General features: G+C 44.3%; 1 protein-coding gene across 1 annotated transcript; it reads left to right on the top strand.

Annotated features, from left to right (window-relative positions):
* Positions 1-24,188: 24,188 nt before the first annotated feature.
* Positions 24,189-61,085, top strand: LOC130124306 (uncharacterized). The gene is made up of 10 exons (XM_056293767.1): positions 24,189-24,261; positions 27,421-28,549; positions 41,391-41,481; positions 41,589-41,786; positions 42,250-42,383; positions 45,824-46,068; positions 58,323-58,496; positions 58,593-58,766; positions 58,863-59,036; positions 59,133-61,085. Exons 1-10 carry the CDS (start codon positions 24,189-24,191, stop codon positions 60,440-60,442), a joined length of 3,702 nt encoding a protein of 1,233 aa, XP_056149742.1. The 3' UTR covers positions 60,443-61,085.
* Positions 61,086-72,089: the final 11,004 nt, after the last annotated feature.

Below are 72,089 nucleotides of genomic sequence, written 5' to 3'. Positions count from 1 at the left end.
GCTACTCCTCTGCTCCCGAAGTGTTCCACAGGACCATGGAGCACATCATAGTAGGTACTTACGGGGTACGTGTGTATGTGGATGACATCATACTATGGGGATCCACACTAGAGCAGCACAATGAGAGGCTCATCAAAGTGCTCCAAAGCATCCAGAAGTATGGAATAAAGCTGAACAGAGAAAAATGTCAGTTTGGTGTGAACGAAATCACCTTTCTGGGAGACAAGCTGTGAGAAACAGGTGTGGAGCCAGACAAGAGCAATATGACAGCAATACTGGAGATGTCCGGGCCCGAGAATTAAAAAAAAGGGTGTGTTGAGAGTGCTGGGAATGTTCAATTTCAACGGCGAATTCATACCAAACCTGTCCTCAAAACTGTGCACATGAGAGAGCTGTTGCACGACAGAGCTGAGTTCAAGTGGACTGAGGATCATGAAAAGGAATGGACATGACTGAAAACCACCCTCACAACAGAACTAGTGCTGACGTTCGTCGACCCGTCCAAAAAGATAATGATATCCACTGATGCATCGAAAAATGGGATTGGAGCGGTGTTACTACAGGCTGATGGAGAACAATGGAGTCCAGTCGCCTACGCGAACAATGTCCATGGCTGAATGTTGCTATCTTTTTCATGCATTTCGGAAAGACACAGGTCCCCGGAAGGTCGTTATTATTACGAGCAATACTGTACATCAGATACTGCATAGATGTTTCAATACTGGCAAATTGCTGTTGGGAAAGAAAACCGTCTTGTGATAACGTACCTACTTGTCCAGTAAACGAGATTGCCTGCAGTATATTCCGGTCTGAACTGGAATGGTTCGTCGACATCGTGCATGCGGAATATTATTTGCTTTGTTGAAAAGCTTTTTATAGACTTAACGTTGGTTTCAAATATGAATGCCTTTTCCAGTTTGATCATGTATTCATTTTAGATAAACTGGGCATACGGGCCCGTGCGCCTACCGGAAGTACCGGAAGTGTACCGGAAGTGTTTCTCCAGCAGGGTCCGTTTAACAACCAACTGCAACTGAAAAGCAGCGAATGACCAATGTTTGGAATTAAAATCTAATTTTCACCCTGATCTTTTGCGTTGTTACTTTTTATAATTCAGAATAAACAGAATAAACACCGATAAATTCCCGGATTTAAAAAAAAAAAAAAACCGAAAACGCTGAGCTTTGCAGATGGTCTACCAAAACAGACTGGCATTAGACACATGAGACTGGCAGAAAAGGGGGGTGTTGGTGCAATGTTCCCAACCACAGCGCCCTGGCTGAAGCCACGGGCAAACCAGAAGAGCTGGCCAATGAGATGAAGCGGGAGGCATGTGAGGCATGGGGAGCCTCGACAGGTTTGATAACATTTAGGCTGCACCATAGGCCTTGTTGATGTTGCGATAATGTTGGATAATGGAACGGATATATGATATATGAATTGGGATATATGATATATGAATTGGGATAATGGGAATGATAACGATGACTTTAACCATCTGACCATGACCTGTACCCAGTCCCTGACTGGATACCTCCTTGTCTGGATCACGACAATGATGATGTTTGTATTTCTGTGTAATCTTGATTTGCAATTTGTGAAGTACGTTGAATGACTCGCCATGCTGAAGCTTGTCACCGCAAGAGGTGTTGTGACCATGTTCTGGTCTTCCTATTGCCATATCTACATTACCTTGCATGCTTTTTTATATTGTTGTATTATTCTCTTTTATATTAATGTTTTTTTTTAATTTTACTGAAAAAATAATTTCGATTTTTATATTCCATTTGTTGTTTCATCATTTACTCATTGTTTAATGTTACTGGGGACTATGTTGTGTTTTCCATGGATTTTGAGCGTTCACATAAGTTTTCTCAAATATCAACACTGGGTTTTTCTTGTGATATAACTGCTGAACTTAGTGTAGGTAACTTCTGGAGTCTTGTACTCATTTCTAGTCAGGAGTGAGGTGAGGTGTTTGGTTGGAGAGGACAGGGGATGATTGTGACTTCTGTCTGACTGCTGAGTTTATATGGAGTGTGTTGATGTAAATCTGAAGCATGTCAGTTGACTTACAACTGACAGACAGGCCTCACAGTCATCCTGTGTGAGGTAAGATGTTCCCCAGGATGTATATCCAGTGTATTATTTTTTGTGTGAGCGTGATATGCTCAAAGGGGGGAATGTAATGCAAAAATACAAACTTATGCAGGTGCTGCAGTAACCGTGGTACTGAGACCGATGTAGCGGAAAAGCACAGAGCCACTTGATTCTAGTTGGACGGCACAACTGGTGCTGAGACAGTGGCGGCTTTTCCATGGCAACCCTGTTTGTCTCCTCTTCTTTAGTCTAGAAGTGTTTTTTTTCCCCACGACAAGGATGGCTGGTACGTGGCCCTCCCATGGCAGAATGGGGAGCAGCTTGCACCTGCAGATGGAGGAGGCTGCTCCCTTTGTCTGGCGTCAGCAGAAAACCACATTCCACCCTGATAAGCAAGTTGAGCACATTCTGGCCTTGGCGGCACCGAGTCCACGTACGTGCAATTTTCTGTGAATTAAACTTACTCAGAGAGACAAGACTCTTTTTCTTTGTATCACAAAGTTTGCCACCACAGCTCCTACCCCCCCTTGTCTCCCACAACTTTAAATTGGAGGCTGTGATTTTAATGAAGTCAAAATCTCAAACAAAACAATTATAAATGTTTTTAATAACATGTCATACCCTATCGTATGTTACAGAAACTCGGTTTCACAAGTCTCCTCTAAAAGAGCTGTTCACATGTTACGAACCAAATATCTTAAATCCCCCGTGAACCCCAAAGCCAAGCAAACCCATTTGAGATGTTTCAGTGGAGTGTATCCATCCAGTGAGTTGTTACGGCAGCAATTTGGTGTTGAAACCAATAATTGTGTATGTTGTGATGATACTGAAACGACTGATCGTTTATGTTTCCAGTGTGGGCCTGCTGAAGCGGTCTGGCCTGGTGTACAGGACTGGTTTCACCCAAGGGGTTTTCCGCTGGAGAGCGTTTCTCTGAAGGACGTTGTTCACAGACTCGTCATGGACAAGAGCAAAGACGGCTTTCTGGTCAACAACATTCTTATTTTGGGGGAGTTTTATGTACACAAATCTAAATATATGAAGGTGAAACCCAGCTTTTGTGTGTTTCATGAGCAGGTTCTTATTTATCCTAAACCCCTAAAGTCATGACAAATAAAAATGCAGTGAAACCTTTTAGTATAACACGAGAATAGAATTTAGGAAACAAGCCGCAGCCCTGTTTATTGTTTTTTCTATTAATTGTATATTGATGTTATTTCAACCTCTCGTCTGTGTTCATTATTTTCTTTCTTTTTTCTCTGTCTTTGTGTAGCCCGTGGAATTAGATACCACACAGGACACAATTACTTCCGGGGTTCTTGTAGCTTTAATTTTATTGTTTGAACCTTCGAATGCAGATCGTTTTACTGAGTGCATACATTCCTGTGTCTTTCGAGCAAACAGCTCATAAATGTTCACAGATGTGGCAAGTTTAACAGAAAAGATTTTAAAAAGGGAAATAATAAATACAAAATACGGTGCAAAATACGGCAGTGGACTATGTACGTTAAACAGGGTTTAACAAAGACATGTGGAACTTCCTGAAGATCGCGCAACTTCTCACTCTGTCAGTTACCTTTAAACAGAATTAAAACGCATATAAAACCTTTACATCCCAAATACAATGGCATGGTGTGGCTTTATTCACGCCAACATTACCTTGTCATGCCTGCAATGGCGAACAGCGGTCGACGGCTCGCGCCCAAAATCACCGAACATCAACTCCAGTAGCGTCTAAATCAAACCATCTTGTCAAATTACCGACATACAATATTGTTTGGAATAATGTTACAGGTATATTTCACAAGATATTTACCCTTACTTACTACGGAGTCAGAGCACTGTCACACCGCAATCTTCAGGCGCTCCACACAAGAAAAAAAAAGAAAGAATACCCAAGATGCACTTGGATAACTTGCACGGAGTTACAATAAAAGTCCGCCACTGCCACTTACTGGTCAAAACATGCAATGACAACCAAAACTATAAAAATACACTTCTGCCTCACAATTTAAATACATCAAATGACATTTTACATGGCTTGACAGTGTAACAATTACATATATTAACAGTTAAACTATACTAAATTTATGTGGAAAATCATTTAACATATTTAACAGATTTACCACCCGGCTACATTTGTAAGCACCCCTTCCTATTGTTCTAATATGGAAGCGTTGTTGTCCTGTTGTTTGTACATTTGAAATTATTAATTATACAAAAATAAGAAAATTGTTAATTAAACAAAAATAAGAATTAAAAAACAAAAAAAAAACAGCCCAGCGGAATTGACAATTTCAAAACCAACCACATCCTGTTTGGCACGCATAGTTTACTTTGAGACTACCTTAAAGAGACCATTTCCATCCATTATCCAACCCGCTTGTCCTAACTCAGGGTCGCGGGGATGCTGGAGCCCATCCCAGCAGTCATTGGGCCACAGGCGGGGAGACACCCTGGACAGGCCGCCAGTGAACACACATTCACACCTAGAAACAATTTAGTACGGCCGAGTCACCTGACCTACATGTCTTTGGACTGTGGGAGGAAACCCACGCAGACAGGGGCAGAACATGCAAACTCCACACAGAGGACGACCCGGGACGACCCCCAAGGTTGGACTACCCCGGCTTCGAACCCAGGATGTCCTTGCTGCTAACCACAGCGCCACCGTGCCGCCCCAGATCCCTTTTGTGGTGATATATTCAACATGTTTACAGAAAGCTGCATGCCCTGAATTTGTGTTGTCTGTGTAAAAGAGCAGCTTAGTTGTAACCATCTTACTTTTGCTTTGGTAGCAGTCTCTGAACAGAGTCTGGATTTTGTTTTTGGAACCTCACCCTGAACTTTGCCATTTTCTGTTCGTATTTCTGCTGGATTTTGAAAAGGACGGGAACTGCACCAAGAGACCAGTTATATAGGATAAACAGCAAATCCGTGTCTGTGGAGGGCAGCGTCACGTTTTATAGTGTCCAAAGGAGTTGAATCAAGTGCAGCTGGACTTGGTATATATCCGTGAAGACGTTTCGCCTCTCATCCAAGAGGCTTCCTCAGTTCGTGCCTTTCTGACTAGACTAGACCAAGCTAGTCTGACTGGCTGGTGATGAGACTCAGTATTTATCCTCTAGGGGTCGTTGTCAGAGCTATAGATATGCGTGGCTCTTTGTGATGCGATGTTTACAGTGTACAGCCTGCCGGAAACTCATTAGAATAACAAGAGGAGATAATGGATCCCTTGTTCGCACTTTAGCTCAATAGGTGGCAGTAGTGCGCTTTTTGTGATTAACGTCAACCGCCTTTAAACGTCCAAGTAGAAGACAGAAAACCAGCCACCTGCCAATAGAAAACAGCTACGCGAGACGTCGTGCCGCTGGAGTTCAACTGGTTTTACTTCCCCGTTGAGTTTACCATGTCCAGGACAAACCTGCTGAGATCGTTCGTTGTCGAGCGACTAACAGCAGCAGCTGAGGAGATATTAGGAGCTTTCGAGAGGACGATAGCGGAGTATGAGGACGAGAGAGAGCGACAGAGGAGACTGCTGGACATGGTGTTGAAGCCCAGGATCACGTTAGACAGAATAGGTTGGTAACACCAAGTTTCCGTGTGTGTCGTCCATTATCAAAACATTCCTGCATTCCTTCTTTCAATCTGATCTCGTTGTTTATTTGCTACGGGAATTAACACAGATCTCTGTGACTGTAGCTGTTTCTTCGGCTTCTTCTTCTTCATCTGCGTCTTCTTATTCTTCTTATTCTTCGTCTGCTTCTTCTTTGTCCGCTTCTTCTTCTTCTTCTTCTCTTTATTAATTTTTTTTCAATTCTTTATTCCAGACTTCAAATGTACAAACACACCAGCAAAGCCTTTATTAATACAACCGATTTACTATACAGAGGACAGAATGAGCATACGTAGAAGAGCCCCCATTCCATGACATAAATATATTAGAAGACATACAAACAAGTTTTGACAGCCTTTTGGTTCGTAGAAGGAGAGATAAGTTTTACATATTGTTCAATCCTTTCAAGAAAACAACAAAAATGTTTTTTGTTTATGGATTTGCTTTTGTGACTTAATTTTTTTTGCCAATATTATTAATAGATTATGAAAAAAAAATTTGTTGTCACCTTCTTGTTTTTTGGCGGATGGGGGGGGGGGCGTTTAAAGAAACCAAATACGACGTTCTCCCATAATAAAACAAAGCCTGAATAGATGATCAATGACAAATGTGTAAAGGTTTTGCCAGAATTTCGTGGTGTGAGAGCAGTGCCAACACAGGTGTAACACTGTTTCTGGATGTTCGTCACAGAAAGAACAGTTCCTCCGAACGACTCTTCAATTTTTGGCAAAAGAAAAAGAAAAAAAGAACACATTTATGAAGCAAGCAAGTCAATTCATAAATTAACCCAATCATAACAACCATAGAAAGAAAAAGAAAAAAAAAGAGAAGAGAAGAAAAGAGGGGGAAAGGTTAGGGGATGGGGGCACTAGTCAGGAGATAGAGATTGAGGACAGTGAAAAAACAACAAAAAGGGTTGCCATTTGCCATGGAATTAGTTTGAGGGAATATTTATGTTGCACAGTCCTAATGTGAAGTTGAAAGCTGCTAATGCGAATACACGTATGGTGAAATTCAAGTACAGTTAAATTTCTTAATGCATGTTTATTTTGTTATTTTATTTATTTGAGAGGACATTTATTTTGATTTACTTTTAAGTAAATTTTACTTTTTTATTAGTAGGTCAAGGCCAGTTGTAGCAGTATTGACATACCAACCACTAGTTTGTTCAGGAAACCACTGTTTTATAAAAAAGAAAAGAAAAGAGGCCATTCTATGTTTTCGACCATAGTCGACCATAGTCCTGACAGTATCAGGACTATGGTTGGGCTAACTAACAATAAGAAGAGGGACACTAGAAGGGTTCACTTCAGTTCAAGTTCTTCCACAAGAAATTAACAGGTTTTCCTCCAGATTTGATGTATATGATTTTAGCAATGAAACAGCTATTTTGAAAAATACTGTTATTGAAAGCCAGTCACCTGGCCACTCCTTTTAATGTCCACACTGCCATGAATACATTAAAGCATTGTAAAACCAGAACAAGTTCTGGCCCTGATAATAATTATAGTTGAATGCTCATCCACTCTGCAGAACAAGTAGCCCCTATCAAAGAAAGTTGAATCAGTTCATCTGGACACAATGTTTATTGACAGATACATTTCATCACTCATCTAAATGACCTCTTCAATCTAAACTGACTGCAGGTGTCCCCACCCTTATAAACAATACAGTTGCATAACGACCGAAACCAACATCAGTTTCATATGCAAATATGGGCATGACCATTAATTAGAGTTTCAATGGCCATGTGCACTATTCAGAGAGCATTTGGGAATGTTTGCAATCACAGCATTGTAAGATGGCGACAGATGTATTCTTAGCCCCCGCCCCCCTCGGTTCAGGGATGGTCGTTCCCTCGTCACATAGATGGCCTCTTTGACTCCCCGTTCAAACCGGCGTTTGTCCCTGTGAAGGATGTACACATCCTCATCCTTGAAAGAGTGGCCAGTGGCCTGAAGATGGGTGTACACTGATGAGTCCTGGTCTGAAGCATTAATGCTCCTGTGTTGTGCCATTCTGTTGGCCAGTGTCTGTTTAGTTTCCCCAATGTACAAGTCACGGCAATTCTCCTGGTACTTAACAGTGTACACATTACATTACAGTAATTTAGCCAACGCTTTTATCCAAAGCGACTTACAATAAGTGCATTTAACGTAGGAAATCAGGAGAACTACTAGTCATCATAGGTCATAAGTGCATCCAAACAAGCATCTAAGAGCAAAACCAGTGCTAAAGTAAAAGCGCAAGAAAGATATTTTTTTTTCTAAATGAGTGAGTACAGTAAGTGCTAAGATCAAGTAACAGGGTAGTAGTTCTTGAGTTTTCAACCTGCGCCGAAAGATGGGCAGCGACTCCGCTGTCCTGACATCAGTGGGGAGTTCATTCCAGGACAGAAAAGAGCCGTGACCGGGTCGATCGGCAGTGGGGGCCTCTGAGCGACGGGGCAATCAGGCATCCCGAGGCAGCAGAATGAGTGGTCGGGCGGGGGTGTAGGGCTTGACCATGGCCTGGAGATAGGAATGAGCTGTTCCTTTCACTGCCCTGTAGGCTAGCACCAGAGTCTTATACTGGATGCGAGCAGCTACTGGGAGCCAGTGTAGGGACATGAGAAGGGGAGTTGTGTGGGAAACTTAGGTCGGTTGAACACCAGACGAGCTGCAGCTTTCTGAACAAGCTCCAGAGGTCTGATGGCCGATGCCGGGGTGCCAGCAAGGAGGGAGTTGCCGTAGTCTAGTCGGGAGATGACCAGAGCCTGGATGAGCACCTGTGCCATCTCATTGGTGAGGAATGGGCGAATCCTCCTGACGTTATAGAGGATAAATCTGCAGGAGTGAGCAACTGATGCTGTCCAGGGTCACACCCAGATTCCTCGCAGTCCGAGTTGGCGTCACCACGGTGTTGTCAATGGTGATGGGCAGGTCTCGGTGCGGGCAACCTTTCCCTGGGAGAAACATCAGCTCTGTCTTGTCCAGATTGAGCTTCAGGTGGTGTGTCGCCATCCACTCCGAGATGTCAGTCAAGCACGCAGCAATGCATGTCTCTACTTGTGTGTCAGGGGGAGGAAAGGACAAGATCAGCTGGGTGTCATCAGCATAACAATGGTAAGAGAAGTCATGCGAGCAAATAATAGAACCCAGGGATGTCGTGCACAGGGAGAACAGGAGGGGACCCAGAACCGAACCCTGTGGAACGCCTGTAGTCAGTCTGCGAGGCTCCGACACAGATCCCCTCTATGTCACCTGGTAGGAGCGACCTGTCAGATAGGATGCAAACATTGCGAGTGCAGAGCCTGTGACACCCAGGCCCCTCAAGGGTAGAGAGGAGGATCTGCTCTATATTGCTCTGTTTGTGCTAGGGGGCCTGATACTTGGGGAGACCAACTTCTGGCACAGCTTGTTTTTGGGTTTGAAAGCAACTGAGAAGTGGTGTTTGGAAATTATGTGTCTCAACTTTTCCGACACTCCTGCCACAATACTGTATCACCACTGGTTTACACTAACTTTTTCCACTGGCCAAAAAACGCACTAATGTCCACCTTTGGTCAATGTAAAAAGGCGGATGTTAGTTGGTTTTTTGGCCAGTGGGAAAACAGTATTTTTAGACAGCTGTGGTCCTTCTCCTCTCTTTGATTGGCAGGTGCACTGTTGGGGTGTCTTCCTGGCTTTGACAAACGCCCAGTTAGGATAACCACACTTAACCAGGGCATGTTTAATGTGAAATTTCTTCCCTTCCCTGGCCCCTGCATCGTGGGGACGTTGTCAGCTCGGTGGTTCAGCGTCCCAATGACTCCTAGTTTGTGCTTCAGTGCAGTGTTACTCTTTACGCGGCTCGTGAGACTTTGTTTTGCGTGCCATATAGATCCACTGATAACAATAAGAACATGGCTATAAATTATTTCTATAGGTTCCGTTTGTGACCTGTTTTAGCACATTGACATGAATTATCCAGCAGATGGCAGCATACCGAAGATACATCAAAGAACGTAGCGTATGTAACAGCGTGGGATCATGGGTAGACGTATAGCCTATGTGTGTAGCTTTGTATTTGCGAAATGTTTTGCAAGTTTAGCACGTAAGGTTATATCAAATATTGCCTCGACCTCCACCCCTCTCAAAATGGACGGATTTATTATTAGAAAAAAGCAGAACGAGAAAAGTGATTCTTCAGCCTCGGATTATCCACATTTAAAGCTTTGTGTGCAGAAGGTAATTAACTTTTTTGTGAGCGCTTACTCATGTGAGGCAACGTTTTCTATAATGAGCATTGTCAAAAGAAAACATAGAAGTAGGCTTACACACGTGCATCTTGATTGTTTGACTGGGATTGCAACCACTAACTACAAGTTTTGCATGGAGATAGTCAAGGGACAGCTAAAACACATGAGAGCCTCAACACATTGATACAAATATAACTTTTTTCATCTCTATTGTTAGCCAATATATACATTTTTGTGAACTTTTTTTCATGTTGATAATGCTTATGTATAATTGCATATGTACATGCATACATAAGATGGGTTCCACTCCCAGCCTTACAAACTCACAAACAAGTATTATATATTTTAATAATGAAATGTAATTATTAATTGAGAATAAAAAGAGATGTAAGGATGGAAAGCATGGTACTATATATTTTTTTAAACATACACAAAGATGGTAAATATCTTGAGTGACGATAAAAAAAACACCCGAATTATATCTGCAATCTCTGTGGCTATTTGAGGAATGGTCTTACTCATAAGTGGCTCTCCTAAGATAATTAGTGAGTACCACTGCTCCAGTGGATGATGAGAGTCAAACCTTAAGTACTGATCAGTATATGTTGGTTTACGGTAAACATCAACAATCAAATGTCCCCCATCACCAATTACAATTTTACAGTCTAAGAAGACTAACCTGTAATTTTTCACATCCTCCCTGTTGAACTTAATGTGGTTGTCCACATAGTTGATGTGGTTGTCCACAGATTTAATGTTTTTGATGAAATGTGGTACATCCTGAGATTTAAACTTAAACTTAGGGAGAACTTAGGGTGGTTGAACACCAGACGAGCTGCAGCTTTCTGAACAAGCTCCAGAGGTCTGATGGCCGACACCGTCAGACCTCTAAATCTGAACCAATGGCTATGTGGTGTCCCTGGATAGGACATCAGAGCCCTCCTTTCCATTTACTCCATGTGCAAGTTGGCCACTACAGGTTAGACTAGGGAACCCATAGCACACCCATGCCTCTGCCTATAGTAGTGCCCCCTGTAAAGGAAGTGTGTGGACTGAAGACACAGCTTCAGGAGCAGACACACTTGGTCAATGTTAAGGGTGGTCTTATTGCTAAGGGTGGGGTCATTTTGTAATATCATATGGACTACCTCCACTGCATAATCAACAGGAACGCACATGAAGAGAGACTTAACATCGTAAGATACCATTTTGTCATCCCTCTCCATAATGATGTCCCTGACCTGATCTATAAACTCCATAGTATTCTGAATGTGATGTTCATTACTGCCTACCACCAAGTTCAGAATCGATGCAAGAAACTCAGAGATGTTATAGGTCACTGAGTTTATCATACAAACAATAGGCTATATTGGTACATCATATTTATGTATTTTAGGTAAACCATACAGATTTAGGTATCTTTTCTCCTGGGTATAATCTGTGGTAAAAATTCTGTCAATAGGAGGAAACTACACCTAGTCTAGGTTTACCTAAGATACATAAACAAGATGTGCCTCTACGGCCAAACTTGATTAGGTATCCTGAATTAAATTTAACCTACTTCTGTAGATGCAAATAACAGCAGTGATTTTGTTTTTCCCTCTATCCAGACTTTGTACAGTTATCTGATCAGCAGCATGGTGAGCAGGATAGGAGCCCCAGTCTGGCCAAGGAGGAACAACAGGAACTCTGGATCAGTCCACAGGAAGACCAACTTCCATTGCAGGAGGTAGCTGATACCTCTGAGTCCATATTTACCCCTCTTTGTGATGGAAATAATGATGGTAAAGATCAGCCTCTGCCCATGCAACTCTACCAAACCCAGACAGATGGAGACACAGAGCACCCAGCTGTCCCCTCATTCGAACTGGTGCAATTGGATGCCAAAGAAGACAACTTTTTAATATCAGAACCAAAAAGTGAGTACTTACATGACCACCATATGTATGGTGGTCATGTAAGTAAGAGTGAAGCTGACCATACATGCAGTCCCCAAAACCGTGAGGAAGCGGGTTCAACTCGGAAAGCAAGGCTGAAACCTCACAAAATGCCCTACAAGAAGGGCAAGATTTGTGGAAAAGTGCTTTACAATTTGAAAATTTTAAAAAGTCACATGACATTTCACACAGGGGAAAAGCCTTTCAATTGCACCACTTGTGGGGCAGATTTTACCTGTAAGTCACATTTGCGAGTGCACATAAGGACTCATACAGGGGAGAAGCCATTCAGATGCACCACGTGCGGGAAAATGTTTACCTGTAAGTCATATTTGCGAACGCACATAAGGACTCATACAGGGGAGAAGCCATTCAGATGCACCACGTGTGGGAAAATGTTTACCCAGAAGTCAAATTTTCAAACGCACTTAAGGATTCATACAGGGGAGAAGCCATTCAGATGCACCACGTGCGGGAAAATGTTTACCCAGAAGTCAAGTTTACAAACGCACGAAAGGACTCATACAGGGGAGAAGCCATTCAGATGCACCACGTGCGAGAAAATGTTTACCCAGCAGTCAACTTTTCTAAGGCACATAAAGACTCATACAGGGGAGAAGCCATTCAGGTGCTGCGATTGTGGAAATAGGTTCAGCTCAAAATGGAATCTCAAACAACATGTCATGATCCACACAGGTGAGAGGCCTCACAGGTCACTGCAAAAAGAAGTTAACTGACTATTCATTTTAATAATTTATAATCATTTTATATCGCAGCATACGTCTGGGGGTTAAATTGAATCACTATAAGGGTGCAACTGCACAAACAAGACATGGTGCCCTTTATGATCGTTTTGTCAATATGGTCCAAAACGACTGTGCAGCAACATGATCACTATTTTTTTGTTGAAGGGCTTTTTTTTAAAAAAAAAATTTCAACCAGTGAACTCAGACTGTAGTCATGCCTCACAGCTCAGTTTCATTGGAGCCTTGGTGATACAGACTTATGCAGAGTGTGACAGCATAGTGTCAGATTGTTTATACTTTTTGATATTAAGGAGGAAGAACCAAAGTAAGAAAGAAGGTTTGACAATGGTTCATGGAAGAACCATTGTCGAACCTCGGATCCAGGAGGAACAATGCAGATTATGTCCTGGCCGTGGAACAACAGACCAACTCTTTACCCTTGCGGAAGTGCTGAGGGGGGCATGGGAGTTTGACCAGCCAGTCTACATGTGTTTTGTGGACTTGAACAAGGCTTACGACCGTGTACCCAGGGGCACTATGTGGGAGTTACTGCGGGAGTATGGGGTACCGGGGCAGTTGCTACAAGCCATCCAGTCCTTTTATAACCAAAGTGAGAGCTGTGTCCGCATTCTTGGCACAAAGTCAAACACGTTTTCGGTGGGTGTCAGACTCCGCCAAGGTTGTCCCTTGTCTCCGATTCTGTTTGTGATATTCGTGGACAGGATCTCAAGGCGCAGTCAAGGTGAGGAGTGTGTCCATTTTGGGAACCTCAGAATTGCATCTCTGCTCTTCGCAGATGATGTGGTTTTGTTGGATTTATCAGAACGCGACCTCCAGTGTGCACTGGAGCGGTTTGCAGCTGAGTGTGAAATGGCTGGGATGAGAGTCAGCACCTCCAAGTCTGAGGCCATGGTTCTCTACCATAAAATGGTGGATTGCTCCCTCCGGGTTGGGGATGAGTTGTTGCCTCAAGTGAAGGAGTTCAAGTATCTTGGGGTCTTGTTCATGAGTGAGGGTAGGATGGAGCGGGAGATTGACAGGCGGATTAGTGCAGCATTAGTAGTAATGCGGATGTTGTACCGGACCGTTGTGGTGAAGAAGGAACTGAGCCAGAAGAAAAAGCTCTCAATTACCAGTCAATCTTTGTTCCAACCCTCACCCATGGTCATGAGCTTTGGGTAGTGACCGAAAGGGTGAGATCGCAGATACAAGCGGCTGAAATGAGTTTCCTCTGTACAGTGTCTGGGCTTAGCCATAGAGATAGGTTGAGGAGCTCGGATATCCCGAGGGAGCTTGGAGTAGAGCCGCTGCTCCTTCACATCGAAAAGAGCCAGTTGAGATGGTTCAGGCATTTGATTAGGTTGCCTCCTGGGCACCTTCCTTTGGAGGTTTACCAGGCACGGCCAACTGGGAGGAGACCCCAGGGTAGACCCAGAATGTGTTGGAGGGACTACAAGTCCAATCTAGCCTGGGAATGCCTGGGGATCCCCCAGGAGGCGCTGTAGGGCGTTGCTGGGGAGAGGAACGTCCGGAGTGCCCTATTTAGCTTACTGCCACCGCCACCCAACCCCGGAGAAGCGGCTGATGGTGAATGAATGAATGAACCATAGTAATTAAGCAGAACGTGCAATCACATTTTATTATTACCATATAATCACACATGCTATGCTCAGAGGGTCCTCATAAAGAAATGTTACTGCAAAATTTCTTAAAATTCCGGATTTTGGTAGTAGGTAGAACCATGGTAAGTAAGCAGAAAGTGCAATCATGTTATTTGATCATTTAATTATGTATAGTCTAACATGCCATGTTTTGTTAATCTGAATTTTTAAATATCGATTTTCCACATTCTGAAATATGTTCCATACAAAAATGCAAACTGGACAGTCAGTCTATTCATTTTTTCTTTTGACCAAATATGTTTACTGTATTCCTTATAGCACAGTCTATTGAAAAATGACTAAACAGAGCTGCCTATAGACCACATAACGTCACCTTTATGGTGGACAGAACATACGAATAAGAAGCTGTTGAATAAGAAGCCAAGTTCTGCCTCATTATGAAATGCTCGCTCCTAAGGAGGTCTAATCTCTTGTGTTCATTTGCACAAAGGTCTCGCCTTTTTTTCCTCCCATCATCAGTCTTGTGGGGCTGCAAATGTAGTAGAGAACTCGGGGTTTGGATTTGCTCTGCAAGGACTCAGATAGGATCTCCAGTTCTCAATGGACAATCACATTTACGTGTTTAAAGCCGAAAATCAGTTGGAGCGTTGTTAAGGCGATTCTAACAAAAACAAATTCAATTTATCGAATCCTTTTTCATTCATTTTAACCGAATGAATTTTTAGAGAAACTGAATTTAGGAATCGCATTATTGAATCGACCCTCACTGTAAATTTAACCGACTCAAACTTTTCTTGCAGTAATAGAGCCTATATGCTGTAAATGCAGGCAGGAGGGTTTTGTATAGCCTGACTACTAAAAAGGATCTTAGCTGGATATGATAATTTATTTGTACTGTTTTTGTTGAGTAATCAACCCAAAATCTGTCAAAGATGCGTCAAGTTTTCGCTGGGTCTTTTTTTCCCATTTTGGTGTCTCGGAGGTCACGTGACTCGGACGTGAAAAACCTTTAGGCCTACATAATTAAAATGTTAATTTTGTCATTCTTGTAGTGATAATTTAATAACTCATGGAAACACTAGGTTAACGTGACTATAACGTTTTTACTGACCTCTGTTTTTTTACTTATATTCCAGGTCATGTCCCTGGAGCCAAGATAGTGCCCTCTACAGGTAAGGAAGATTGTCAGAACTTATTAGAATGGACATGTCTCACAACTCTGATCTGCTCTGTTCCATTCTACCCCAAGATAAAGGCCATTGCTAATAAATACAAAAAGACGCCAGCACAGGCGACAAAGAATAACTATATCATTATATTAGATATATATGAAATATATGTATATATAGTGGCTGTTGGAGGAAAATATGTATCTGCAATTTTTTTTCAATAATATTTTATTGGAAGGAACATTGGGTGAAAACAAAACAAAATAAACATACAGTGTAATTGGAAATCATTGTCCCTCCATATTTCGGTGATCCCCAGCTGCCTTGAGTGGTAGATATTTAAACACTGTAGGAGCATCAGGCAGTCCAGTAAGAGAATTATATACCACACAATTGCCAGTTATGTAAGACGGTGATGGGGGGAAAAAACAAAAACATTCTTTCCTCTTTTCCAAATGTTTCCCTGTTCATCTTTTAGCCAGCAATTTGATGTGTGCTTTGTGCTTGATATTCCATTGTACAGAGGAAGGAGTTAAGGTCACTAGGGAAGAAGTATTCAACATTTTTCAGGCCAAGGACCTCTTGGCTGATAGAGACACGGTGGAGAGACCCCCTATTACATGTTGTATACAGTTGTGTTGCATAGTAAATCGTGCCAGCAATAATGTGTTTTGTGGCCTATAGTGCCATTTATAAAAGTACTTAATAATGGTAAGCCATTAAAATAATAATTATTAACAGATTCGTATATTTATAGAACTTTTTTTTTGTAATTCTTTTTGACACGTCTGTGGATTCATCCAGTTGTAATGCAAAAGCTTCTGCCAACCTCAGTTTCTCTACTAGTTTCACCCTGACATCAGATGCCATGTCATCAATTCTGCGAGCAATGGTTGTGTCCGACAATGGAAAGCTTTTCAGTTTATTAACATGCTCATCATTCCCAAACATTGTTTTGCACATATCACTGGCTGCAGGCAATATTAAATCCTCTGCAACTGTGTATGGCTTTTTGTTCTGAGCGATCCGAAGAGCAACTTGACAAGAGGCTTTCAAATCTAGCTCACCAACTTTAGCTGATTGTCTCATCACTGTCTGTTGCCCTTTGAGAGATTTGAGACGGGCCTGAAAGTATTCCACTGGTTTTTCTTTCAAGCCAGTATGTGTTGTCTCCAAGTGGCGCTGCAGCTTTGATGGCTTCATACTTTCGTTTGACAGCACGGCAGAGCAGAAGACACACACTGGTAATTCGACGCCCTTGGTCTCTTTAAAGATAAATCCAAACTTGAGATAATTCTCTGAATATTTTCGGGTCTTCTCTCATTTGCGCTTAGCAGCAGTTGTAGTATGGCTGTTAGCAGGTGTGTTAACCTCATCCTCTGAACTTTCGCCAGTGGTTCGTGATGAACTGCAGGGTCTGTCAGAGTTTCTTGGTCAAGAAGTTACAAAGCGATCCATTGTAGATCACATTAACGTAAGAATGGCCGTATACTTAAGCTAATAATACGTACCTATTTGGCTAGTATGGCATGCGATTATTTCCAGTGTTTTATTGGCACCGCACATAGAGTGGTTTACCATAGGATAGCTAGCTGGTACTTGGCTTTCAGGGTGATCACATTATTGCATGAGGATTCATGGGTATTTTCAATGCTCTAATTTTTTTAACGAATAGGAAGATTTATCTTTGCTTATTATAGGTTGGATTTATGTTAATTTATATTTTCGGACATATTTTTGGAAGAAAAAACAAGTTTGGGATCAGATAATTTGTCAGACCCCCTGCAGTAACTCTGAGAACTCCCTAGGGGTTGTGGACCCCCTGTTGAAGATCTCTGCACTAGAGTATCAAACATCCCAGGTCAGTATGTATTATTAAGGCGTGGCAAGCCACTGTACATATATTGATGGGATCTGCCACCGTCAGAGCTAAGGCCAAGATCACTAACCTCTGATTTGCTTAAAAATTGCACACACTCGCCCAATGACTGCTGGGTTAGGCTCTAGCGTCCCCCGAACCAAATTGGGAGAAGTGGCTTAGATAATAGATGGATGGATGGATAGCACACACTCACATGTCACCACAGCACATGTTCATGCAAGAATCTGATTTTCATGTCACAGCCAATGTAAGTGAAGGAGTTGATGAGTTTGAGAAGGTTTGATTCAGGTAAGGTAAAGACAGCGACCTTATTACTCGTGATTGGATGTATTGGGAGATGATATGTGTACATTGATAGTTGTGCCAACCCCGGCCGTAGGCCAGCTCCACTGGGAGTATAACTCAACACCACACGTGTCTGGCAAAAACGTGACATCCAGTGAAAGGATTTAGGGCCATGGGTCACTTGGTGTTCACAAACCCGCATGTGGGAGCCTAGGGGAGAAGGAGTGCAGTACTCACCCCAAATGTAAGCATATAGATGCCAATTTCAGAGCACTTTTATGGGAAAACGGACTGTGCATTTAACACAGAGCAGTAAACTCAACTTGGGGGGTGGGGGTTGCCCTCAGTTAATCATTGACTCACTAGAGTTGCAAGGGTTTTCACAAATGTTATGGGCTACAGATAATTACGATTTGGGGTTATTTAAAGGGGCTGAACTCCTCCATGTGACACCCAAGAGCACATACCATCAATGTCAGGCACTAATATCCACTCAAACCAGAGGTAGTATTAGGTATAACACCAGCGTTTAACAGTTTCCTGGCAGCAGGAGTCATTATCCCATGTGCTCATTCACCTGTCTTTTCCGTTTGAAATATAAGGCTGGAGAATCAGCCAGCAGAGTGGTGATTCCTGCAAGATTTACAAGCAAAATGCAGCAGTGTCCGTGTGTACCCAGACTCTCAGTATTGGTTTGCTTTCACGTTTCAGGGTAAAACATATTTGTGGGCCAGGATGCCACAAGGTTATATTGAGTTCCCAGTAGTCTACTCGCAGGTTTTGCATGCAAGTCTGGAGAATTTAGGTCTTCTAGCAGAGAGCATGCTGATACAGTATGTCAATGATTTGATGATCTGTTCATCAACAAAACAAGCTTGTGATATTGGTTGCATTGCTAAAACATGTGGCAGAGCAGGGCCACAAGGCCAGTCTGACTAAATTGCAATTTGTCTAGGAAAAAGTCACCTTTCTACGAGTCACCTTTCACAAGAGCTCTTAAAAAAAAGAAGGTAAACCATTGAGCTCAAAATGAGTGGAAGCCATCCTCAGAATGTGAAAACCTTTCACTAAGAGGCGATTAACGTCATTTTTAGGGATGACAGCCACTGTTGACAGTGGATTTGTGGCTATGCATCCCTGGAGGCTCAACTATTATCCATTATGCATGACCATGGACTAAAACCAACTGACAATGTGACGTAGACAGAGGGTGCTGGTGCAGCTCCCACTCAACTAAAACAGACTTTGACTACCATGGATTCTTTAGGATTGCCTGATCCAAATAGACCATTCACTCATCTATGTGATCACTAATCTAAGGGCCCAGACACACCAAACTGACTAGTGGCAACGAAGGCTGACTTTTGCGACGCCTCACATCACCTGCCATCTGGGCCAAAAGGTAGCACCTGAAGACAGCACAAAGACTACAGCCGACGACCAAATAGCATGTACTTTCTGCACTGACTCGCTAAGCTGAACAGCCAATCAGAGTGATCTCTCTCACTGATGGGCTCCCCCGATTCAACATGCTGAATCTGCCAAAAAGCTGCCAACAGAGGTCCAACTAGTGCTGACAGTGTGGGACACACCGCAGAAACTAGGGTGCCACCTGATTACGGGCTTTAAATTCCCTGGGTACTCCTCCGGGCACTCCGATGACATCTAGCCAGGCATTAGGATCTTCAATCAATCAATATATCAATTAAGTTTCATTTTAAGTAGCGTTTTTCTAGCTGCAACAGGTCTTCTGTATATTCCCTATTTTGGAAATGATTGTGCTGTTTCGGGGTGCTGTCGTGGTCAGCTGACGTAACGTGTATTTGTTGGGATAAGACTACTTTAGCGCATAACCCTCCTCAAGCTGTAGATAATACACCCCTTAAGAGCCCCCACCCCACACACACACACACATAACCAATAAATCTCTGGGACAGAAAGTCCTTGCAATAACAGTGTCGAAGCCGTGGCATCGCTACATGCGCTGTGGTTTTTACCATTTTTGGTACAACTGAACTCTGTATCTGAATGGAAGACATACGTGATGGAGCAGTTTCCCGTGAAATTGCCTATGTCTTCTGGGGTGCAACCATCCTCTAATACAGTGTTGTTAGCTATGTCAATGCCCTGAGGCGTTATTATGAAACCCGCTGCTTTTCTGGGCAAGACACGCCCTGTGTAGTATTCAAGCACTAGGATTGGCCAGACGTCCAAGCGCTAGGATTGGCCAGGCGTCCGAGCACTAGGATTGGCCAGGCGTCCGAGCGCTAGGATTGGCCAGGCGTCCGAGCACTAGGATTGGCCAGGGGTCCAAACACTCCGACGCAAACCGTGTTTGTTTTTTTGTGATTGAATACACTTTTCCGCACGTTTTGTGTGCCCTTATTAACAAGTAGCGGTTATTGCCATCAGCCAACTACTTAATACAGAAAAAATTACTCCCTTTCAGGAACTGTTGCTGCATAATTTTATATCAGTATTGTAGTAACTTTTTGACGACAGGCTGATGCTTTAGCCTATTCTTTATTAGAGGTCGGGTAGCAGAGGCGTTAAAGTTACTACGATACTGATATAATATTATGCAGTAACAGTTCCTGAAAGGGAGTAATTTTTTCTGTATTAAGTAGTTGGCTGATGGCGATAACCACTACTTGTTAATAAGGGCACACAAAACGTGTGGAAAAGTGTATTCAATCACAAAAAAAAACAAACATGGTTTGCGTCTGAGGTGGTCAAAGATCTCAAATTCTCAATTCATTTTAATAGCGAGTAGGCTCGTGGGCATGCCTAGCGCAAGCATGGACGCCTAGCCAATCCTAGCGCTTGGACGCCTGGCCAATCCCAGTGCTTGGATGCCTGGCCAATCATAGTGCTTGAATGCTACACAGGGCGTGTCTTACCCAGAAAAGCAGTGGGTTTCATAATAACGCGCAGCCCAACACGAGTTTGAAGGAAGCTGGTGTAACGACTATCTCCTTCCTGTGGAAACGTGAGCCAGGGGAGTTATTCGACAAGAGTTCCGGCCATATGCCATTGGGTTAATCGGGCGGGATAAGGGGAAAAACTAGAAATAAATTTATTAAAAAAAAAAACAACTTTTTGTGTATGAACCAAGATAGCTCTTTAAATATAAAGCAGAGTTGGGAAACAGAATTAAACATGGGTATAACACAGGATACCTGGAAGGAAATATGCACAGACGCAAACTCAGTGATAAATTCAAACACACGGCGGGAATTTAAATGCAAAGTAATCACTAGATATTTTCGAACGCCAGAGATAGTGTTAAATATAGGTCCAACACACACCAGTTCATGTTGGAGAAACTGCGGAGCGCAAATTGGAAATTATACTCACATGTTTTACATATTTTGGTTATGCCCTAAGTTACATATCTTTTGGAAAGCGGTATTTGATGCTCTAAAAGAAGTGTTCCAGCAGAATATTCCACAAGATTCTATGGTGGCACTACTGGGAGTAATACCTGATGGTCTAGAATAGAATAACATACACTTTATTTGTCATTTGTACATACATACAATGAAATTCACTCTCTGCGTTTAACCCATCCTAGCTGTGTAGCTAGGAGCAGTGGGCAGCTGCTGTGCAGCGCCCGGGGAATGGTTTAACCTTGGCTTACCCTTTCCGGGTACTGACAGCTGGGTAGACTGTGCCCGAGGATTTGAATTCAGAGTTACCATCCCCTAGCCTTTGCCTAAACAGGCATCAACCTACAAGGCAGCAGGTGGATTTGAAATCAGAGTTCCCTTCTCCTATCCCAATGTGTTGGATGGACTGGGCACCATGGGAAGTACCATACAGGCATGCAGGAGGACCAAATCTATCAGTAGGGACATTGTCCTTAGCCAAAGGGCCCTTGCTGAGGTAAGGTGCTACCCCTCTACAGCCTGCGGTTGCAGTTTAGCATCTTACGTCCTGAGGGGAGGTCTAAGAAGTATCTCCTAGAAATACTACTTACAGCAGCCCTGAAGTGTATTACGATTAAATGGTTGAAACCAGACCCCCCCCCCCACACACACACACATGTAACTTATGGATACAGCAACACATGGTATGGTCCCAATCACCTCGGTTTTTTCTGGGCCTTTCGTCTGTGGTCCTTCACCACTACCCAGTCTCCGGGCTGCAGGTCATGTAATGGCCCCTCTGCTCGTTCTGGTAGGACTGCTTTGATCTGCTTATAAACATCAGAGAGCACAGAGATCAGGTTTACACAATGATGAAACATTTCATCCTCACACTGGCTGTGTGGGGAAGGTGTCTTTGGGCTTGCCCAATTCCTGTGTTTAACGGTCTTCCAAATAATATATCAATTTCTTTGTCTTACTCTTGCCCTGGTGTACATTATGACGAGAGGGAGAGCCATTGTCCACAATAGTCCTGTCTATTTGCAACGTTTAGCCAATTTATTTTTTAGAGTACCATTCTCTCGTTCTATCGCTCCTCCACTAGCTGGGCGATAGGCACAGTGTTGTTTCACGTCGTTGCCTAAATAATCTCCCAAACTCCTTAGGGCAGCGTTCACAGATGGTGTGCCATTATTGCTGCTGATTTTGCTTGGAATTCCCTAATGAGGAATAATCTCTCTGATTGATGCTTTAGACACTGCACTTGCATCTTGCTTTGAGGTTGGAAAAGTTTTAGAAAACATATCTACTATTACCAGACAATGTGTTCCTTCGTTTGGTGTTACTTTGTGCAGTTGTGGGTGGGCCCCTTGATTTACCCGGAGGCCATGGCCCACATTGTTTGTTGCACAAATAACACAGTTTTGACAGAATTTTTGGGAATAATTTGAGAAGCATTTTGTATACCACACTTTGTTTGATGTAGTACACATCCCTCCTTTTGACACATGGTCCTTTCCATGTGTCAACTTAGCATAGTAAAGGAAAAACATTTAGGTAAACAGGGCTTGTCATCTGGCCTGTGCCAGATGCTTTCTACCTTTCTGCACCCTGCTTTTTCCCATTGTACTATTTCTGATTTTCCTGCTCTACTTTGCATTTCCTTGGCTAACAGAAACTCCCTTACCTGTCTTTGTAACATGGATCCATCAGAGTTGCAACAGAGTACAATGGCTCAGATTCCACGTTGTTAAAACGTCTGTTGACTGCATCAAGGAGGGTACTTTTCCTTGACTTAATCCCCTGGTCAGCCTCGTTTTCACGAATGAGAACATGTTTCAAGACACACACAATGGAGATGACATCAGCTACAGATGCGTAGGAGGCACTCACCTCCCTTGTCATCTCCCCAAAAGGTACCAGAACCATGGAAGCCTTCTTCAATAGGCCCCGCTGGTTTGCTGTTAGTGTGGCTGGCAGGTCGTATTCAGCCATGTAAGCAGACAGTGCCCATTTCTGTGCAATGGGGCTTTCAATCATGTAATGGGTGCTGTTCAACCTAGTTTGGACATCCTGCTGCAGATGCTTAGGATGCATATTTACCTCTACTTGGATGTCTTCTAACCATGAATAGGCAAGGGGTGAGTGTTTGAAGTGGCCAACTATTTTTCTCCCGTTGGCCAGTGCGTCACCTACACTGCACTGTGACAATAGTCCCTCAAGCACAATTAGCTGCAGTGTGTGCGCAAAGCAACCCAAACTCACCTGCCAAGCTGATCCATAGCCTTCTTCATATTTTGTGCATTATCCCTTAAAAATACATGCACTTTATTTTTTATGAATCTTCCATTCACGTAGCATTTCCTCGATGGCTGCCTTAATGGAATCCCTTGTGTGTGAGCCACGAAACTCTCAGGCATGCAACACCACTTTTTTAAAGGTAAAATCCGAGTCCATCCAATTCGCAGTCAGACTCAACAAGGACACTGGACTCACGTCTGAGCTCCAGACGTCTGTTGCGAAACTAACCACACCTACATTCTCCAAGAGTTTGGAGAGAAAATTGCAAACTTGATTTTGGATACGAGGAACGGCCTTTTCCGTTACATAATGGCGACTGGGCAAAGTGTAGCGAGGCTTGAGGTGCTCAATTAAGCATTGAAACCCCACATTTTCTATCACCGAAAGCAGTTGGTCATCCAGGTCAATAAACTGAACTAGTTTCTCCGTTATCAATTTCACCTTTTTGGTGTCTGGGGGCAGTTTCTTTCGCCTTTTTATTGATTCCATCAGTGTCTGCTGTTGGGGCGTTTTGCTTGTCTTTGCAGCCATTGCCTGCAGAAATTCCTGGTGTTGTTCCGTGTGGTGTTTTTCCAAATGCCTAATTAGGTTTGTGGTGTTAAACTGACCAACAGTGCTGCCACCCCTTGAAAACATTTGCATTGAATATTTTGCATTCGGCTGTTGGATTTTTTTCCTCTTTAAGGTTGCAATACTTCCACACCACTGATATGACTGTTCCACAGGTAGTTAACGCTCATACACATGCAACTAATTGGCTACTACTGTATACTACTGTCTACTACTGTTGTTATCGTCTCGCCGCATGCTGCCGCCCAATGACTGCTGGGATAGGCTCCAGCATCCCCGCGACCCTGAGAGCAGGATAAGCGGTTCGGAAAATGGATGGATGGATGTTGTTATCACTTGACACACTGCGGTGCACCACACAGGAAGTGCTAATATGAAGAAGAAAGCCGGAGAGGAGACGGAGAAGAAGACAAATAGGAAGAAGATATACTATTTCAAACATTTAGGTGATGGTTTAAGCTAGATTTCCCATGGTTTGTGTCGGATCACATTTTCTTCTCCTCTCCGATATCCAATCCATCATTCTGGGCCAGTATCAACCCGATATCAATGCCGTGGATCGGATCGGGACATCCCTACTTTAAATCATTGTAAAACCAGAACGACTTCTGGCCTTGATAATATTGCTAGTTGAATGCTCATCTACTCTACAGAACAACTAGCCCCTATCAAGGAAAGTTGAATCAGTTCATCTGGATAAAATTTTTATTGACATACATTTCATCACTCATCTAAGTGACATCTTCAGTCTAAACTGACTTCAGGTACCCCCACCCTTATAACAATAATGACTTAAACCAACAATCAGTTTCATATGCAAATATGGGCATGGCCATTAATTAGAGTTTCAATGGCCATGTGTATTATTCAGAGGAGATTTGGGAGTATTTGCAATCACAGCATTGTAAGATAGTGACAGATGTACCCCCCCCCCCGGTTCAGGGATGGTCGTTCCCTCTTCACATAGATGGCCTCTTTGACTCCCCGTTCAAACCAGTGTCCCTCCCTATCAAGGATGTGCACATGCTCATCCTTGAAAGAGTGGCCAGTGGCCTGTAGATGGGTGTGAACTGTGGAGTCCTTGTCTGACACGTTAACTCTCCTGTGTTGTGCCATCCTCTTGACCAGCATCTGTTTTGTTTCACCAATGTACAAGTCACAGCAATCCTCCTCGCACTTAACAGCATACACTAGATTGCTCTGTTTATGCCGGGGAACCCGATCCTTGGGGTGCACCAACTTCTGGCGCAGCTTGTTTTGGGTTTTGCAAGCAACTGAGACACAGTGTTTGGAAAATATGCGTCTCAACTTTTCCAACACTCCCGCCACATACGGAATCATCTCTTGTTTACACTTAGACAGCTGTGGTTCTTCCCCTCTCTTCGATTGGCTGGTGCATTGTTTGGGTGTCTTCCTAGCTTTGACAAACGCCCAGTTAGGATAACCACACTTAACCAGGGCCTGTTTAATGTGGGATTTCACCCCTTCCCCGGCCACTGTGCTTGTGGGGACACTGTCAGCTCGTTGGTTCAGCGTCCTGATGACTCCTAGTTTGTGCTCCAGTGGCTGATGAGAGTCAAACCTTAAGTACTGATCAGTATATGATGGTTTACTTTCAACATCAACTGTCAAATGTCTTCCATCACTAATTGCAATTTCACAGTCTAAGAAGACTAACGTGTCGTTTTTCACATCCTGTCTGCTGAACTTGATGTGGTTGTCCACATAGTTAATGTGGTCAATGAAATGTGGTACATCCAGAGATTTAACTTTAATCCGGGTCTCATCCATAAATTACATTACATTACATTACAGTCATTTAGCTGACATTTTTATTCAAAGCGACTTACAATAAGTGCATTTAACGTAGGAAATCAGGAGAACTACTAGTCATCAGAGGTCATAAGTGCGTCTAAACAAGCATCTAAGAGCAAAACCAGTGCTAAGTAAAAGTGTAAGAAAGAGATTTTTTTTTTAAATGAGTGAATACAATAAGTGCTAAGAACAAGTAAAAGGCTAGTAGTTCTGAAGAGGTGAGTTTTCAACCTGCGCCGAAAGATGGGCTGCGACTCCGCTGTCCTGACATCAGTGGGGAGTTCATTCCACCACTGTGGGGCCAGGACAGAAAAGAGCCGTGACCGGGTCGATCAGCAGCAAGGGACCTTTGAGCAACAGGGCAACCAGACGTCCCGAGGCAGCAGAGCGAAGTGGTCGGGCGGGGGTGTAGGGCTTGACCATGGCCTGGAGATAGGAAGGAGCTGTTCCTTTCACTGCTCTGTAGGATAGCACCAGTCTTAAACTGGATGCGAGGAGCTACTGGGAGCCAGTGTAGCGACATGAGAAGGGAAGTTGTGTGGGAGAACTTAGGGCGGTTGAACACCAGACGAGCTGCAGCTTTCTGAACAAGCTCCAAAAATTTGAACCAATGGCTATGTGGTGTCCCGGGGTAGCACATCAGAGCCCTCCTTTCCATTTACTCCACGTACAAGTTGGCCACTACAGGTGAAACTACGTAACCCATAGGACACCCATGCCTCTGTCTATAGTACTGCCCCCTGTATGTGAAGTATGTGGACTGAAGACAGAGCTTCAGGAGCAGACATACTTGGTCAGTGTTTATTTATTTATTTTGGGGGGATTTTTTTTACCCCCATTTTCTCCCTAATTGCACTTGGCCAGTTACCCTATTTTTCGAGCCATCCCAGTCACTGTTTCACCCCCTCTGCTGATCCAGGTAGGGCTGCAGACTGTCACATGCCTCCTCCGAAACATGTGGAGTTGCCAGCTGCTACTTTTCACCTGACAGTGAGCAGTTTCACCAGGGGCACATAGCGTGTGGGAGGATCACGCTATTCCCCCCAGTTCCCCCTTCCCCCTGAACAGGCGCCCTGACCGACCAAAGGAGGCGCTAGTGCTGTGAACAGGACACATACCCACAGCCACTTTCCCACGTGCGGACACAGCCAATTGTGTCTGTAGGGATGCCCGATCAAGCCGGAGGTAACATGGGGATTCGAACCAGCGATCCCTATGTTGGTAGGCAAATGGAATAGAACACAATGCTACCCGGATGCCCGTTTGGTCAGTGTTAAGGGTGGTGCTATTGCTAAGGGTGGGGTCATTTTGTAATATCATACAGACTACCTCCATTGCATAATCACCAGGAACACACGTGGAGAGACTTAACATCATAAGAGACCATTGTTTCATCCCCCTCCATAATGATGTCCCTCACATTATCCACAAAATCCGTAGTGTTCTGAATGTGATGTTCATTACTGCCTACCAACAAGTTCAGAATAGATGCAAGAAACTTCAAGATGTTATAGGTCCCTGAGTTAACCATACAAACAATAGGCTGTAATGGTACATCCTGTTTATTTATCTTACGTAAACCATGCAGATTAGGTGTAGCATCCCCTGGGTATAATTTGTGGTAAAAATTATGTCAGTAGGGGGGAGCTACACCTAGTCTGTATGGTTCAGCTAAGATATGTCAACAGGATGTGCCACTATAGCCAAACTTAAATAGGTATCCTGAATCAAGTTTAACCTACATCTGTAGCTACAAATAACAGAATTGATTTTGCTTTTCCTCTATCCAGACTATGTACAGTTATCTGATCAGCAGCATGGTGAGCAGGAGAGGAGCCCCAGTCTGGCCAAGGAGGAACAACAGGAACTCTGGATCAGTCCACGGGAAGACCAACTTCCATTGCAGGAGGTAGCTGATACCTCCGAGTCCATATTTACCCCTCTTTGTGATGGAAATGATGATGGTAAAGATCAGCCTCTGCCCTCACAACTCTACCAAACCCACACAGAGGGAGACACAGAGCCCCCAGCTGTCACCTCATTTGAGTGGATACAACTGGATGCCAAAGAAGACAACTTTTTAATATCACAACCAACAAGTGACGACCATACCCTCTCTGACTGCTGTCATGTAACTAAGAGTGACGCTGACCACACTAGCAGTCGTCAAAACTGTGAGGAAGCGGGTTCAACTCGGAAAGCAAGACGGAAACCTCACAAAAAGCCATACAAGTGCAAGATTTGTGGGAAAGTGCTTTATAATTTGGAAATTTTCAAAATTCACATGAGATTTCACACAGGGGAAAAGCCTTTCAAATGCATCACTTGTGGGAGAGATTTTACCTGGAAGATTAACATGGAGAGGCATACAAGGACTCATACAGGGGAGAAACCATTCAGATGCACCACATGTGGGAAAATGTTTACCCAGAAGTCACGTTTACAAAGGCACATAAGGACTCATACAGGGGAGAAGCCATTCAGATGCACCACATATCGGAAAATGTTTACCCAGAAGTCAAATTTTCAAACACACGTAAAGACTCATATAGGGGATAAGCCACTCAGATGCACCACATGCGGGAAAATGTTTAGCCATAAGTCACAACTGCAAATGCACGTAAGGACTCATACAGGGGAGAAGCCATTCAGATGCACTACGTGCGGCAAAATGTTTACCCAGAATTCACAATTGCAAAGTCACCTAAGGACTCATACAGGAGAGAAGCCATTCAGATGCACCACGTGCGGCAAAATGTTTACCCACAAGTCAAATTTAAAAAGGCACGTAAGGACTCATACAGGGGAGAAGCCGTTCAGATGCACCACATGCGGGAAAATGTTTACCCAGAAGTCAAGTTTACATAGGCACATACAAGGGACTCATATACAGGGGGGAAGCCATTCGGTGCTACACAGGTGCGAGGCCTCACAGCTCACTGCAAAAATAAGTTAACTGACTATTCATCTTAATTATTCATAATCATTTTATATCGCAGCATATGTCAGGGGGTTAAATTGAAGCATTATAAGGGTGCAACTGCACAAACAAGACATGGTGCCCTTTATGATCATCTTGTCAATGTGGTCCAAAACGACTGTGCAACAATAAGATCAATACTTTTATATTGAAGGGCACTGTTATACCAGTGAACTTAGACTGTAGTCATGCCTCACAGCTACATTTCATTGGAGTCCTGGTGATAGATTTATACAGAGTGTGACAGCATAATGTCAGATTGTTGATACTTTTTGATATTAAGGAGGAAGAACCATAGTAATTAAGCAAGAAGTGCTATTACATTTTATAATGGCCATGTAATCACATATGCTATGTTCAGAGGGTCCTAATAAAGAAATGTTACAGATTTTTTTCTTAAAATTCAGGATTTTGGTAGTAGGTAGAACCATGGTAAGTAAGCAGAAAGTGCAACCATGTTATTTGATCATTTACTTATATATAATCTAACATGCCATGTTTTGTTAATCTGAGTTTTTAAATAGAGATGTTCCACATTCTGAAATATGTTCCATACAACAATGCTAACTGGACAGTCGGTCTATTCATTTTTTCTTTTGACTGAAGGTGTTTACTGTATTCCTTATAGAATAGTCTTTTGAAAAGTGACTAAACAGAGCTGCCTATGGGCCACATGTATTCTTTAAGGTGGGACGGAACATACGAGTAAGAAGCTGTTGAATAAGAAGCCAAGTTCAGCCTCATTATAAAATCTAATCTAAATTCCAATTGCGTTCATTTGCACAAAGGTCTCGCCTTTTTTCCCCATCCCATCATCAGTCCTGTGGGGCTGCAAATGTAGTAGAGAACTTGGGGTTTAGGTTTGCTCTGCAAGGACTCAGATAGGATCTCCAGTTCTCAATGAACAATCGCATTTCCATGTTTAAAACCAAAAATTATTTGGAGCGTTGTTAAGGTGATTGTAACAAAAACAAATTCAATTCATGGAATTGTAAACTACTAATAAGACACGTTAGCCCCCTAGCTAACGGGTTTGACCCTTTAGCCGAGCGGTTAGTGATGTCGCCTTGTGGTGTAGTACACCCCGTATCGAATCCCGCACCGGGCAAAGAAAATAACCGGTTACATTGGTGGCAGCGGTGGGATCCGGAAGTGTGCAGATCCTCAGAAGTCTCTTCGGAGCGCGAGGGCGCGCTTCGGGGGAGGGTGACGACTGTATACTAATAACACACGTTAGCCCCCTAGCTAACGGACCTCACCCTTTAGCCGAGCGGTTAGTGACGTCGCCTTGTGGTGTAGAACACCCGTATCGAATCCCGCACCGGGCAATAAAATAACCGGATACAGAATTCTTTTTTTTTTTGTATTCATCTTAACCGAGTGGCTTTTTAGAGAAACCACATTTAGGAGTCGGTTTATTGAATCCCCCCCCCCCCACTGTACTTAACTACTTAAAAGTTTTCCTCTAGTAAAGCCTATATGCTGTAAATGCAGGAAGGGGGGTGTAATGATCTGTGCCCTCTGGCTATGTTAACTTATAACATTAATAAAGCAAGGACGACTTCTCTCGTGCTGGGTGTTTATTCACCGACCGGATTCCGACTGACGTTGTTACGTACATCACGTGACTTTGTTGTGGCGCTACGGAAAGCCGTAAGGGACATTAGCAAATCAAATATTACTAGCAAATATTACATCTCCCTTTTTCTGAAAAGTGCTGCTTTCTCTGCAGAGATACAGACCACGTTGAGCACGTTTATAAGCGAATACAATCTTAATAAGAAAGAATATGAAAGTGGAACTCTTATATAACTGGACTGCAACAAAGTAGTGTAAAACATTTCCTTCACTGTCTAAATGTGACACCGTAATAACATTTCATCTTTTTTTTCATTTCATTACTGGTAACTGCAAACAGCAGGTAGGTACACAAGGTAAGTGAACGCTGTAAATATTTCTTTTCAAAACATAGCAGGTATAGTACAGGTTGGTGTAAAATTCTCTTTTTTTAACATTCATAAGTCAAGGATTTGTCTTGGTTTGATCGTGCGACCTGACCTCGTGGTGTAACCAGGCTGTGTGTCTGGTTGTCGCTGATTGTTCGTGTCTGGAGGTTCAGCATGCTCTTGCTGATGGGCTTGTGTGTTGTTGTTAGCGCTGGTAACAGTCTGCTGTGAAGTGTGTGTGTGCGTAGTGTGAGTGTTCACTCTGCTTTGTCGCAGGTGTTGACGGTTGCGTTGGTAGATCTGACCTTCTTTGGTTTGGATGTGGTAGCTCCTGTCTGTGTTCGCTGGTCTTTCCACAGTTGCAGGTCTCCAGGATCCATCCTCCTGCCGGAAGCGGATTGGTGTGCCTGCGGGCAGGTGGGGCAGAGGTTTGGCTGTTCGGTTGTAGTATGCCTGCTGGCGCTGTTGACATACCTCTCTCCTTTTGTGAACATCCTCCTGACTGGCGATCTGTGGCTGCAGGTGTTTTGCTGTTGATGGGAGAATGGACCGCAGCCTCCGACTCATCAGTAGCTGTGCCGGTGATTTCAGGTTGTCCACCGGTGTGTTGCGATACTCCAGTAAGCTCATGTAGGGGTCTTTGTTCTCAGCTTTGGCTTTGTCCAGGATGCGTTTGGCTGTCTGGACAGTCTTCTCGGAGAGGCCGTTGCTCTGTGGGTAGTGGGGGCTTGTGGTGGTGTGTGAGAAACCCCATGTCTGTGAGAAGTTGCGGAACTCACCAGAGCTGTAGCACGGACCGTTGTCGCTGATGATAGTCTCGGGGATTCCGTGTCGAGCCATTGCTGCTTTCAGCTTCATGATGACGGCAGATGAGGTGCAGCTGTAAAGTCTTTCTAGCTCGAAGAATCTGGAGTAGTAGTCCACAGTGACTATGAAGTCCTGTGAGTTCCATGTGAATAGGTCTGTGCCTATCACTTGCCACGGCCGCTCGGGTATGGCGTGTGACATCATTGGTTCCTTTGCATTTGCGCTGCGCCGTTCTTGGCATATGCTGCAGTCTGCTACCGCATCCTCGATCTGTTTCCCCATGCCAGGCCAGAACAGTAAGTCTCTTGCTCGGCATTTGCTTTTTTCCACGCCAAGGTGGCTGGCATGGATGCGCTGTATCATGTCCTTGCGAAGCTTTTGGGGGACAATGATTCTCTCACCTTTGAACAGGATACCGTCCATTTCTGAGATTTCTGCTCTGTGGTTCCAGTATTCCTGGATGCTGGGCGGGCACTTTTTCTTTGTGTCTGGCCAGCCAGTGAGTGTGGCTCGTCTGAGTGCGGTGAGCTGTGGATCTTGCGCTGTTTCCTGCTTGATTTCTGTGAGTCTTGTGTCGCTCACAGGGATGTTGCTGAGGACTGTGTGCACTTGGGCCTCCATCCCTTCCTGTAGGTCACTGTCGTGGTGTTCTATTGACTTGCGTGACAGTGTGTCGGCCACCGGTATGTCCTTACCGGGGCGGTGGATGATTTGGATGTCGTATTTTTGGAGCGCCAGGATCATCCGTTGCAGCCGGGGTGGTGCTGCTGCCAGTGGCTTTTTTAGTATTGCCTCCAGAGGCTTGTGGTCTGACTCCACAATCACTTTTCGTCCATACATGTACTCGTGGAACCTCTTGCAGCCGAAGACCACAGCGTAGAGCTCCTTCTCTATCTGTGCGTAGTTTTCTTCAGTGCTGTTGAGTGACTTGGACGCATAGGCAATTGGTTTGCCATCTTGGAGCATGACAGCCCCAAGGCCACTTTTGGATGCATCCACTTGGAGTCGCAGCTGTTTCTGCGGGTCGAAATATGAGAGTACTGGACCTGGGTGCTGTGTAATGAGATTCTTCATCTCTTGGAACGCCTTGTCGTGGACTGCATCCCACACAAACTCACTGTCCTGTTTCAGAAGCTGTCTGAGGGGTGAGTTTATCTGTGAGAGGTGTGGAGCGAATCTGGCGAGGTAGTTGATCATGCCGAGGACTGTCTCCAGCTCTGCTTTGTTCTGTGGGGGTTGCATGTCCTTGACTGCCTTCACCTTGTGTGGGTCTGGTTTGATGCCTTCGTGTGAGAGCGTGTGGCCGAAGTAGCTTACCTCGGACACGCATATGTGACACTTGTCGGGGTTGAGCCTCACCCCTCGCTCCCTTGTGCGCTTCAGCATCGCTCTGAGACGCTGGTCATGTTCCTCTTTAGTCTTGCCGAACACTAGTATATCGTCCACTATGGCCGTCACACCGTCCAATCCTTCATATGTTTCATCCACGCGTCTCTGGAACTCGTCTTGAGCGGACACGATTCCGAATGGCAGTCTGAGGAAACGATACCTGCCAAACACTGTGTTAAATGTCGTCAACATTGAGGATTCAGTGCTCAGTTTGATGGCCCAATAGCCTGACCGCGCGTCTAACACGCTAAAGTACTCAGCTCCAGCAAGCTTTGTGGTGGCGTCCTCCAGCGTGGGGAGGGGGTAGTGAGGTCGTTGTATCACTTTGTTAAGAGCTCTGGGGTCTAAACACACTCTAAGTTTGCCTGTCTTTGGCTTCTCAACAATGACGAGTGCGTTCACCCATTCTGTGGGTTCTGTTACCTTACAGATTATGCCGCCTTTCTCCATGCTGTCAAGCTCGTCCCTCAGTTTGCTGCGTAGGGCGATGGGGATTCTGCGTGGCGGGCAGACGACCGGCGTTGCATCTGGTGTGACGCGGAAGGTGCACTCGCCTGGGAACTCTCCTATTCCCTGGAAAACATCTGCATACTCATCCATTATGCTCTGTGATGTGACATTGTTTTCCTCGCTCACAGCCATCACTATTTTTACCAAGTTTAGGTCACGGCATGTTTTCATTGCCATGACTGGTGGGGCGTTTGTGTCAATGACGTAAAAGTCCAGCATCATTGCATTGTCTCTGTACTTACATTTGAGTTTGCATGTGCCTTTCACGCTCAGCGCGCCTCCTCCATATTCAGTGAGTCTGTGTATTGCTGGTTTCAGTGTCACATTTTTGAACAGCGCCTGGAACAGGTTGGTGGGAATAGTATTGGCCTGTGCCCCAGTGTCTAGTTTAAACTTTACCTTCTGTGGAGGTGTGCCAATTCCAACCTCTACGTAAGCCTGCTCGTTGCTTTTTCCGTTGTTCTCTATTGAGATGCAGTCTATGTACAGCTCTGTCTGTTCTCCCACAGCGGTGCTCTCCACTGTAATGTTGTCGAAGTACAGTTCTTCCTGCTCTCTGTCAGTGGTGTACTCTTCTGGGTTCTCTCCGACGGCATGTACTGTGCCGCGGTAGTACTTTGTCTGTCCCTGGGAGCTAGACTTGCATACTTTAGCAAAATGATTGAGCTTCTTGCATTTAATGCATTGTTTACCCTTAGCTGGGCAAGTGGCTTTAGCGCCGTGTAGCCCTCCACAATAGCTACACGCCCTAGCGGCGGTGCTAACGTTACCCTCCCTTTGTCTGAAGTTAGCGTTAGCTGCTTTGGGTGCGTTCGGTTTGTAAGTCTTTCTGCCTATTGCGTGCACCGTTTCATGTGTGCTGCCCTGGCCCATAAACGTTAGCTGTTGCTTTGCTAGCTCGTGTGAGCGGGCTACATCTATGGCTTTTTCTAGCGTTAGCTCAGCTCCCTGGCTAAGTAGCTTTTCTCTCACTCTGGGTGAGTTGGTGGCAAACACGATGCGGTCCCTGACCATCTCGTCGGCATTTGGGTAGCCACAGTCTTTGACTAGGAGCTTTAGCTCAGTTACAAATCGTTCGAAGGATTCACTCTCTCCCTGCATCTTTTCATGAAATTTATATCTGGCATAAATCGGGTTTGCTTTGGGGGTGATGTACTCAGTGTACTTATCGTAGTACGTTTCTAGCTTCTTGGCTTGTTCTCCGCTGAGTGTCCAAGTGTTGTGCACATCGCGCCCTTTTTCCCCTATCCAGAGCAGGAGGTAGCTGCATTTCTCCTCTTCGTTCTTCCCGCGCAGGGGGCCCGTGAACATTAGCTCCGTTGTTTGTCGAAATCGTCTCCATGCTTCAGGTAAGTTCGCCGATTCCCAGTCCATCCGTGGAGCTGGAACGCCGTACGAATCCATATTGGGTATTTAAACTCCGCTACTCTGACACCATGTAATGATCTGTGCCCTCTGGCTATGTTAACTTATAACATTAATAAAGCAAGGACGACTTCTCTCGTGCTGGGTGTTTATTCACCGACCGGATTCCGACTGACGTTGTTACGTACATCACGTGACTTTGTTGTGGCGCTACGGAAAGCCGTAAGGGACATTAGCAAATCAAATATTACTAGCAAATATTACAGGGGGGTTGTATTGCCTGACTACTAAAAGGATCGTAGTTTGATATATTTTGTTCCCGCTGTTTTTTTGTTTTGTTTTTCTGCGTAATCAAACCAAAATCTGTCCAAGATGCGTCAAGTTTTCGCTTCTTCTTTTTTCGTTTTGGTGTCTCAGAGGTCGCGTGACTCGGACGTGAAAAAAACATCTAGGCCGGAATAATTAAAATGTTAATTTATGTCATCTTGTCGTGATAATCTAATAACTCGGAGACACCAGATTAACGCATTCCTAGCCCGAGGGACCGTTCAAGATGGCGGCCTGAGCAGACCGTCTTTGCAACGCTGTGAAGTGTGCACCAGACTTTTGAAAGACTAGTGAAGAGCCTACTATATGTCAATTTTATCTGCCTGTTAAAGTGAGACTCTTCACTCAGCGGGCAAATATTTTATCCCGAAATGGAGAAAAAACGTGTGCTCTCGTCTCTTTCAAGTGAAGACGAGAAAGCTAGCTTAGCATGTGCGCTAGCTAGCGGTGGCCATGATTATTCACAAGATGGAGGCGGTTTGGAGGTCCGCTGCATAACGGAGGAGGACTTCCCGTCTCTGCCAGCTACTACTACTACTTTCGGCTGCTCCCGTTAGGGGTCGCCACAGCGGATCATCCGTTTCCATTTCTTCCTGTCTTCTGCGTCTTCCTCTGTCACATCAGCCACCTGCATGTCTTCCCTCACCACATCCATAAACCTCCTCTTTGGCCTTCCTCTTCTCCTCTTCCCTGGCAGCTCCATATTCAGCATCCTTCTCCCAATATACTCAGCATCTCTCCTCCACACATGTCCAAGCCATCTCAATCTTGCCTCTCTTGCTTTGTCTCCAAACCGTCCAACCTGAGCGGTCCCTCTAATATAATCGTTCCTAATCCTGTCCTTCTTCGTTACTCCCAGTGAAAATCTTAGCATCTTCAACTCTGCCACCTCCAGCTCCGCCTCCTGTCTTTTCGTCAGTGCCACTGTCTCCAAACCATATAACATAGCTGGTCTCACAACCATCTTGTAAACTTTCCCTTTAACTCTTGCTGGTACCCTTCTGTCGCAAATCACTCCTGACACACTTCTCCACCCACTCCAACCTGCCTGCACTCTCTTTTTCACCTCTCTACTGCACTCCCCGTTACTTTGGACAGTTGACCCCAAGTATTTAAACTCAGATGCCTTTGTCACCTCCACTCCTTGCATCCTGACCATTCCACTGTCCTCTCTCTCATTCACGCATAGGTATTCCGTCTTGCTCCTACTGACTTTCATTCCTCTTCTCTCTAGTGCATACCTCCACCTCTCCAGGCTCTCCTCAACCTGCACCCTACTCTCGCTACAGATCACAATGTCATCCGCGAACATCATCGTCCATGGAGACTCCTGCCTGATCTTGTCCGTCAACCTGTCCATCACCATTGCAAACAAGAAAGGGCTAAGAGCCGATCCTTGATGTAATCCCACCTCCACCTTGAACCCATCTGTCATTCCAACCGCACACCTCACCATTGTCACACTTCCCTCATACGTATCCTGCACCACTCCTACATACTTCTCTGCAACTCCTGACTTCCTCATACAATACCACACCTCCTCTCTCGGCACTCTGTCATAAGCTTTCTCTAAATCTACAAAGACACAATGCAACTCTTTCTGGCCTTCTCTATACTTCTCAATCAACATTCTCAAAGCAAACATCGCATCTGTGGTGCTCTTTCGTGGCATGAAACCATACTGCTGCTCGCTGATCGTCACCTCTCCTCTTAACCTAGCTTCTATTACTCTTTCCCAAATCTTCATGCTGTGGCTGATCAACTTTATACCTCTGTAGTTGTTACAGTTCTGCACATCGCCCTTGTTCTTGAAAATCGGTACCAGTATGCTTCTTCTCCACTCCTCAGGCATCCTCTCACTTTCCAGGATTGTGTTAAACAATCTAGTTAGAAACTCCACTGCCATCTCTCCTAAACATCTCCATGCCTCCACAGGTATGTCATCAGGACCAACTGCCTTTCCATTCTTCATCCTCTTCATAGCTGCCCTCACTTCCTCCTTGCTAATCCGCTGAACTTCCTGATTCACTATCCCTACATCATCCAACCTTCTCTCTCTCTCATTTTCTTCATTCATCAGCCCCTCAAAGTATTCCTTCCACCTTCTTAGCACACTCTCCTCGCTTGTCAGCACATTTCCATCTCTATCCTTGATCGCCCTAACTTGCTGCACATCCTTTGCAGCTTGGTCCCTCTGTCTAGCCAATCGGTACAAGTCCTTTTCTCCTTCCTTAGTGTCTAACCTGTCATACAACTCACCATACGCCTTTTCCTTTGCCTTTGCCACCTCTCTCTTTGCTTTACGCTGCATCTCCTTGTACTCCTGTCTACTTTCTTCATCTCTCTGACTATCCCACTTCTTCTTTGCCAACCTTTTCCTCTGTATAATTTGCTGTACTTCCTCATTCCACCACCAAGTCTCCTTGTCTTCCTTCCTCTGTCCTGATGACATACCAAGTACCTTCCTAGCTGTCTCCCTCACTATTTCTGCAGTGGTTTTCCAGCCATCTGGCAACTCTTCACTACCACCCAGTGCCTGTCTTAACTCCTGCCTGAACTCCACACAACAGTCTTCCTTCTTCAACTTCCACCATTTAATCTTCGGCTGTGTCTTCACTCGCTTCCTCTTCTTGGTCTCCAAAGTCATCCTACAGACCACCATCCGATGCTGCCTGGCTACGCTCTCCCCTGTCACCACCTTGCAGTCTCCAATCCCTTTTAGATGGTGCCTTCTACATAAGATATAGTCCACCTGTGTGCACTTTCCTCCACTCTTGTACGTCACCCTGTGTTCCTCCCTCTTCTTGAAATATGTATTCACCACAGCCATTTCCATCCTTTTCGCAAAATCGACCACCATCTGTCCTTCCACATTTCTCTTCTTGACTCCATACTTTCCCATCACCTCCTCATCACCTCTGTTCCCTTCACCAACATGTCCATTGAAGTCCGCTCCAATCACCACTCTCTCCTCCTTGGGTACCCTCTCCACCATGTCGTCCAACTCATTCCAGAATTCTTCTTTTTCATCCATCTCACACCCAACTTGCGGGGCATATGCGCTGATAACATTCAGCAATAAACCTTCAATTTCCAGCTTCATACTCATCACTCTGTCTGACACTCTCTTCACCTCCAGCACGCCCTTGACATACTCTTCCTTCAGAATTACCCCTACCCCATTTCTCCTCCCATTCACACCATGGTAGAAGAGTTTGAACCCACCTCCGATACTCCTGGCCTTACTCCCCTTCCACCTGGTCTCTTGCACACACAGTATGCCTACCTTTCTTCTTTCCATCATGTCAGCCAGCTCTCTCCCTTTACCAGTCATAGTGCCAACATTCAAAGTTCCAACTCTCACCTCCACATGCCTACCCTTCCTCCTCTCTAGCTGCCTCTGGACATGCTTTCCTCCTCTCCTTCTCCTTCGCCCAACAGTAGCATAGTTTCCACCGACACCCTGCTGGTTAATAGTACCGGTGGCGGTCGTTGGTAACCCGGGCCTCGACCGATTCCCGTCTCTGCCAGCTACACCAAGTAAATCCCCGGCGGCGAAGAAGAAAAGCAGACGATCCTGTCAACTCGTCCCTGGTCAGTGATATCCACTCTCAACTCGCCAGCTTAACGAAGCTTATCAACAACAGATCCGACATGATTGAGGGCAACATCTCCGACCCGAACAGCAAGGTAGATTGTGTGGTTGCTGACTGTTGTGACTTCTCTTATGTACACTATTGTAGTGTTACTATTCGTGGGTTACTAACTTAATCACTATTATATATAAGTACACGGAGACGAGGATGCGGCACAAGTCTTATCTTTACTGACGGAGACATCACACACTACTAGGCTCGACCAGTGTATTACAGAACTCAGTCGTGGTGACAGTCCAACACAATCGAGCACCGAGTGCTCGATCCAATACACCACACTGACCTTTTAAGTGATACGGACATCAAAATCTGAAAATTCCTATTGATGGGCTATGATCCGAGTTGGAATGTGACCACGGAGAAATTCAGTGGCCAAAACGGCGCGTCTGTTGCCACTCGATGGAGCTCTGTGATTGACTGTATGTTATTTATCCACATACGTATAGGGGGAATCTGGCTATAACTAGGATGAAAGAATGGGCCACCTCTCTTAACTTTACTAATTGTTGGTTTTGTCAACAATTCCCTGCATCATCTCAATCACCTATGGTAGTTCCAGTACCGTTGTCTACAGCGGACGTTAAGGTATTCAGTGTTAACCTATTTGACACCTCCTCAGTCTGTTGGGTCTCAGGGCTTATTCGTTATGATCTACCCCAATAGTGAGGTATAATCTTATTTACCTTGTCTGAACTCAGTGAAGTTTTTACAGGCCGTATGAGTTGAACCACGCAGTATTGTGGAAGGTATCTAAATATAAAACAATAAATGCAGTGCTTAAAAAACAAAACCAAAACATATCCTAGGATGTAGGGTAGCACTCGCCATTTGAAAAAGGACAGGGACAGTGCCTCATTTTCACCAATTTATTTTGGCCAGCAAAACATGCTCACATTTCGCCTACTGCTATAGGCCTTCATCAGAGCACGCAAACCCACAATTGATGCAAATTGGTGAGTGTTACCCTACGTCATTGGATGTGGTTTTTTGAAGTATATGTTTTTTGGGTTTAGCACCACAGTAAGAGTTTCTTTTTGGGAAGGTGCCTCCAACTCCTCCATTACAATAAATGCAGTGCTTCAGTATAGTGTAGAGTTTCTGGCCATGCCTGCTAATTGCAGTAACGATATAGAATGTAAGCCAATAACTGAATCAGAAAAAACCTATCGTATTGTAGCCGGGGTGTATTCAGCCCCATGGAAATTGCAAATACAGCGGGCATTTTTAGGTTTTACTATTTAAAATTGCTCTAGGCCTAATATATTCTATACTAAGTCTTTGACTAAGAACAGTTAATTTACTTGGCCTACTCTGTGTGGGCATAACCTGCCTGATGTTTCTTTGTGTGTACAGGATCCCAGTTATGAAATCACACCAGACATTACTCTCTGTAGTAGGACAGTAAAGATAACGTTCAGTAAGCAACCTGCACTGCCTGAAAAGGTCTGTTTGATTTGGGGTGATTTGGCTTAAAGCAGTTTCCAAAGAGAAACCCAGAATCAGTGCTACTTTGCATTTTTGGTGCCCTCTATGCCCATTTTGAATTGCTCATGGACATCAGTGTGTTGTGTGTCCTGGGGTCTCATGTATAAAACAGTCTGGCTGGGTGGTGTTCAGACAATAACCTGGTCCTGGTAAAAAAAAGGAGAAGATCATTGTGGACTTTAGGAGATCCAAGAAGACCGCCCCACCCCCACTGCACATATAAATGGTGACGAGGTGCATATTGTGGATACTATCAAATTCCTGGGAATCCACATAACCAAAGAACTCACATGGTCACTCAACACCTCTCACCTGGTGAAAGAAGCCTGACAGAGGCTTGTCTTCCTCAGGAAACGTAAACAAGCCGGTCTCCCCTCTGAGCTGCTGGTCAACTTTTACAGAAGTGCAATAGAAAGCATCCTCTGTCAATGTGTCACAGTGTGGTATGCCAGCTGCACAGCAGAGAACAGGAAGGACATGGCTTGGGTGGTAAAGACAGCACAGAGGATTGTGGGAGCTGTGTTCCTGGACCTGGGTGCTGTGTATGCTGGCCACCTACAGAGGAAAGCCAGCAACATCCCCTTGCCATTGGGGAAAATATACCGCACCATCAAAACTCGGACTAACAGGCTGAGGAACAGCTTCATCCCCAGAGATGTAGCCTCCACCTCCCCCCCTCCACACACACACACACACCTGCCTATAGCTGCTGAGGACTAACTGGTACTAAAGCCGCTGCAATATGGATAATTACGAGCAATAATCCCATGCATTATTTCGAACTTTAAAAGCCCGCTACTATCTTTTATTGTCTCACTATCATTTTTGCTACCTCACTTATTTTTACTACCTTACTTGTTTATACTAAATGTTGTTTGTCCTGTTTTTAATCTTGTTTTTTTTTTGTTGGATCATTTACACTGTCTAGTGCTGCTGGTCTGAGAGTCACCAAATGCAATTTTGTTGTGTGTGCACAATGACAATAAAGTATGTTGTCTTATCTGATCTTAAAACAGTATTATTCTGAAATGTAATGCAAGGAAAATTACTGAAGGGTTGTTTAGAAACTACAGTGCGTTATGACAGCATGTGTAAGAAAGGCCTATGACGGTGTCAAAAATATTATATACCTTGCCGGAGGCCCCCTAGATTTTGAGGCCCTAGGCTTCAGCCTGCCAAGCCTATAGGTAAATCCGGCACTGGTTCTGGCAGATTCCACTTGTGGAGGAATCAGCCAAATGCACCACATTCATTACACCCTTCAGGCGGTTTCACTTTAACTGTCTTCCTTTCAGTATCGCCTTAATGACCGAACACTTCCAGTGCATGGTGGCTGAGGTCACAGATGGGATAGAAGGACTGGTCTGCCACATCGATGACCTACTGGTGTGGGGCGGGACCAGGAATAGCATGATGCTCGACTCCATGCCATGCTACAGAGAGAGGAAAAAGCAGGTATCACACTGAATGTGGATAAATGTGAACTCTCCAAGGGCAAGGTGGTCTTCTTGGGCCACATCATCCACCCTGACCCAAGAAAAACAGAGGCCATCATGGAGATGAAGGAGCCCACAAACGTTGGCGAATTGAGGAGTTTTCTCGGGATGGTCAATCAGCTGGGAAAGTTCATTCCCCAGTTAGTGGAAAAAGACAAGCCTCTCCGTGACCTCCTCTCGAAGAGAAACTGCTGGGTCTGGGATGTAGACCAGGCAATGGCATTTCAAATGCTGAAGAAAGCACTGTTTTCTTCTCCTGTTCTCGTCATGTATGACCCAAACAGAGACACCAAAGTGTCAGCTGATACATCATCATATGGGCTGGGAGGCATTTTTGTCCAGAGGTGGGGGGATGAATGGAAGCCTGTGGCTTCCGCATCACGGTCGTTTACTCCAACCGAGCAACGGTATGCGCAGGTGGAAAATGAGACCCTGGGCCTCACATGGGCCTGCGAACAGTTCCTGCCTGGAGACTGACCATAAACCCCTTCTCAGCCTACTTGGAGCCCAAGCACTGGATCTACTGCTGCCGAGAATCCAGCGCTTCAGGATGAGGCTGATGCGCTACTCGTACTCCATCATGCATGTGCCGGAAAAGTCACTTTAGACAGCAGACACACTGTCGCACTCCCCTGTGAAAACATGCATATCTACAGAGGAACTGGAGCTGACGGAGAGCATCAACATCTACATGGACTGCATCGTGGGAAGTCTACCCGTCAGTCCCACATACATGGAAACCCTGAAAGAGCAGCTGAAAGCTGACAATATCTGCTCACGTGTCATGACGCTGTGCACGGAAGGATGGCCAGCACAGGAAAACTAGGAACCTATGCTGAAAAGCTACTGGACAGAGCGAGCTACACTCACTGTGAAAGACGGCTTACTGCTGGCTGAAAGACACACGGCTCGTAATACCATCAGCAATGCGAAATAATATTCTAGTCAAACTGCGTGAAGGACACCAAGGAGTGGAAAAGTGGAAAGAGCGTGCTTGTCAGTCTGTGTGGTGGATATATGGATTCAGACACATCACCAGCAGCCAGAGGTTTCCGCAGAGTAACGGTGAAACGGAATGGGAAGTCCAGGCCATGAAAAACCTCCTGGAAAAAGCAGGAGATGCTTACCTGGCTCTACTCGCCTATACAGGTGCATCTCAAAAAATTAGAATATTGTGGAAAAGTTCATTACTTTCTGTAATTTAATTCAAAAAGTGAAACGTTCATATATTCTAGATTCATTACACATAAAGTGAAATATGTAAAGCCTTTTTTGTTTTAATCTTGATGATTATGGTTTGCAGCTAATGAAAATCAAAAATCCGGTATCTCAGAATATTAGAATATAACATAAGACCAATCAAAGAAAAAGATTTATAATACAAAAATGTCGACCTTCTGAAAAGTATGTTCATTTATGCACTCAATACTTGGTTGGGGCTCCTTTTGCACGAATTACTGCATTAATTCGGCGTGGCATGGAGGCAATCAGCCTGTGGCACTGCTGAGGTGTTATGGAAGCCCAGGTTGCTTTGATAGCAGCCTTCAGCTCGTCTGCATTGTTGGGTCTGGTGTCTCTCATCTTCCTCCTGACAATACCCCATAAGCCACAGAAGTTAATTGCTGAAAGGGCTGGCAGTTCGCAGAGTGCTGTATCAAAGCATATCCATGGAAAGTTGACTGGAAGGGAAAAGTGTGGTAGGAAAAGGTACACAAGCAACAGGGATGACCGCAGCCTTGAGGGGATTGTCAAACAAGGCCGATTCAAGAACTTGGGGGAGCTTCAAAAGGAGTGGACTGAGGCTGGAGTCAGTGCATCAAGAGCCACCACGCACAGACATGCCCAGGAACTGGGCTACAAGAGTCGCATTCCTAGTGTCAAGCCACTCCTGTACCAGAGACAGCGTCAGAAGTGTCTTACCTGGGCTAAGGAGAAAAAGAACTGGACCGTTGGTCAGTGGTCCAAAGTCCTGTTTTCAGATGAAATTAAATGTTGCATTTCATTTGTAAATCAAGGTCCCAGAGTCTGGGGGAACAGTGGAGAGGCACAGAATCCAAGTTGCTTGAAGTCCAGTGTGAAGTTTCCACAGTCAGTGATGGTTTGGGGTGCCACGTCATCTGCTGGTGTTGGTCCACTGTGTTTCATCAAGCCCAGAGTCAACACAGCGGTCTACCAGGAGATTTTAGAGCACTTCATGCTTCCGTCTGTTGACAAGCTTTATGGAGATGCTGAATTTATTTTCCAGCAGGACTTGGCACCTGCCCACAGTGTCAAAACTACCATGGTATTACGGTGCTTGATTGGCCAGCCAACTAGCCTGACCTGAACCATTGTCAAGAGGAAGATGAGAGACACCAGACCCAACAATGCAGACGAGCTGAAGGCCACTATCAAAGCAACCTGGGCTTCCATAACACCTCAGCAGTGCCACAGGCTGATTGCCTCCATGCCACACTGCATTGATGCAGTAATTCATGCAAAAGGAGCCCCGACCAAGTATTGAGTGCATAAATGAACATACTTTTCAGAAGATCGACATTTCTGTACTATAAATCCTTTTTTTGATTGGTCTTATGTAATATTCCAATATTTTGAGATACTGGATTTTTGATTTTCATGAGCTGTAAGTCGTAACAATCAAGATTAAAACAAAAAAGGCTTGGCATATTTCACTTTATGTGTAATAAATCCAGAATATATGAAATTTTCACTTTTTGAATTAAATTATGGAAAATAATTAACTTTTCCACAATATTCACATTTTTTTGAGATGCACCTATAGAGCCACACCCGTCCAGAGTGGATACAGCCCAGCTCAGCTCCTTATGGCCCGACGTCTTTGCACCACAGTGCTAACCCTTCCCTCTCAGCTGGTTCCTGCACTGCCTGACAGCATCACTCTCGCTTTGAAGGGAAAGAAGAAGGGGATATCAGATGCTAAAAACTACAGCAGGCGTCAGCCACTGTGCCAAAGTTCTCAGTGTCCTGTCACCAGGAGAACGGGTATGGGTAACCGACGCGAGGTCATCTGGAACTGTGATTCAGAACCACTCAACTCAAAGGTCCTACTTGGTTGATCTACCTCAGGGGGTGGTGAGATGCAACCACCAGCACCTGATACGTCTACACACAACTACACACGTCAGAGGTTCTCCACCACAGAAGCAAACACCATATTCAACCCTGAGCAGGATCCCATGTCACCTGCTGTGGCACCCCAAGTCTCACCTGCAGAGACGGGACAAACCGACAGAGATTAAAGCACAGATTGCACCTGGTCCACAATCTTGCCACAGCAAGGACCTCACAACTGCCGAGCGGTATTCAAAATTTCAAAAACAACTACATCCTGTGTGGCATGCAAATGTTTACTTTGAGACTGCGTAAAAGAGTCAATTTCCATCCATCCATCCATTATCCAAAACGCTTATCCTTACTCAGGGTCGCGGGGATGCTGGAGCCTATCCCAGCAGTCATTGGGCAGCAGGCGAGGAGACACCATGGACAGGCCGCCAGGCTCTTATACACATATACACACACTACTATACCCTTTTCACATCGGCCCAAAAAATCCGCTAACATTTACCTTTTTAAATTGACCAAAAGTGGATGTTAGCGGGGGTTTTTTTGGCCAGTGTGAAACTAGGGACAATTTAGTACGGCTGATTCACATGACCTACATGTCTTTGGACTGTGGGAGGAAACCGGAGCACCCGGAGGAAACCCACGCAGACACGGGGAGAACATGCAAACTCCACACAGAGGACGACCCGGGACGACCCTCAAGGTTGGACTACCCCGGGCTCAAAACCAGGACCTTCTTGCTGTGAGGCGAACGTGTTAAGCACTGCGCCACCGTGTCGCCCCAGATCTCTTTTTTGGTGATATATTCAACATGTTTACAGAAAGCTGCATGCCCTGCATTTGTAACCATCTTGCCTTTGCTTTGGTAGCAGTCTTCTTCCCCTCTGGGTTTTCTTTCTTGAGCTTCACCCTAAACTGTTGTCTGCTGGATATTCAAAAGGACGGGAACAGCACCAAGATACCATTTATATAGGATAAACAGCAAATTCTTGTCTGTAGAGGGCAGCATTACGTTTTATAGTGTAGGGCCTGTCGGAAACTCATAAGAGTAAGAAGAGATCACGGACTCCTTGTTTGCACTTTAGCTCAATAGGTGGCAGTAGTGCACGTTTTGTGATTAATGTGAACCCCTTTTGAACTTCAAGTAGAAGACAGAAACCAGCTACGTGCGACGTCGTGCCGCTGGAGTTCAACTGGTTTTATGTCCCCGTTGAGTTTACCATGTCCAGAATAAACCTTCTAAGATCGTTCGTCATCGAGCGACTAACTGCAGCAGCTGAGGAGATAGTAGGAGCTTTCGAGAGGACGATAGAGGAGTATGAGGACGAGAGAGAGCGACAGAGGAGGCTGCTGGACATGGTGTTGAAGCCCAGGATCACGTTACACAGAATAGGTTGGTAAACATCAAATGTCCGTGTGCGTCGTCCATTATCAAAACATTCTTGCATTACTTCTTTCAATCTGATCTCGTTGTTTATTTGCTACGGGAATTAACACAGATCTCTGTGACTGTTTTTCCCCCTTTCTTCTTCTTCTTCTTTTTTCCTCTTCTTCCATCTTCTTCTTCTTCTGCTTCCCCCTCATCCTCATCCCCCTCCTCCTCGTCTTCTTTCGAGGTAGCGGTCTCATCTCTGCGACTGTAGTTCATATCCATCAAAATCCTTACAAGAATAACGCCTCTAAGCTAATTTTTCAAACTGTGCAGATACTGTGCTCACTGTCTCCATCAGGTGCGCAGTGGGTCTGGACGATTTCGTGCTTGTTTCTTTATTTGAGGGAATATTTATGTTGCACGGTCCTAACGTGAAGCTGAAAGCCGCTAATTGCGAATACAAGTACATTGAAGTTCAAGAACAGTTAATTTTCTAAATGTAAATTTACTGTATGTTTATTTTGTTATATTATTTTAACATAAATGCTTGCAACATAAATATTTGGCTGAGCAAGAGTGAGCCTAGAGCCTTAGTTACATGAATTTTTCGAGACAAACAACTTGCATATCAGGATGGAATGTGGTTTTCTGCTGACACCATGAGTAGCTCAATTTATCTGCAGGTACAAGCTCTTCCTTCTTTTGCCAGGGGAAGATCCCATGTGTTTCTTTCGTCCTTGTTCTTCTGTGAGAAAAGGCACTTTGATTTCAGCAATGAAACAGCTATTTTAAAAAATACTCTTGGTGAAATCCAGTCACCCGGCCAATCCTTTTAATGTCCACACTGCCGTGATACTTAAAGCATTGTAAACCCAGAACAAGTTCTGGTCATGATAATGTTGATAGTTGAATGCTCCTCCACTCTGCAGAACAACTAGCGCATATCAATGAAAGTTGAATCAGTTCATCTGGATACAACGTTTATTGACAGATGCGTTTAATCACTCATCAAGTGACCTCTTCAGTCTAAACTGACTGCAGGCATCCCCACCCTTATAAACAATACAGTTGCATAACGACTGAAACCAACATCAGTTTCATATGCACATATGGGTGTGACCATTAATTTGAGTTTCGATGGCCATGTGTACTATTCAGAGAGGATTTGGGAATGTTTGCAGTCATAGCATTGTGAGACGGTGACATATGTACTCTTGGTCAGTGTTAAGGGTGGTCTTGTTGTTAAGGGTGGGGTCGTTTTGTAATTTACTTACGGACTACCTCCACTGCATAATCAACAGGAACGCACACAAAGAGAAACTTATCATAAGAGACAATTGTTCCATCCCCCTCCATAATGGTGTCCCTCACCTTATCCACTAAATCCATGGTGTTCCGAATGTGATGTTCATTACTGCCTACCAACAAGATGCAGGAAACTTCGAGATGATATAGGTCACTGAGTTAATCATACAAACAATAGGTCGTAATGGTACATCCTGTTTATGTATCTTAGTAAAACATACAGATTAGGTGTAGCTTCCCCTAGGTATAAGCTCTGGTAAAAAAAAAATCTGCAAATAGGGGGAAGCTACACCTAGTCTAGGTTTACCTAAGATATGTAAACAGGGTGTGCCCCTTGGTGGCAGACTTTCTGATAAAAATAAAATAGTCTGTCTCGTCTCTGAACAAGTTTAATTCTAGAAAAAGCACTTAAGTTGACTCAGTCTCACCAAGGCAAGAGTGAGCCCAGAGCCCTAGTTACACATTTTTTTCATCGGGTGAGATAAACAACTTGCATATCAGGATGGAATGTGGTTTTCTGCTGACAAAGGGAGTAGCTCAATTTATCTGCAGGTACAAGCTCTTCCTTCTTTTGCTAGGGGAAGATCACATGTGTTTCTTTCATCCCTGTTCTTCTGTGAGAGAAGGCACTTATTGTCTCAGTACCAAGGTTACAGCAGATCCTGTATAAGTTTGTATTTTTCCACTACATTCCCCCCTTTGAGCATATCATGCTCACAAAATATAAAACATATTAAAATCTAAAAAAAATATAAAAAAACAATATAAAAATGCACCCAAGGTAATGCAGAATTATGGAAATGAGTATGTGGCAATAGGAAGAACAGAACATCATCGCAACACCCCTTGCGGTGACAAGTTTCAGCACGGCGAGTCATTTGGCGTAATTCACAAATTGCAAATCAAAATTACACAGAATTACAAACATCTTCATCATCGACGTGATCCAGATAAGGAGGTATCCAGTCAGGGACTGGGTACAGGTCATGATCAGATGGGTTAAAATCATCGTTATCAAACCAATCGAGGCTCCACGTGCTGTGGCCCGCATTTTGCTGCATCTCATTTGCCAGTTCATGTAGTTTCCCCGTGGCTTTAGTGAAAGAGCCCGCGGGTCTGGTGTTATTGGGAATGAAGGTATACAAATGTCGCTGAACATTGCACCAACACCGCCCTTTTCTGCCAATATCATGTCTAAGGCCAGTCCGTTTTGGTAGACCATCTGCGAGGTTGCACGCACCCGTTCCCCTAATGAGCGCAATGCATATCTCGTATAATTAACCATCGCTGTTGATTATAATAAAGATAATTGATCCAGTTGGCATTTTTATTGATCGTGCTCCCCCAGAAGATGGTGGATTCAAACCCTGCAGCCACCTGATTACGGGCACTAAATTCATTGGGAACTCCGATGCCGTCTATCCAAACCTTAGGGTCTTCTATAGATTCCCGTTTTCGGACATGACCGTGTTGTTTCGGGGTGCCGTCGTGGTCAGCTGGCGTGACGTGTATATTTACTGGGATAAGACTACTCTAGCGCATAACCCTCTCCAAGCTGTAGGTAATGCACACCGTAGGCAGTTTTCCCACCTAACCAATACATGTCAGGGACAGAGAGTCCTTGCAATAACAGTATCAAAGCCGTCGAATCGTTACATGCGCTGTGCCTTCTACTGTCTGTGGCACACCCGATCCTTGTGTCTGAATGGATGACATGCGTGACGGAACAGTTTCCTGTGAAATTATCCACGTCCCTCGGGGTGCTACCGTCCTCCGATTTAGTGTTGTGGCTGTGCCATCACTGAGACTTCCGCTGGTGTGATAAAAACATTCAAAACTCGTTATTGGCCAAATAGGGGGGTGCCCAATGTGGGACATGTCTCCCAGTAGATTCGACTGGTGGGCAATTTTGGTTGATGAAGTCCTTTTTTTTTATTTCTGATTTCTCCCAGTTTAGTGGCCAATTGCTCCCTGTTTTAATTCAAACACCCACCCTCGTACTGCATGCGTTCGCCAACTGCGTCTCTCCGGCCGGCGGTCTCGAAGGAGGCGCCTCGCCGCTTCCGTGACAAGGCGACTCCAGGCCGAACCTCTGCTTTTTGCGACACACCCAGAGACGCATTCATGTGACGAACACAAGCCGACTCCGCCCCCCTCCCGAAGACAGCGCTGCCAATTATTGCCGCTTCATCGAGTCCGGCCATAGCCGGATCTGACGAGACCGATGCTTAGACCGCTACACCACCGCAGACCCAATGAAGTCTTTCAAGTTGCCGGCACTAGTCCTTCCACTAAATCCTCTGGCCACCATAGAGCAGTGGTTCTCCACCTTTTTGGGGTCCTGGACCCCCCTGCGTATTTTTGATCTACCCTGAGGACCCCTCCACCTGATTTTGGGGGAGGGGGGTTGCAATTTGATAGAAACAGTAGAAACTGCATTTTAAATTGCATCATAGCATTTATTCACTCTTTGGGGCAAAAATAAGAGCTTTCAGTTGTAACTTAGATATAGTTAACAAAACAGAATTCTTATGCAGTAACTTTCAGATATATGTAACAAAACAGAATATGTGTTCAGTAACTTTCAGATATATGTAACAACAGAGAATATGTATTCAGTAACTTTCAGATATATGTAACAACAGAATTTTTATGCAGTAACTTTTAACAATGCAAACGGGAGCGGGATCTCTTATTAAAATACAATAAATTACACTTGTGAAACAGATGTAATTAGAGAAAAAAGTCCTGTTACCCTTTATAGTTTAGGTAGATAAAGGTCTCAGTCACATTTGAGTAAAATAATCCTATTTCTATAAATGTCATAGGATCTTTTTTTAAAGATATTTTATTTTCACGGACCCCTTGCAATTACACCACGGACCACTAGGGGTCCGCGGACCACCGGTTGAGAAACACTGCCATAGAGTATCAGGGACACGTGACATTAGATAGGCTGGACTGAGCACATGATTCAGCTGTATATGGCCATTTGAGTTTCGGATGAAGAATTTTGTGCAGCTGCCTTAGCAGCTGCATCCACCTGCACGTTTCCTACAGAGACAGAGTCTTTTCCATTAACGTGAGCATCACACTTAATAACCGCAATTGCTTTCGGTAACAGCACTGCGTCTAATAGATCTGACACTAGTTCGTGGTGGGCTATAGGTTTGCCTGATGCTGTTGGAAATTTTCTGTGTTTCCACAGAGTGCCAAAATCATGTATAACACCATGTGCATGCCTGGAATCAGTATAGGTGTTGACTGTTTTGTCATTTGCCAATTTGCAGGCCTCCATCAGAGCCTTTAACTTTGCTGCCTGTGCCAACCAATGAGATGGCAAGGATCTTGATTTCAAAATGGCATGATGTGATACTACTGCATTGCCCACTTGATTCTTTCCAATGTCAGGATTGCGGGAGGTGGATCCATCAACACATATTTCTAGATCCAGGTTTGGTATTGGTTGCTCCTTCATGTCTGACCTAGGGGAGCAAACAGAGGTTATTGCTGCCACACAATCGTGTGGTTCTCCATCTTCTGTTGTTGGGAGCAAAGAAGCTGCATTAAGCACGGTACATCGTTTAAATGTAATATTGGACATTTCTAATAAAACTGTGCTGTACCTGAGCCACCTTGCTGCTGACAAATGTGATGTCTTTTGTTCTAGTAGGATTAATGATACCGCATGAGGTACTAGGAGAGTGAGTGGTGCATATCCCACTATGTCTCTGGAGGCCAATACAGCTTATTCGGCTGCGGCCACCGATCGCAAACACCCTGGCAGACCCACTGCAACTGAATCTAATTTTGAAGAGAAATATGCCACTGGGCGTTGTCTTCCCCCATAATGCTGGAGCAGTACTTATGACATATCATTACTGCTCAATGGTGGTGGTTGAGTTGAGTTACCCCCTTCAATATGAAACACTTTGGGTGTCTAGAAAAGTGCTATATAAATGTAAGCCATTATTATTATTATATAACCTCCTTTCTCGTACACTGTCTTTGTGAATGGTTTTTCAGGGTCAGGCAATCTTGAAGTAGGTGATGTCTGCATATCTGTGAATGTTCTCATTCATCCAGGTCATGGTTATCCAAAGGAGTTGAATCAAGTGCAACTGGACTTGGTATATATCCATGAAGACGTTTCGCCTCTCATCCAAGAGGTTTCCTCAGTTCGTGCCTTTCTGACTAGACCAAGCTAGTCTGACTGGCTGGTGATGAGACTCAGAATTTATCCTCTAGGAGTCGTTGTCAGAGCTATGATGTCTGCAATTCTGTTTTCAACTCTGTAAATGCCTCTTCTGTCCATGGTATGGGGTCATGGGGCAATAAGCCTTTTCCATGGCTCATGTAGGATAATGGTGCCTCCATTTCAGCATAGTTAGGGATCCATTGCCTACAATAGGATGTCATTCCTCGAAGGTCATCATTTGTTTCTTTGTGCATGGTTTTGGTACCTTCTGAATTGCAGCCACCCTCTTAGGTGAGAGGGATTTACCTTCTGCTGTTATGACATGTCCTAAGTACTGTACTTTTTCTTGTACATACTGTACTTTTGTCAGACTGACTTTATGGCCATTTTATGTTAAAAACATCAACAGAGCTCTTGTATCTTTTTCACAAGCTTCTTTGCTGGGGGAGCATATCGTCAAGTCGTCGACATACTGTAATAGAGCTGATCCCCCTGGAAGAACTAACCCCTCCAAATTGTCCCATAGCGCAGCGTTATACACGGTTGGTGACTCCGCAAAGCCTTGTGGCATGTGGGTCCAGGTCCAACCTTTCCCTTTGAATGAGAATGCAAACCAGTACTGGCTGGCGGGAACAACTTTAACACTGAAAAAAGCGTTAGCCAAGTCAGTTACTGAAAACCAACAGGAGTTCGACGGAACCTGTGTTAGAATGGTATGTGGATGTGGGACTGTCGGAGTGCACATGCATGAATAGCTACATTCACCACTTGCAAATCTTGCACAAACCTTCATTCGGTAGGTTGTCCTTTATCACGTAATTTCTTAACTGGGAAATTGGTGTTCTCACTGGTGAATCTTAGCATGGGACACTACACCAGCTTTCACTAAAGATTCAAATGCCGGGGTGATACCATCGATAGCCTCTTTATTTAGTGGATACTGGGGTTTGCAAGGCCTGTAATCTGATTTTGGTGTACAACCAATGGTGGGGTGTTTTTTTATTTCTCCCACATCATATTTGTCTTTAGCCCACAATGTGGGAGGTATCCCTTCTAACTCTGGTGAATCTTGTGTCATTTGGGTGAATAACTGTACACATTCATAGTCTTTCCTGTTTATTTGTGTTTCCAATTGTACCATTCTTGTGACTAAACAGTTTACTGGAAAGATTCTCCTGTACACTTTTTCTTGCTCACTACACTGCAGCATTGTGTGCTTCTCCACTGCCTCCCAGTCTGTCAGAGTTTGACATCGCCACACTGAACTGCTCAGATCCTCCCATCTCATCCCTTTGTTCTTGGCCAGGGAGACATGAGGGTACGTCCCCACTTTGTATAGCGCTTTCTTTTCTGTTAGACTTACGGCTGCTGTTGCCTGTCTGTCATTCAGATATAAACATTCTAGTCTTAGATTCTCCTTTCCCTGTTCTTTCACCAATCCTATGTTCAGGCAACACATCAGGTCATGCCCCATTAAATTTAGTGGACAGTGGCTGGAGAGGAGAAATGTGTTTTTGAGACTTGAGTTTCAGTGAGAACATGTTAGGGGAACCGTGTATGATTCCACCATAGGGATTCCCCCCGCCTCAACCGTTTTAGCATATCTTTCACTAAGCTTTGGCTTTTATCTTTAATGCTTTTTTGGTTGCCCCTGCATCTATCAGCATATCTACTGTTTCTCCCACCACTGTCAATTACCATTGGTAAATCCATATAACTTTTCCCCTTTTTTCATTTCATATGTGGAAATTACATTATCACTCCGACCCTTATTTTCCAAATCATTTATAGCATTCATTACTCCAAATTGAATTGGGTTTAGGGTTTTACCATCGTGATGTGAAGGCTGATTTTTGGGCATCCAGTCTCGGTGGCCGTCAGCAAGGCTTTCTGTCTCTTTCCTCAACTCCGCCGCCACTTAGCACCCAGCTGTCAATAAGTCTATGCCTGTGGTCCTGCATAGTCATCGGGCTGTTGCCCTTCACTGTTTGGGTAGTAGCTCACCCAATGTCCTCTTTGTCTGCAACAATAGCATTGATCACCATCTATTCTTCTGGCCTCTCTTCCCCTCCCCAGACCTCTGCCATGCCCCCCTCATCCTCACCACCCCCCCGTCCCCCCAGAATTCTTCTTCTCCCCCCTCCTGCCTTTGCTTGGTGGGCAGTCAATTGCACCATCTGGACTTTGGTGCTCATCAGTCCTTTTTTCTTCTTTTTATCTCGGAGGAGTTTTTCTGCATGGACAGATTGTTGTTTTACCAAAAACAGTTGACCAGAGTCCGATGTAATGCAAGTTTTCTTCACCAGGTTGACTACTTGTGGTTTGATATCATTTATGAAGGGATCTCGCAAGTATGCTTCCCATGGTGAGATCAGGGTGTCCAGCCCCATATCATTTGGATTGTCAATGCCGCTGTGTATGGTGTACAGCTCTGCCAGTCTACACAGGTAATCTGACTGTTTCGTCATCCTTTTATTTGCACCCAGCGATCTTTTCCATGTCCATACACACTGGAAACGCAACACCGATGCACTCGCACAGATCATCAACAGCTCGTCGGTAATTGTTATTATCTTCATGATTGTAGTCTGTATTGGTGGGCCTCATGTCTCCCTCTGGGTAGCCAGCAGACACCTTTGCCCAGTTGGTGCCCATCTGCGTCATGATTAAATGATGTAACTTAGTTGTTGTTGGCTTAAATTCTCTACAGAATATCTGGAGCAGTGTTGCAAATTTTTCTCCGCTTTCCATGACTATAGGGAGATGCACTTCTGCCTCTTTGACGTCATTGAATGTCCATGGTCTGTGGACCAACTGGATTCCCCCTCCGTCACCCGCTAACGCTATCATGGGCATGGTCAGCACATCATTAAAGTCTCCCCTTGTTGTCCAGCTGGACTGAAGAGGCAGATTTTGACATGTCCATGTTGTGGGATGTTCCTGCCCTCGTGTTTGGGGATGAGGTGAAGGGGTTTGTGGAGGGGTTAGTGGGTGTTGGTGGATCCCACTTCTGACACCAGGGTGGTGGTGACAGGACAGGTGTTGGCTGGGGCGGATGTAGGTCTGGGTATATTTGTCAGGGTTATATGGTGGTTGTAAACCTTCCGCTGCTGGTGGATTGTCTTCCAAGGGTTGGTTGTTCTGAGGGCGTCGCCTTGGCAGATCAGGATCGCCTATTTTGGCACACTGAGAGACTGGATTAGTGGTCCCTGCCTGTCGCTGTCATTCCCTACGTTCAGCTTCTCTTTCCCAAGATTGTAGTGCTTCCCGATGAAATTTGAATGGGATGAATTTCTTTTCTTGGATCCTTTCAATCAATCTTGGGTTGCTCTATCTTCTTTTTCCTTTTCATCTAATGTTTCCCTTAACAGCCATATTTGATTTAAACTGAATGATCCCTTTTCTGGGGAATCCACACTCTATCCACATTTGAGCTAGGCTAACCAATATTTCACCGTAGTTCCTTTTCATAAAACTATAATTTGGAAAAGCGGGAGGCAGTGGGCTTGGGTTGGTCAATGCCTCATCTTTTGACTGTCTGGTACCCAAACAGTACTACTGCATGTAAGACGTGTAAGATTAGTCTCACACCACTAAACCTGTTTTATTTTTTCTTTCTTACAGCTTTTCATTGTTACTCTCACACTCTTGCTTGTTTTACCTTTATTCTTGTTATTCCTCACCTCATTATTCCTGACCTTTTTTTCTGTTAAGTGCTTGGTAGATTATCTAGTGGTGATCAGCCCTGATAATTGGCATCTACCTGCCCTAGTAATCTAGCAGTGATCAGCCGTGATAATCCGACCTGATAATCAGTGTCTACCTGCCCTAGTAACTTGTCAGTTATACAAAGTTGAACACAATGTAAGAATCATTTTTCTCTTATTAGGCTCTCAAAACCTTGTGCACTCGCCCTCTTTTTTTCCCTTCCAATTTTCTGTAAAAGAATGATCTTACCAGAAAGACAGATCATAGTTTACCACTTGATTTTTTGGATCACAGCAGTGAGTGAGTCCAGTCCTCAGGCATCAGGCCCCCACTTCTCTACCCTTTTTGATGGGGAGGTAGAGGCTGAAGTCCCAGACTTTAGGGTGTGCACACTCTGTTGCCTTCCACACTGAGTCTCAGAAGCCCCCTCTACACTAGTGCTCCTGCCGACAATGCCAAGTTTGTGGAGGCAAACTTTGTAATAAAAAGAAAATAGTCAGTCTTGTCTCACTGAGTAAGTTTAATTCACAGAAATAGCAATGAAGTGGACTCAATCTCGCCAAGGCAAGAGTGAGCCAAGAGCCTTAGTTACATGATTTTTTCATAGGGTGAGACAAACAACTTGCATATCAGGATGGAATGTGGTTTTCTACTGACACCAGGCAAAGGGAGTAGCTCAATTTCTCTGCAGGTGAAAGCTCTTCCTTCTTTTGCCATGGGAAGGTCACATACTAGCACATGTGTTTCTTTCATCTTTGTTCTTCTGTGAAAAAAGGCACTTATTGTCTCAGAAACCAAGGTCACAGCAGAACCTATAGGTATCCTGAATCAAATGTAACCTACTTCTGTAGATACAAATGTAACCCCTTTTTACCTGGTGTTATAATGCACACAGGAGTCACACTTATATAGTTAACAAAAAAAACAAAACAAAAAAAACACAATCCTAGGTTCTCAGCGGTCGATGGTGAGATGGATAAAATTTCTGTCTACCCCTAAATGTCACTAGGCTAGTGTTATTATTAGAATAGGTAATTAATACATGTGACTGAAAAGTATAACAAAACAAAAAAACGAAAAAAACTTGAATGGAAATATAACATTAAGTAGCGCGGTGCCTCCACTGCGGAAATACTATGCCCACAATTAAGCTAGTATATTATGTATTTCCTCAGAATTTAAGTTAGAAATATTCTAACACTGGTAATGGATACCTATTATCCTATAGTTGTGTGTACAATTTCTGATCAAGTCTGTGATGCATATAATAAAAGGTGTAATGCACCAGCGGTGTTCTATATTACTGAGTACATTGACCCAGCAATTACTCACTTAAAATGAGCAGCCAATACACCCAGGATATAATTAAATAGAATAGCATATTATTTATTAATTGATAACAGTTATAGGTAATAAAATAAACCGAAATAAAACAAAAGAAAACAAACAACTCCGTTCAGAAAAACCACAAAGTACTGTCGATATTATAAACCAAAGGCTTGCCGTTGGGGCCCGAAGGTGCACCGAGGCAACTTCAACCGCTGGCTCCTCGAACCGATGGCTTTACCTCAATTCCCGTAGCTTAGGGTGCAACCCGTGTATGCGTCCGTCAGTGCAAGTGTAGGCCACTCATACGCGCCTCCTCTTAGTCCATGAGCCTGGGAACCGTCACCCTCCAGCTGCCTGCTGGCTAGCAGTCGAAGCGAGTCCAGTGAGCGCCACCACCCAGGAGGCGATCAAGCGTGCGACAGTCCGATCCTCCTCACGAACTCAGAAGATCCCTCTGAAGGGAAACAGACGTAGCTCACCGCGGTTAGCAAACTTGTCAGGGTCCCACAGTGCTAACTTGTAGCGTCACCTAGCCCAGTGTTTCTCAACCGGGGGTCCGCGGACCCCTAGTGGTCAGTGGTGTAATTAGAAGGGGTCCGTGAAAATAAAATATCTTTAAAAAAAAGATCCTATGACATTTATAGAAATAGGGTTATTTTACTCAAATGTGACTGAGACCTTTATCTACCTAAACTATAAAGGGTAACAGGACTTTTTTCTCTAATTACATCTGTTTCACAAGTGTAATTTATTGTATTTTAATAAGAGATCTCGCTCCCGTTTGCATTGTTAAAAGTTACTGCATAAAAATTCTGTTGTTACATATATCTGAAAGTTACTGAATACATATTCTGTTTTGTTACATATATCTGAAAGTTACTGCATAAGAATTCTGTTTTGTTAACTATATCTGAAAGTTACTGAATACATATTCTGTTTTGTTACATATATCTGAAAGTTACTGAATACATATTCTGTTTTGTTACATATATCTGAAAGTTACTGCATAAGAATTCTGTTTTGTGAACTATATCTAAGTTACAACTGAAAGCTCTTTTTTTGCCCCAAAGAGTGAATAAATGCTATAGTGCAATTTAAAATGCAGTTTCTACTGTTTCTATCAAATTGCAACCCCCTCCCCCAAGATCAGGTGGAGGGGTCCTCAGGGTAGATCAACAATACGCAGGGGGTTCAGGACCCCATAAAGGTTGAGAACCACTGACCTAGCCAGTTAGCTAACAGCAGTAGCTAGCTAAATAGTGTTACTCTAATAAACTGCGAAACTCAAAGTCACGGAACAAGGAAAAAAAATACGAGGAGGGAGGATGATCTGGATGACCAACGCTGTTTTACACTTGTGGGCCTATGTACTCAAAGCTACGTTATACTTGGTCTCCACAAAAAAACAGCGGTGACGAGTCCGAGAAGTAACCTCTCTCTTGAAAGTGTCGACCCGGACTCCCAGATTCGTCCGCGATTTCGTAGCCGCAGTGCATTAAGAAATTGTGATTGGCTCTTAACAAAATTCAAATAAACACGTTAAATGATTGGCTCGTCAAAAAATTTCACCTCAACAGCAGGAATCTTTACATTACAAAGCGTCCTGGTAAATGTAGTAACTTGTAAAAAAATACAGGACATACAGGGAAAAAAATACATATATAATATGCATCAATCACATTTTACAGGTCCTTACACAAACAACAGCATTGGTTTTGTTTTTCTCTCTATCCAGACGTTGTAGAGTTATCTGATCAGCAGCATGATGAGCAGGAGAGGAGCCCCAGTCTGGCCAAGGAGGAACATCAGGAACTCTGGATCAGTCAACAGGAAGACCAACTTCCATTGCAGGAGGTAGCTGATACCTCTGAGTCCATATTTACCCCTCTTTGTGATGGAAATGATGATGGTAAAGATCAGTCTCTACCCTTGCAACTCTACACAAATTTAACCTACCTCTTTAGATGTGAATAACAGCATTTATTTTGTTTTTCCCTCTATCCAGACTTTGTACAGTTATCTGATCAGCAGCATGGTGAGCAGGAGAGGAGCCCCAGTCTAGCCAAGGAGGAACAACAGGAACTCTGGATCAGTCCACAGGAAGACCAACTTCTGTTGCAGGAGGTCGCTGATACCTCTGAGTCCATATTTACCCCTCTTTGTGATGGAAATGATGATGGTAAAGATCAGCCTCTGCCCTCACAACGCTACACAAATTTAACCTACCTCTGTAAATGTGAATAACGGCATTGATTTTGTTTTTTTCTTGATCCAGACTTTGTACAGTTATCTGATCAGCAGCATGGTGAGCAGGAGAGGAGCCCCAGTCTAGCCAAGGAGGAACAACAGGAACTCTGGATCAGTCCACAGGAAGACCAACTTCCATTGCAGGAGGTAGCTGATACCTCTGAGTCCATATTTACCCCACTTTGTGATGGAAATGATCATGGTAAAGATCCGCCTCTGCCCTCGCAACGCTACACAAATTTAACCAACTTCTGTAGATGCGAATAACAGCATTTATTTTTCTTTTCCCTCTATCCAGACTTTGTACAGTTATCTGATCAGCAGCATGGTGAGCAGGAGCGGAGCCCCAGTCTGGCCAAGGAGGAACAACAGGAACTCTGGATCAGTCCACAGGAAGACCAACTTCCATTGCAGGAGGTAGCTGATACCTCTGAGTCCATATTTACGCCTCTTTGTGATGGAAATGATGATAGTAAAGATCAGCCTCTGCCCTCACAACTCTACCAAACCCAGACAGAGGGAGACACAAAGCCCCCAGCTGTCATCTCATTTGAATTGATACAACTGGATGCCAAAGAAGACAGCTTTTTAATATCAGAACCAACAAGTGACCACCATAACTTCTCTAACTGCTGTTATGTAACTAAGAGTGAAGCTGACCATACTTGCAGTCGTGAAATTTGTGAGGAAGTGGGTTCAACTCGGAAAGCAAGGCTGAAACCTCACAAAAAGCCCTATAACAAGTGCAAGATTTGTGGGAAAGTGCTTTATAATTTGGAAATTTTTAAAATTCACATGACATTTCACACTGGGGAGAAGCCATTGAGATGCACCACATGTGGGAAAATTTTTACCCAGAAGTCAAGTTTTCAAAGGCACGTAAGGACTCATACAGGGCAGAAGTCATTCAAGTGCACCACGTGCAGAAAATTTTTTAATCACAAGTCACATTTTCAAACACACATGAGGACTCATACAGGGGAGAAGCCTTTCAGATGCACCACGTGCGGGAGAATGTTTACCCAGAAGTCAAGTTTACAAATGCATGTTAGGACTCATACAGGGGAGAAGCCATTCAGATGCACCACATGCGGGAAAATGTTTACCCAGAAGTCAAGTTTACAAATGCACGTAAGGACTCATACAGGGGAGAAGCCATTCAGATGCACCACGTGCGGGAAAATGTTTACCCGAAAGTCAGATTTACAAATACACATAAGGGCTCATACAGGGGAGAAGCCATTCCAATGCATCACGTGTGGGAAAATGTTTACCCAGAATTCAAGTTTACAAATGCATGTAAAGACTCATACAGGGGAGAAGCCATTCAGATGCACCATGTGCGAGAAAATGTTTACCCGGAAGTCAAGTTTACAAATGCATGTAAGGACTCATACAGGGGAGAAGCCATTCAGATGCACCATATGCGGGAAAATGTTTACCCAGAAGTCAAATTTTCAAACCCACATAAGGACTCATACAGGGGAGAAGCCATTCAGGTGCAGCGATTGTGGAAATGGGTTCAGCTCAAAATGGCATCTCAAACGACATGCCATGATTCACACAGGTGAGAGGCCTCACAGGTCACTGCAAAAAGAAGTTGACTGAGTATTCATCTTAACTATGTATAACAATTTTATATCGCAACATATGTCATGGGGTTAAATTGAATCAGTATAAAGGTGCAACTGCACAAACTAGATACGGTGCCCATTATGACGTTTTTGTCAATATGGTCCAAAACTACCGTGCAACAATAAGATCAATACTATTATATTGAAAGGCAGTTTTATACCAACAACCTTAGACTGTAGTCATGCCTCACAGCTCCATTTCATTGGAGACATGGTGATACAGACTTATACAGTGTGTGACACCATAGTGTCAGATTATTGATACTTTTTGATATTAAGGAGGAAGAACCGTAGTAATTAAGCAGAAAGTGCTGTCACATTGCATTATGACCATATAATCATACATGCTATGTTCAGAGGGTCCCAATACGGAATGCTACAGCAACATTTCTTAAAATTCAGGATTTTGGTAGTAGGTAGAAGTAGGCGTATTTGCTTTATGTCAGCACATCTGATTTAAAGGTAATGTGAAGGTGCGTCACCCGCGTCGTATGTGGCGACGGGTGCGCCATCTTGTTTGTAATGCGCTGTTAGGCATGTAAAAAAATGTAAACAAGAGCCTTAACAAAGCAATCTATGAGCGATCTGTTCACTGAAAACACTCAAAATAAAATGATTTTGACTCACGTAATGTGGCCTGGCTTTGTTGTCTTGTAATTCTGTATCGTCTGGATAAGGTGAACCATGAATTCAACAACAGCAACGCAATATAACAATCAGTTAATGAGCACATAAAACCTCCACAGGGGTATCAAAACCAAACATCACGGTGTGCTACAATACGGCCAACTAAAGCATCTTCATCGGGTTGGCATCATCATCGGCCTCTTCCTCTTTCGAGCTGTTACCCCCATCTCCAGCTTCTTCTGTCAGCTTGCCCTGCGTTGTCACACCGGGCATTGGCGGGTGTGTGTGCCGACAGCAATCCCAGCAGGTGTAGCATCAGAGTCGGTTGTAGAAGACGCCTCCTGCTCCGGTTGCTCTTCGATTGGCTTAGATTTTTTTAGTAAATCCAAAATTTGCGACTAAGATCCCTTATTTTCCTTTTGACATAGCTATCTGTATGCTGACTACAAAATAGAAATGACTAATGGCGATATTGGCGAATGGAACTAAAAGAGTTTGTTTTGTTTTTTCACAGAAAGTTTTTTTTTTTGATTGCGCTGCCACGCTTCGATGGTGATGGCATGAATTGCATGCATGCCCGTATCTTTTATTAAAAGTGAATTAGTCGGTCCGCGGTGGTGTAGCGGTCTAAGCGTCGGTTTTGTGTCGATGCAGTTGCCCACTGGGGACCAGGGTTCGCGCCCCGGTCTCGTCAGATCCGACTATGGCCGGACTTGATGAAGCAGCAATAATCGGCAACGCTGTCTTCGGGAGGGGGGCGGAGTCGGCTTGTGTTCGTCACATGAATGCGTCTCTGTGTGGGTCGGAAAATGCAGTGGTTCGGCCTGGATTCGCCTTGTCACGGAAGTGGTGAGGCGTCTCCTTCGAGACTGCCGGCGGGAGAGACGCAGTTGGCGAACGCAGGCAGTACGAGGGTGGGTGTCTGAACTAAAATAGGGATCGATTGGCCACGAAATTGGGAGAAAAAGGGAAAAATCAGACATAAATTTGGAAAAAAGTGAATTAGTCAATCAATCAATCAGATTTTATTTGTATAGCACTTTTCATACAAACAAATGCAACACAAAGTGCTTCATACAATAAAACAATAAAGTCGTGATCCTCATGTATGACTCATGCATTAATTCTACGCATGGTCCATGATGATGAAGACACAGACAAAATAGAAATGCATAGCATTTTGTCAATATTTTAGAGACCCCCCCCCAACATTTCCCACATCATGTTTTCAGGGGAGCCAATTATATAAACCACTTAATCTTTAAAGTATTATTTAGTAAATTAAAATCCAAGACTTCTTTAAGATAAGTGATTCCCTCCCCCCCTCCAAATGTAATCATATAGCATCTTATCCAATACTTTAGCAGCATTTGCTGGGACACTGCGCAACAATGATACATATACTTGTCTAAGAGATTCCATCTGTTTTCTATAACAGAACCTTACCATATATGGTAATATTGTGGCGGACACTAGGGGCTATGCCTCTCACCAAGCAGGGCTGTGAGCTGGGGCCGTGGTTTACGTTCCCGGGCTCTCTGGTGTAAGGTTTTTCCTGTTTCAGTTTGGTTTTGGAGCTGAGGAATAAAGTTCAAACTCGCCTTCGTCTCCTGTTTTTCCTCATCCTGCCACAATATCTCTTTAAAACGCGTGCACATTCATGAGCACTGATCGTGACGTCATAGAATTTATGGTCTATAAAAGAGCGCAGGCGAAAGACTGACGACGGATTGAACACATCACGTTCAGAATAACAGAAGTGAGAAAGGAAGTAGATATACGACAACCAAACACGAGCTTGTTTGAACCCAGAGTCCGGTCAGCAGGCAGGCAGACCACAGGTAGAAATAACCCAAGTCAGACAGGTGAGCGATGAAACGAGCAACATAATCTCATGAACAGCTCCTTCACGCCTCAGGGCGCATACGCTTCCGATGGCCTTACGGTCGCTCCATCCCAGTTCTGACACCAATGTAGCGAATTCGGGGGGCAACGCTACTACAGGAACTGCCGCGGCCGGGACGCGAACCCGTATCGCCCGCACCGCAGGAGGCATCGCTAACCGCTCAACTAAAGGGTCAGACCCGCGAGCCAGCGGCCAGCGGCCAGCGTGTCTTCTTATCCATGCACGTTACAGTATTAAATTACGTAAATGTGTTTTTGCTAACTCCTGTCTATACTAGTCCATGAGTGGGAAGGCTAACTTTAGCTTCCAGAGACGTTGTTGCGCTTTGATGCATATTGCTTTCTTGCACTGTTATATACTCTTTATCATTGGCGCCTAACTTTGTGTAAATGTGGGGGGGGGGGCAAAATCTGTCCTGGAGAAGGGGCTACGAGAAGGTACCCCCCCCCCCAAGCAACCAAGCAAGCCATTTCCTGTAATTTTACATACGTTTTATCTTCTACATCCCTCCTCTTGGTCAGATTCTCCGTCGTTTCAACATGGACTTCCACTGTTATGCTGATGACACCCATACATACATCAGCAACAAATCCCCTCACAATCCACCCCTCTCTCACATCGGCTCCTGTCTGTCTGCAAATAAAGTCTGGATGCAGCAAAACCTTCTCAAACTCAACAGTGACAAAACTGAACTCCTCTTCATTGGCTGCAAGTCCACTCTCAGCCAAATCAACAACCTTGCACTCACCATCGATGGCACTACTGTCTCCCCTTCCCGCAGGTACATAACCTTGGCGTAATCCTTGATCCCACCCTCTCCCTTGAGCCACATATTCGCCAAATTGTCAAATACTCCTTCTACCACCTTTGCAACATGGCGAAAATAAGATCCTCTTTCATATGCCCTGCTGCTGAGATACTGATCCATGCCTTCATCTCCTCCCGCCTTGATTACTGCAACTCACTCCTCTATGGCATCAGTGCTATCTCTATCAAGAGACTCCAATTGGTCCAGAACGCATCCGCCCGACTTTTAACTTTGACCAAATCCTGGCACCACATCACCCCAGTCCTAAAATACCTCCGCTGGCTGCCCATCTCCCACCGGATCAATTACAAAATCCTGGTTCTTACTTATAAAGCCCTTCACAAACTGGCTCCCCCATACCTCATCGACTTCCCCTCTCCCTACCAACCCTCTCGGTCCCTCAGATCCACCTCAGCCTCCCTTCTCTCTACCCCTAGGTTCAACCTCCGCAGCTTTGGTGACCGAGCCTTCCCCAGGGCAGCTCCCAGGCTGTGGAACTCATTCCCCAAATCATTAGAGACTCAGAATCCCTCCCACTCTTCCAATGCCGTCTCAAGACACACCTTTTCTCCATTGCCTTCTCGTGCACCCCCCCGTCCTCTCATCCACCCCTGGTCTGGGGCAGGTTGGGGACCGAGCACTCGACCTGCCCCCTCCCTCAACTCCCTCCTCAAGCACATCGGACACTGCTGCAGTCTGCCAACATTCAGGTCGTGGTCGGGACTCACCTCTTAAGACTTCATCTGTGATTTATGATGTTTTCTTTTCTTTGCTTTTTGTATCTGTCCAAGTCGGAGAGTACTGCTGGTGTCGTGTGTGGCTTCCACTTCTCCCTCTCGTAGCCCCCCTTCCCATCCACCCCAGTATGTCTGTGTTATGTTTATCTGTCGTCTTGTTTCACCCCGTCTATTGTAAAGTGAATTTGAGTATTAGAAAAGCGCTATATAAGTTTAATTTTTTTTTATTATTATTATTATAATTATCATCATTATTACGTTTTATATTTGTTGGTTTTTTGTTTTGTTTTTTTGTATACTGTTGTGGAGGATGAAAGAAAGGAGACAAGACCACTTCCCCTTTTGACCACACAGCCGTGGGGTTGTTTATTTCCTTCAATTCAAACTAAGTCAGTAGTTCATTCTGCTAAACCTCAGCCTCGTGTCTACCCACAATACCCGTTGGGACCGTCTCTGGCCCGCATAGTGAATATGTAACCTGCAAGTAGGTCACTATGCAAGCCTGCCCCAGAATTCATCATGACAAAAATCAACATGGCGGGGAACGAATAATGCGGCCAAAACGGCTCCTCTTGATGGGTGTAGGGGCAGGGGGGGCGTCCACACCAAGGGGGCTGGGCCAGTTGAACCGGCTTGTCCAAGTCCAGGTGAGCCGGCTTGAGGCGATCCACCGAAACCCACTCCTGCTTACCATCGACACCCACAACAAAGTTCTTAGCCCCCGCTGCCAGGACACGGAAGGGGCCATCGTAGGTGGGCCGCAGGGGGGTATGGTGGGCATCATGCCGGATTAAGACGTACCAGGCCGACTGCAGGTCCTTGGGGATGTAAGACTGAGGGAAGCCGTGCCGCGAAGTTGGGACTGGAGTGAAAACGCCAGCAGTGTCCTGGAACACAGCCCGTTGACGGGCAGCAGACCAGGGTGCCGCACCGTCTGGGAGAAACTGGACAGGCTGCCAGGCTATCACAGGGCCGACTCTCACACACACATTCCCACCTACTGCTGTAGCCCTTTCACACTGGCCAATAAACCCGCGAACCTCCCCCTATTTACACTGACCAAAGGTGGATTTTAGCGGGTCTTTTGGCCAGTGTGAAACTAGGGACAACTTAGTACGGCCGATTCACCTGGCCTACATGTCTTTGTGGTTAATGTCAACCGCTTTTTAACTGCAAGTAGACGATAGGAAACCAGCTACGTGCGTCATTGTGTCGCTGGAGTTCAAATGGTTTTACTTCCCCGTTGAGTTTACCTTGTCCAGGACAAACCTTCTAAGATCGTTCGTCATCGAGCGACTAACTGCAGCAGCTGAGGAGATATTAGGAGCTTTCGAGAGGACGATAGAGGAGTATGAGGACGAGAGAGAGCGACAGAGGAGACTGCTGGACATGGTGTTGAAGCCCAGGATCACGTTACACAGAATAGGTAACACCAAGTTTCCTTGTGTGTCGTGTAATACTTACAATATTATTGGAACCATAAACCATATATATCAAACGATGGTGGGTTAACTAAATGTCATTATGTGAATTATATTACTTGCTACATGTAGATAGGAATGCTTGTGTAGCCAAGGCCAGCGAGAGGAGGTAAGAAGTCTGGAACAGAGAGACCCTTGAGGCAGGCACGACACGTCAAAACAAGATGAACTCTCCCTACCCAAAAGGGGGATAGCTAACAGAGAGGGGGGTTATGCAGACAGAAGGGATGGTGTAGAGAAGTAAAACAAGTCGGGAAGAATGCTCAAGGCCGTCTGTGACGCACGAACAAGGGAGGTTTAGCATATAAAGAAGCTCACACACAAAGAAAGACAGACACATAGGGAGGATTGGCTGTTTGTGTCTCCAGATATCTATCAAAATAATAAACTGCGGAATTATCTCCAGAAACGTCTCTACTGTCTTTTCTTCACATTAACGGACTCGGATGAGGGGATAGCGAACGAATCCCCGACAGTCGTCCATTATCAAAACATTCTTGCATTGCTTCTTTCACTCTGATCTCATTGTTTATTTGCTATGGGAATCAACACAGATCTCTGTGACTGTTGTTTCCCCCTTCTTCTTTCTTCCTTCCTCTTCCTCTTCCTCCTCCTCTTCCTTCATCTTCTTCTTCCCTCTTTTTCTTCTTCGAGGTAGAGGTCGCTGTGTCGCACCTCTCTGTGCTGTAGTTTATATTCATCAACAGGCTAACGACAATAACGCCTCTGAGCTAATTTTTCAAACTGTGCAGAGACTTCAGTCACTGTCTCCATCAGGTGCGCTGTGGGTCTGGACAGTTTCGTGCTTGTTTATTAATTTGAGGGAATATTTATGTTGTACAGTCCTAGTGTGAAGCTGAAAGCTGCTAATGCGAATACAGTATAGAGAAGTTCAAGTACAGTTAACTTTCTAAATGCAAATGTACCTTACTGTATGTTTATTTTGTTATATTATTTTATTTATTTAAGAGAATATTTATTTTGATTTACTTTTAAGTAATTTCCATCCATCCATCCATTATCAGAACCGTTTATCCTGCTCTCAGGGTCGCGGGGATGCTGGAGCCTATCACAGCAGCCAATGGGCGGCAGGCGGGAGACACCCTGGACAGGCCGCCAGGTCATCACAGGAATTTTAAGTAATTTCTACTTTTTTATCAGTAGGTTGCAGCCATTTGTAGCAGTATTGACAGACCAAACTCTAGATTGCTTGATAAACCACTGTTTAAGAAAAAAAAGAGGCCGTTTTATGTTTGCTCCCCCCCATCCGTAGTCCTGACAGTATCAGGACTACGGTTGGGTTAACTGACAATAAGAAGAGTGACACCAGAAGGGTACACTTCAGATCAAGTTCTGACACAAGAATTTAACAGGTTTTCCTCCAGATTTGACGTGCATGATTTTAGCAATGAAACAGCTATTTAAAAAAATGCTCTTATTGAAAGCCAGTCACCTGACCACTCGTTTTAATGTCCACACTTCCATGATACTTTAAAGCATTGTAAAACCGGAACAAGTTCTGGCCCTGATGATATTGGTAGTCGAATGCTCATCCACTCTGCAGAACAACTAATCCATATCAAAGAAAGTTGAATCAGTTCATCTGGATACAATGTTTATCAAGAGATACATTTCATCACTCATCTTCGTGACCTCTTCAGTCTAAACTGACTGCAGGTATCCCCACCCTTATAAACAATACAGTGGCATAACGACCATATTTACATATGGGCGTGACCGTTAATTAGAGTTTCAATGGCCATGTGTACTCTTCAGAGAGGATTTGGGAATGTTTGCAATCACAGCATTGTAAGATGGTCACAGATGTACTCTTGGTCAGTTTTAAGGCTGGTCCTATTGCTAAGGGTGGGGTCGTTTTGTAATTTCATGTGGACTACCTCCACTGCATAATCAACAGGAATGCACATAAAGAGAAACTTATAAGAGACTAGCGTTTCATCCCTCGCCATAATGACGTCCCTCACCTTATCCACAAAATCCAGTGTTCTGAATGTGATGTTCATGGCTGCCTACCAACAAGTTAAGAATAGATGCAAGAAATTTAGAGATGTTATAGGTCACAGAGTTAATCATAAATGAGTCAATCATGAATAGGCCGTGATGGTACATCCTGTATATCTATTTCAGGTAAACCATACAGATTAGGTGTAGCTTCCCCTGGGTATAATTTGTGGTGAAATTTCTGTAAATAGGGGGAAGCTACACCTAGTGTAGGTATACCTAAGACATGTAAACAGCATGTGCCTTGTGGTGGCAAACCTTCTGATAAAAAGAAAATAGCCAGTCTTGTCTCTGAATAAGTTTAATTCTCAGAAAAATCACTTAAGTCGACTCAGTCTCGCCAAGGCCGGAGTGAGCCCAGAGCAGACGCGGGTTCAGGAGACACAGGCTTCTGCAGGCAGACGCGGGTTCAGGAGACACAGGCTTCTGCAGACCGACGTGAAGCCTCTCCAAGAGTCGACCGGGAATGTCTGCAAAACACCCAGTCAAATAGTCCCCAGCACAGGTGCACACCATCACAGACCAATCAAGGAGACTGGGCGCAGGTGAACCAAAGCACCAAGCAGGAGATGGGAAAGCCCAGATCACAGACCATGACAGGTGCACCTAAACACAGGGCAACAACTATGCAGGTGCCACTCATACTGGCTGATTGCTGGCCGATAGGGAAATGTCATCTGTTGGATGCTGATCCTCTGGCCAGTGATTGTGTCAAATACAGCCCCCCTCCCCCCACACACACATACTTCTAGTCATATGGACGGATTGAGTGACAGGCCTGAGCCTGGGCCGAGACTGTGTGGGAAGTGTTGAGATAAACTAGACAAGAGCCCCAACACAGATCTGATGCTGCACTGGCTAAACCTCGAAACAGGTAGGCTTAATATTTCTCAAGTGTCCCTGATATTATTGCTCATTATCATTCACTAGTTGCATACGGAACGTTGCAAAATATGTAATACTGGTACTGATCACCAATTTACCCACCACACCAGTAGTGTAGTGGATAAAAACTAATGTCTCTGGAGTAAAATATTTGGGTTGAAATCTATATATATGCAGCAGAGGCCCCTGCTCAGTGCCTGCGACTGTGTTATGGCCGCTGGTGGGTTTCTTCCTGATCTCATCACCTCCATCATGGACTGAAAAAGTGAAACACGTTATTACCATAGCTTCTGCTCCTGATCTGGTGTTAAACCACCTACTCTGACTACTGGTATGCAATGACAAAAAAACATTTCTGGTTCTCTGAAACTGGGAGTGAAATGATGGAAAATCCATAATTTCTGGAACCCTAAGTACTGGTACTGAGTGATGTAAAATACATAAAGTGCCTCTCAAATTATTTACGCAGTGGTGGGGCCTTAAAAGGCCAAACCCTTTCTCAATAACTTCAATAATATGTTGTATAAATTTGTAATCTAATAAATTATTGTTTCCTCTAAGTTGGGGTCAAAGTCTAGTAATAGAAATTAACAGAGTGATCCCTTCATGGTACATTACACCCACAAAACAGGGTAAACTGTGGGACTAATTTTGCCATGTGACCAATTAATAAGGTGACAGACACAATAGTCATGTTAAATTCTAAATTTAACAGTAGTCAAAAGTGAGGTGACTTTTGATCAGTTATCTCATTAAGCTGTTCACATGACATAACAAGGCTCATAGCTTACCCTATTATATGGAGTGCTTCAGTCGTAATCCTGATTTCTATTACTGCACTTGATCTGTGATCCCCCCCCCCCCGACTTTCAGGATCATGAATTTATTAAAGAATTCAGACAACATTTTGACACTATTCAGAGAGGGTTTTGAGTTTTTCTGAGGCTTTCATTAACATTTTTAAGACTTGCATACCGCTGCATAAATACTTTTGAGAGGCACTGTCATTTCTGGTGCGTATTGGTATTGACTGACGGAAAATACATAATTTCTGGTACTCCGACTACTGATAATGAGAGATGCAAAATACATAATTTTTGATACTCTGAATACTTGACTGAATGTTGGAAAATTCGAGATTAATGATACTATTTCGAGATCATGAAGTGAGCGCAGTTTTGAATAGCGCGCACATGCGGCTGCCTACCAGTTGGTAGGCAATACGGTACCCATGTGGCCAGTTGGCCAGACTCTCTCTATACACAGTGCTGACTGGGAGGGATAGCGTGATCCTCTCATGCGCCACATCCCCCTTGCAAAACGCCTCACTCTGTCAGGTGAAAAGAAGCGGCTAGCGACTCCACATGTGTAGGCTGCAGCCCTCACCGGATCGGCAGATGGGGTGGAGCAACAACCGGGACGGTTCGGAGGAGTGGGGTAATTGACCGGGTACAATTGGGGAGAAAAACAGGGGGAATGTGAACTGGACAGTCAGTCCATTTCATTTTTTTTTCCTTTTGACTGAAGATGTTTACTGTATTCCTTATAGAACAATCTTTTGAAAATTGATTAAACAGAGCTCCCTATAGGCCACATAACGTCACCTTTAAGGTGGAACGGGAGATACGAGTGAGAGGCTGTTGAATATGAAACCAAGTTCAGCCTCGTGATGAAATGCTCTCTCCCAAGGAGGTCTAATCTAAATTTTAATTGCATTCATTTGCACAAAGGTCTCGCCCCCCCCCTCATCCTCAGTCTTGTGGGGTGCAAATGCAGTATCTCTGGTTCTCAATGGACAATCGCATTTCCATGTTTAAAGCCGAAAATTATTTGGAGTGTTGTTAAGGCGATTGTAACAAAAACAAACTAATTCAACTCATCAAATCATTTTTTAATTATTATTCATCTTAACCGAATGACTTTTTAGAGAAACTAAACCTTTTTAGAGAAACCAGCATTCCGCAACCCCAATTGGGATAAGCGTCTTGGATAATGGATGGTTGGATAGATAGCACACACTCACATGTCACCACAGCATATGTTCATGCATGGGTCTGATTTTCATGTCACAGTCAATGTAAGTGAAGGAGTTGATGAGTTTGAGGAAGTTTGGTTCAGGTAAGAGAAAGACAGTGAGCTTATTACTAGTGATTGGATGTATTGGGATGATGATATGTGCACATTGACGGTCGTGCTGACCCCGGCCGTAGCCTAGCTCCACTGGGAGTATAACTCATCACCACATGTGTCGAGCAAAACCATGTGACATCCAGTGGAAGGATTTAGGGTTGTGGGTCACTCGGGGTTCACAAGACTGCATGTGGGAGACTAGGGGAGGATGAGTGCAGTACTCACCCAAATGTTAGCATATAACTGCCCATTTCAGAGCACTTTTATGGGAAAACGGACTGTGCATTTAGCACAGAATATTAAATTCAACTTGAGGGGGTGGGGAAATTTCCCCTCAGTTAACCTCTGACTCACCACAGTTGCAAGAAGTGCCACAAATGTTATTAGCTACAGATAATTATGATGTGGGGTTAGTTAAAGGGGCTGAACTCCTCCATGTGACACCCAAGAGCACATACTGTCCATGTCAGGCACAATATCTGCTCAAACCAGAGGTAGTAATAGGTATAACACCAGTGTTTAACAGTGTGCTGGCAGCAGGAATCATTATCCCTTGTGCTCATTCACCAGTGAGGATGCATGTCTTTCCAGTTAAAAAGATAAGGCTGGAGAATCAGCCAGCAGGGTGGTGATTCATGCAAGATTTACAAGCAAAATGCAACAGTGTCTGTGTGTACCCAGTATTGGTTTGCATTCACGTTTCAGGGTAAAACATATTTGTGGTCCAGGATGCCACAAGGTTATGTTGAAGTCCCAGCAGTCTACTTGTGGGTTTTGCATGTAAGTCTAGAGAAGTTAGGTCTTCCAGCAGCAGGGAACGTGCTGATAGAGTATGTCGATGATTTGATGATATGTTCATCAACAAAACAAGCTTGTGATATTGGTTGCATTGCTAAAACATCTGGCAGAGGAGGGTCAAAAAGCCAGCCTGACTAAATTGCCATTTGTCTAGGAAAAAGTCACCTTTCTAGTGCACAAGGTCTAGGGCACAGCATAAAAAAAAGTAAACCACTGAGCTCAACATG

This window comes from Lampris incognitus, chromosome 14, assembly GCF_029633865.1.
Source record: "Lampris incognitus isolate fLamInc1 chromosome 14, fLamInc1.hap2, whole genome shotgun sequence".
Taxonomy (NCBI): domain Eukaryota; kingdom Metazoa; phylum Chordata; class Actinopteri; order Lampriformes; family Lampridae; genus Lampris; species Lampris incognitus.
Note: the sequence above shows the minus strand (reverse complement) of the source record. Positions and strands in the feature narration are given on the sequence as shown.

What these genes read in the sequence shown, in the direction of transcription:
- LOC130124306 (XM_056293767.1), top strand. Translation starts at nt 24,189, where the DNA reads ATGAAGAAGAAAGCCGGAGAGGAGACGGAGAAGAAGACAAATAGGAAG. An exon ending in AGCCATTCGGTGCTACACAG is followed by an intron (nt 28,550 to 41,390) that starts GTGCGAGGCCTC and finishes TCTTCCTTTCAG; the next exon opens with TATCGCCTTAATGACCGAAC. An exon ending in TGCTCACGTGTCATGACGCT is followed by an intron (nt 42,384 to 45,823) that starts GTGCACGGAAGG and finishes AACTTCAAGTAG; the next exon opens with AAGACAGAAACCAGCTACGT.